Raw genomic sequence first — 72,089 nt, 5'->3', positions numbered from 1 at the left:
AAAGCAGACCAAGGGAACAGCTCTCACAGTTCACTTGTCATCAAACACTGAAAGGCGTTCTTTCTGAGAAATACAATCATATTCAATGTGGAGAAAACGATTTCTTGCAATGCTACATGCAGCAGTGTAAGGGTCTCTCCTCTCCAAACTCATACAGTACAAGCATTGCAATCCATGTGCTTTGCTTGAACTGGGAAACCACATTTAGCGGAAAGAGATTAAAATGAGATCCCCTCCACGATCATAAAAGCACTAATACAAATGAGGACTGAAAGGCCATAGCCATTTTATCAGATTGACTCAGTGAAATCATTGGCGTATACCCTGCTGGAAATTGACATTTAAATAATGGCCATGTTACATGTTGAAATTCTGGGTAACAATCCAACTGTTTTGAGGCATGTGAACCTTGACCTTCTTGTCAGTGGCAATTCCAAGGTAATACAGTGATGCTAAGATTCAGATGTTTCACTTTAAAATGTATGTCAAACAAAAACCAATGATTGCAAAGTTAAACAAAACATACAACTCCATGCACAAGGACTACTTTTAACAATTTCCACTGAATATTTTACAATGATGTTTGTGCCATCATTCTGTTAACAAACTTTGCATCTGCACTCATTGGGTTTTGATTGACATACATTTTTAAGTAAAAAATCTGAGTCTCAGCATCACTCTGTAATCATGGAATTGCCCTCAGACCTCTCAAACAATGAGAGCAAATTGGTAGTCTACTCCAGATTCCAGAAAAGAGGAATTACTACAAATTCATATTTTGAAATGTAATTTCTATCGAGCTAGGGGGTCTATTCATTTCAGCTTAAAAGTGAATCCATGCAGAACTTGTGGAACAGCGCTTTGCTTCCACAATCCATTTCCCTCCATTTGTAATCGCTTTGTGCTTTTAGTGATGGGATGCTTCGGAGTCAATGCACAGTCGGCATCGATCAGTGTGGCAAAATCTAACATTGCCTTTTTAAAATATCCTCTGCCGATGGCAAGTGAGATAATCTTTAAAACAAGTAGCGCTTTATTGCCAATTCATGCTGCAGCCTCTGTCAAAGGACCGATGCCCAGTCGTACGCTGTAGAGTTTGCTCATGCTTCAGCTCTGTCAAAACACTGATGTGCACACTAACGAGTCAGCTCCATGGAAAAAGATGCCTCTGAGGTATCAACTAAATTACAGCACAACTCACAATAAGAAATTGCATGACAGGGAGCATATTACACAGGATATGTACAGCTTCTGCCGCAATGAATTATACAAATAAAACAAGTGAGATGAGGCTTGTTTATGTTTAGGGGTCCACATACATACCCTGTTGTTTAGAAATGTTTTTCTCCAGATGGATTTTGTTTGGTTCTTTAGGGTCTTATAGCCATATGTATTGTGTAAGATATTATATTCCTCAGGGGGTCAGCAAGTTAAGTGGTGCAGAAGAAAATGTAACTTGTCATCCCGGACCATATGAACAACATATGTGGTGGTTGAAAAAGAAGGACATGTGAAAGAGAGAGAGAGAAATAAATAAATAGATCGTCCTTGTAGTGCATTTTAAACCGCTACCCACGAGAGACACTATCTTCATCTTTGATGCTATTCCCAGTTGAAAAATAGATCATTTATACCACGGATGAATATAGATGGCCATAGAGCAACATGTAGGCTATCTATGCATGTTATTTTGGTGGAGGCACTGCTATCATGCATACTAGATCAGTCTGAAATTGGCACTTATTATAACAGCCATTTGCAGTGCTCTGGCGCCTGGTAACCGCTTCAGCATGCCAGATATTGACATCCTCCTCCTTATTGGTTCTTTCAGCTGCGTCTTCCAAGACTCTGTTGTTTCCCGGCTTAACTTCTCCCAGTGTGGCGCCTTTGGAGGCATGCTCCACTAAAACGCTCCCTCACAGACAATTATATTGACAACCCTTAGGCAGCCGCAGCTCTCAACAATGGCTGTGTATCCCACATAGAGACTGCACAACACCGGCTATTTCCAGACGATGGGTTAGAAGGAGCTGAAAGTGAACATGGGGAAATTGGTATTCTTGTCCCAAGTTTGAAGGCTGCAGATGAGCATTGCATTCATTAAGATTCCAAAACACGACTCATCGAGGACATTAATATTGCAACAGATAATGGAATATGTCATGGAGATTATGGCCGTCATGGTTTGTTATCACATACATGCTTTACTTTATTTTCCTCTTTACGCTCATTTACATACAATTTCGCAACTTTTCAATCACTCACCTCGCAGATCGTTGTACAAAAGCCTAATCTCAGGATGTAAATCGAGACTCTTGGCCATAATTAAATGCTAAGATGTTTATGCAAATACGGCAGATTTTTGTCACTTAAAGGACTGCAGCTGCTTGAGTGGGAGCCCTGACAGAACAGATCTTTGATTAAATAGAGGTTTGTAAGGATCATCCCACTTGCTCTTCCTCTGTAAGACTCTATTACACTGAGACTTACCAGTGACTGATTACCTGTGAATGGTGCTGATGCTCCCTGAATGTCATCAGATGCTTCAATAGGACCTAAGGCTGTCCATGAAACTAAGAGCCAGATTCAATCAGACCTGCCTTGGCAATATTAATGGCAAACACACACACAGGCAGGCAGGCAGGCAGGCACGTACACGTGCACGTCACAGGAGGCTGCTGAGGGGAGGACGGCTCATAATAATGGCATGTGTTTGATGCATTTGCTACCATTCCACTGATTCCGCTCCAGCCATTACCATGAGCCCATCCTCCCCAATTAAGGTTCCACCAACCTCCTGTGGTGCGCGCTCACACACTTACGTACACACACACATACAACTAATTGTCTTATTCTGAAATATATTACTACTTCTCAAGGCTTTTTTGTGTGCAAAAAATCCACTCACTAAGTTCTCCAAACCACTCAATAGATCCCTCATTGGACACTTATGTAATTTCATTCAACCATTACAATCAGAATTTGAAGTATTTTTATAGAAATAGGTACATTTTTGAAAAACCCCAGTAGTAATGTATCTGTTGAAGAATGTTGTAATCGACGTACAATCTGGGTTTAATAATACATTTTTGGAAAATGGTTTATGCTGCTAGGCAGCCAACACAATTTCACTGAAGTAGCAAGAAAGTATAATTGGACGTACAGTGCCAGTCAAAGGTTTGGACGCATCTACTCATTCAAGGGTTTTTCTTTATTTTTTTACTATTTTCAACATTGTAGAATAATAGTGGAGACATCAAAAATATGAAATAACACATATGGAACCATGTAGTAACCAAAAAAGTGTTAAACAAATTCTTCAGATTCTTCAAAGTAGCCACCCTTTGCCTTGATGACAGCTTTGCACACTCATCCATAACAAGCATCAAACTCACAACATTAGGACGTTTTCAAGTAATTATAGTACTCATGGTAATTGTTGCACTCAGAGTAATCATGAAGAGATCACTCTTCATAGAAAAGCAGTTTAGTCTAGGAAAACTGGGTAACCTCTAAAGGATACTCCCCTCTTTTTCAATTTTCGCCTAAAATGACATGCCCAAATCTAACTACCTGTAGCTCAGGCCCTGAAGCAAGGATATTCTTGGTACCATTTGAAAGTAAACATGTTGATGTTTGTGGAAATGTGAAAGGAATGTAGGAGAATATAACGGAATAGATCTGGTAAAAGATAAAACAAAGAAAAAAACATCCGTTCTTTTGTATTTGTTTTGTACCATCATCTTTGAAATGCAAGAGAAAGGCTTTAATGTATTATTCCAGCCCAGGTGCAATTTAGATGTTGTCCACTAGATGGCAGCATTGTATGTGCAAAGCTTTAGACTGAACCAATGAACCATTGCATTTATGTTAAAAATGTTGTATCAAGACCGCCCAAATGTGCCTAATATGTTTATTAATAACTTTTCATGTTCAAAATTATGCACTCTCCTCAAACAATAGCATGGTATTCTTTCACTCTAATAGCTACTGTAAATTGGACAGTGCAGTTAGATTAACAAGAATTTAAGCTTTCTGCCAATATCAGATATGTCTATGTCCTGGGAAATTTTCTTGTTACTTACAACCTCATGCTAATCACATTAACCTACGTTAGCTCAACATTCCCGTGGAAGGGACACTGATCAGTTGTGGTGTGACAAAGTAGGGGTGGTATACAGAAGATAGCCCTACAGTATTTGGTAATAGACCAAGTACATATTATGGCAAGAACAGCTCAAATAAGCAAAGAGAAATGACAGTCCATCATTACTTTAAGACATGAAGGTCAGTCAATTTGGAACATTTCAAGTGCAGTCTTAAAAATAATCAAGCGCTATGATGAAACTGGCCCTCATGAGGATCGCCACAGGAATGGAAGACCCAGAGTTACCTCTGCTGCAGAGGATAAGTTCATTAGAGTTACCAGCCTCAGAAATTGCAACCCAAATAAATGCTTCACATAGTTCAAGTAAAATACACATCTCAACATCAACTATTCAGAGGTGACTGTGTGAATCAGGCCTTCATGGTTGAATTGCTGCAAAGAAACCACTACTGAAAGACACCAATAAGAAGAGGAGACTTGCTTGGGCCAAGAAACACGAGCAATGGACATTAGACCGGTGGAAAACTATCCTTTGGTCTTACGAGTCCAAATTTGAGATTTTTGGTTCCAACCGCCGTGTCTTTGTGAGACTCAGAGTAGGTTAACGGATGATCTCTGCATGTGTGGTTCCCACCATGAAGCATGTAGGAGGACGTTTGATGGTGTGGGTGGCATTCTTCATGAAGCTGGTTGAGAGAAGAGTGTGCAAACTGTCATCAAGGCAAAGGGTGGCTACTTTGAATAATCTAAAATCTAAAATATATTTTGATTTGTTTAACACTTTTTTGGTTACTACATGCTTCCATATGTTATTTCATAGTTTTTATGTCTTCACTATTATTCTACAATGCAGGAAATGCTAAAAATTAAGAAAAACCCTTGAATGAGTAGGTGTGTCCAAACGTTTGACTGGTACTGTATAGGTATAATACATACAGTGCCTTCTGAAAGTAGTCACACCCCTTTACTTATTCCACATGTTATTGTGTTACAGCCTGAATTTTAAAAAATTAAATCGATTTTGGTTCTCGCCCATCTACATATAATACCCCATAATGACAAAGCAAAAACACTTTTAAAACTTTTTTTTTGCAAATATTCAGACCCTTTTCTATGAGACTCGACATTGAGCTCAGGTGCATCCTGTTTCCATTGATCATCCTTGAGATGTTTCTACAACTTGATTGGAGTCCACCTGTGGTAAATTTAATTGATTGGACATGATTTGGAAAGGCACACACCTGTCTAGATAAGGTCCCACAGTTGACAGTGCATGTCAGAGCAAAAACCAAGCCAAGAGGTTGAAGGAATTGTTTGTAGACCTCCGAGACAGGATTGTGTCGAAGCACAGATTTGGGGAAGGGTACCAAAAAATGTCTGCAGCATTGAAGGTTCCCAAGAACACAGTGGCCTCCATCAATTTGGAACCACCAAGACTCTTCCTAGAGCTAGCCGCCCAGCCAAACTGAGCAATCGGGGAAGAAGGGCCTTGGTCAGGGAGGTGACCAAGAACCCGATGGTCACTCTGACAGAGCTCTAGAGTTCCTCTGTGGAGATGGGAGAACCTTCCAGAAGGACAACCATCTCTGCAGCACTCCACCAATCAGGCCTTTATGGTAGAGTGGCCAGACAGAAGCCACTCCTCAGTAAAAGGCACGACGCCTTTTGCAGTTTGCCAAAAGGCACCTAAAGGACTCTCAGACCATGAGAAGCAAGATTCTCTGTTCTGACAAAACCAAGATTGAACTCTGGCCTGAATGTCAGGCGTCACGTCTGGAGGAAACAAGGCATCGCTCATCACCTGGCCAATACCATCCCTATGGTGAAGCATGGTGGTGGCAGCATCATGATGTGGGGTTGTTTTTCAGAGGCAGGGACTGGGAGACTAGTCCAGATCGAGGGAAAGATGGACGAAGGAAAGTACAGAGATCCTTGATGAAAACCTGCTAAAGTGCACTCAGGACCTCAGACTGGGGCGAAGGTTCACTTTTCAACAGGACAATGACCCTAAGCACACAGAAAAGACAATGTAGGAGTGGCTTTGGGGCAAGTCTCTGAATGTCCTTTAGTGGCCCAGCCAGAGCCCAGACTTGAACATCTCTGGAGAGACCTGAAAATAGCTTTGCAGCAACGCTCTCCATCCAACCTGACAGAGCTTGAGAGGATCTGCAGAGAAGAATGGGAGAAACTCCCCAAATACAGGTGTGCCAAGTTTGTAGCGTCATACCCAAGAAGACTTGAGGCTGTGATCTCTGCTAAAGGTGCTTCAACAAAGTACTGAGTAAAGGGTTTGAATACTTATATACATTTACAAAAATGTAAAATAAACTGTTTTTGCTTTGTGATTTGGGTGTATTGTGTATAGATTGATGAGAAAAACAACAACAATTTAATACATTTTAGAATAAATCTGTAACGTAACAAAATGTGGAAAAAGTGAAGGGGTCTGAATGTTATTTTCCACTCCCTATACTATATGTAGCCATGTTATTTTTACTTGGTATTCTTATTCGTTATTCACTCTGTATTTATTCCTTGTGCCACTATTTCTAAGTCAGTAAGCATTTCACTGTTAGTCTACACCTGTTGTCTGCAATGTATTTGACAAATAATATTTGTTTCAAATCAAGCAGACTCATTTTTAGGAGGCTGAGGTGTGATCGGAGGAGTGCAGTAATACAGTACAGTAGAGGTCGGCAACATGTGTTTTTATTTTTTTACGGATATTTATTATTGGTCTAAAAAGACTGTAAAATCACCAGGAATTCTGCAAAAAAAAGGAAATCTGTTCCCAAATATTCCCATTAATAAAAAAAAGAGACGTGATGGTGTCTCAATCTAATCAAGGTATGAAATTATTGTATTTTTCAAATAAGATCTCTTTTTGTGGTCAATTTGTAGTGTATAAATTATAATTATGTTTCACCCCCCCGACCATCCACTTTGACAAAAATCGTCCCTCAGCTGAATCTGGTGGCTGCCTCCCCCAGCTTTACACAATGCCAGTACCTACTCAAGTAGATACACATGGATTTGGATTATAATTTGCATCTGTTTTTCCCCCATCTGTATTGACTCGTCGTTCAGTCATGAAGGAACGGTATTGTAGTTCAATGAATCAGATAATCACTCCAGTTATCTATCAATGAGGCAAACGAATACAACTCATCCAATTTGTCGCTACTCAAACACAGGTTCAATCCCCTTAACTGTCATGTGGAGTTCACCATGTGCGTTTCAAATCAAATAGAATCCAATTTCTTTTCCAGAGCTTTGGTTTCTTGAAATAATACGACACTCAACTTGAAGGACTAATGACTGTACAACAGTGATGTGGGCCTATGCTGACCCTATTCATCAACAGTGACTGGAGTCAGGAATGGCTGTCCACGTCATTGATTTGAGTGGATTTGAATGGATGGATGGGTAGTAAGGCATGCATACCCTGGTGTCTTTCCTGAGATTTTGATGCCGTTTTTGCAAATTTAGATATTTTTTGCCTAAAAACCACCACAATCATTGATAAAAACACAATATAACAAAAACAATTATATTTGTTTATATGATTTTACTTTTTATGTAGCTTTTCACAACAGTTTTTTTAATTTTTTAATTTTTTTTAATCACAGGTTAAACACTGCCTACCCTACCTACTCTGACTGCACGTCACTGCTGTACAGGGAACGCAATTTCCTTGATGTCACGTCCTGACCAGCAGAGGGCATATTGCTTAGTCTAGGTCAGGATGTGGCAGGTGGTTTGTGTTTGTTTAATGTTGATGATTGGGACTTCCAATTGAAGGCAGGTGTGTATAGTTGCCTTTGATTGGAAGTCCTATATAGGTGTGTGTGTTTGTCTTTGGGGTTGTGGGGAATTGTTGTGAGCACTGCTGTGTTTGGTATAGCCTGCCACACCGTCACATTGTGAGTACCGTTCATTGTTTTGTTTATTGGTTTTCAGTGGATGCTCTACTCCTTTTGTTTTCAACATTAAAAACATGAGTATCCACACTTCCGCTGCGCCTTGGTCCTTCTCTCTCAAATACGACATATTCGCCGAAGAGTACGACATATTCTGTGACAGAATTCCCCACCATCACAGGACCAAGCAACGGAAGAAGGCTGGCAAGGACTGGGAGACCGAGAGGCACCCCCAAGAATTTTTTTAGGGGGGGGCACAAGGGCTGTGTGACGGAGCTGCCCGCCAGTCAACAGTCATCAGAGCTGCCCGCCAGTCAACAGTCGTCAGAGCTGCCCGCCAGTCAACAGTCGTCAGAGCTGCCCGCCAGTCAACAGTCGTCAGAGCTGCCCGCCAGTCAACAGTCGTCAGAGCTGCCCGCCAGTCAACAGTCGTCAGAGCTGCCCGCCAGTCAACAGTCGTCAGAGCTGCCCGCCAGTCAACAGTCGTCAGAGCTGCCCGCCAGTCAACAGTCGTCAGAGCTGCCCGCCAGTCAACAGTCGCCAGAGCTGCCCGCCAGTCAACAGTCGCCAGAGCTGCCCGTCAGTCAACAGTCGCCAGAGAGGCCAGACTGCGCTGAACTGCCGGAGTGGCCAGACTGCGCTGAACTGCCGGAGTGGCCAGACTGCGCTGAACTGCCGGAGTGGCCAGACTGCGCTGAACTGCCGGCGTGGCCAGACTGCCCTGAACTGCCGGCGTGGCCAGACTGCCCTGAACTGCCGGCGTGGCCAGACTGCCCTGAACTGCCGGCGTGGCCAGACTGCCCTGAACTGCCGGCGTGGCCAGACTGCCCTGAACTGCCGGCGTGGCCAGACTGCCCTGAACTGCCGGAGTGGCCAGACTGCGCTGAACTGCCGGAGTGGCCAGACTGCCCCGACTGTCCCGAGTTGCCAGACTGTCCCGAGCTGCCAGACTGTCCCGAGCTGCCAGACTGTCCCGACTGTCCCGAGCTGCCAGACTGCCCCGACTGTCCCGAGCTGCCAGACTGGCCGGACTGCCCCGACTGCCTGGAACGGCCAGCACCTGAGCCACCTCCAGGATAGGTGGGTTGGGGAGGGAGGGTGTAGCACAGTGCCGTCGGTGACGGCAGCCACCCTCCCTTCCCTCCCTTTTTGTTTAGGGGGTATTGTTTGTTGGTTTTGTTGGGGTATTGGGGATTTTCTTGTGTTTTTCTTTTTTAGGTGCAACCCGGAGTCTGCACCTTGAGAGGGGGGTACTGTCACGTCCTGACCAGCAGAGGGCATATTGCTTAGTCTAGGTCAGGATGTGGCAGGTGGTTTGTGTTTGTTTAATGTTGATGATTGGGACTTCCAATTGAAGGCAGGTGTGTATAGTTGCCTTTGATTGGAAGTCCTATATAGGTGTGTGTGTTTGTCTTTGGGGTTGTGGGGAATTGTTGTGAGCACTGCTGTGTTTGGTATAGCCTGCCACACCGTCACATTGTGAGTACCGTTCATTGTTTTGTTTATTGGTTTTCAGTGGATGCTCTACTCCTTTTGTTTTCAACATTAAAAACATGAGTATCCACACTTCCGCTGCGCCTTGGTCCTTCTCTCTCAAATACGACATATTCGCCGAAGAGTACGACATATTCTGTGACACTTGACCATCTTTGAGTGTGTTGTCCATTTTATTTCTGACCAAGGACAGAACATGTGGGTACACCTGCATAGGGGACTTTAGGAAACAAACATTTCATTTCAGCCAAGGACAAGATGGTCCTCAGGCCTTTCAGAGCAGTAACTGAAAGATACTAAAGATCATCCGTTCCCTACATATTCAGCGATAAATTGATTTAACTTGGACATGGAAGGTGACTTGTTGATAAGTTTACTCAAGATAATTTCACTTAACATGGACATGGTATTCAGAGTTCGATTGTATTCTGCCATGTTAATAACTTACTTGAACTTCAACAAAAGATAGAAGGATATTTTCTATTCTGATGAAAATATACTTTACTTTTACAAAAATGTAATTGTATTTTTATTTGCATCAAACCTGGGTCATGTATGTTATTAGGAAGATGGTTTATCTATAGATTCTGTACTTAATTCACTCTCTATGAGCATACAATTGAGACCACACAGTAAAAACCCTAGGGAGAATAATAATGACACATTTCCTTTCACTAATTAATGCTATATGTCAAAAAACTGAAATAGCTATCGTCATACAGAATATGTAGACAGATTGAGACTCTTATTGCATTATGAATTTAAAAACAACACTTTGCTTCCATTTGCGCTTCACTTGACGAAAAAAAAGCTGCATTTACATGATATTCTCTATTAAGAAACACCTCTTGTGAAACACTTCACATCGAAATCCGGAGTGGTCCGGATGCAATATTTATATCGGGACTTTGTTTGGCATTCATTTTGATCTTGAAAGACAAATAATAAATAAATATATGTTCCGGAACAGTGCATAATGCATGACAACAAGAGCAGATCAGAGATGGTGGAGGGGCTCAGGCAGTTGCATCTGAAGTGTAATAAAAATACTATATCTCAGCTAAGGCTGCTAAGGCTCAATGGCCTAGTGGGATTCACACAGTGTCTTTAATGCTGCAATGCTTGTACTGGTCTAGTCTTTTGATATAAAGATCAGGTTCTGGCCAATGGATATTACAAAATTGATTATTAAACAAGTCTGCTTTGTGGTCAAGGATGAAAGATTTGGCCTGCACTTGTATTGATATGTATTACCAGTGACATATCAATTGCTATATTCGAGAGTGAAACCCTGATTTTCAATTACATAACTGTAACTCCATTCTGTCAGGTGGTGTCAGCCGTTTGAATTTGTGCTTGTGTCATATGCGCGTGCGTGCGTGTGTGTGTGTGTGTGTGTGTGTCTGTGCCTACGTGAGTATGTGTGTGTCAATACAAGTCAATTTCAGGTATACAAAAAAGTGCAGAGATTGTGACGTTTATGGTGATACTTTACCAAAGATGGTTTCAAATGAAGATTTCGCATGGAAGCCGTCTTCCATAAAATAAAATGGTTAAAGTTCCGGTCTGTATAAAGGGTAGTTACTAAGCCCCCCTCCCCCCATCCCTCCTGACTAGCGACCAGGCAGAAGCGTGCTACGCTAGCACAGACCTCACACAAAATAATTTTTCTCCTAATCTCCTCAAATGTCAATTTGGGCTCAAAATCCTCAGAACACTTTGGGTTTGTCATAAAATCGCCCAAAAAGTACTCCAGTTACTGTGTGGGGGGAAAATCTGTAATAGTCGGTCAAATCCTATGGCTCTCCCATACGCACCAATGCAATAACAGCTGGATCTGGTCACCTTAATTCCCTCCTCCCTCTCGCCCTGACCAAAATGCCCACCCTGCCCGCCTGCCCCCAACCAGAATAAACAAGCCTATGAGATGTTTCGCTTTCTATACGTGTCTGACTTTACCAGGCCCCCGGTGTCCGGTCGGGAGCATGAAGTCACAAGCTCTGCTGGTCGACTACTGCGAAGCAACCTAGCGATGCCAAAAGCCCTGGTCTGCCCTAGAAAGCCTATGTACATAAAGCCTATGTAAAACAACGGCCGAACAAAAAAAAAAGTGACTGCTGTTTTGGGCTCAAACGTGCTAACTAGTTTGATCCCTAAGGTGAATTATTTTCAAGTTCGCTACAAATCGAGATATTTAGTTAAATAGGGATCCATTCTGACTACTACATTTGTCGTCACACAGGACCACAGGCCGGCAGGCTACGAGTAGGCTCGCACCCTAATGCCATAGACATTAAGGTTGACTTTCTCAGGCAAGATGAAAAACGACTAGTCACGGCCACTTTCACCATGACCCTTAGTGATTTTTTTGGTGCTATTCAGCCCCATTCAGCAAAATGGTGCGCTTCCAATTCAAATAATTCCGACTTCATGCCCCATCGGGAGTTATCCAGAGGAATATGGAAAATACTGGTTTTAATGTCTACCTTGACACTTCCAAGTTTAGCCCTTTATCTCAGCAAAAGCACATTGAATTGTGTTAATGAACTGCATCATGCTGATATCAACATGTCATTCAGCCGTGAGTTACATTCAGAGGTACTTGGTCAAGAGAGCATTTAAAGTGGTTTTTGTGCTCCAAATGACATTTCAGGATCCGTCCAAATGTATTTGGGTCTACAAAAAAGAAATGTAAGACTCATATTTAGAAATGTATGATTCTATTTAGTGGAAAAATGCTTGATGGCTGTACCATTGCAGGCTAAAGCCATTAATTGTTCAAGGTTCACCTTGTGGTAATAGAGCAATGTGGTCACTTAATAGAACTACAAATGTTACAGCAGTAAAATTGGGAAATTATTTGGGCCAATTAAAGGAACTGAATTATTCCTGTCTGTAAATTAGATTGAAATATCGAACCCCGGAGGAGAAGAAGTTTGATTTATTTGTGTGTTAATAGCTTCACGAGCGTAGCCACATGGTAGCAATGATCAATTCTAGAGTCAGTTGTTACTGGATTTGTTCATTGATGTCTGCCAAATCACACACAGAAGCAATATTGCTTGATCATTTGAATGGTAGATTGATTTGGTGAGTGAAGATTGTGTGAGCGGGCTAGTGTGAGGTAGAATCCAGGTACTCTATAGCTATATTGTAGAATATACCGATTATAGTTAATTGACAGTGAAGGATGTACATTTTTTTGTTTGTTTTTGTATCACTTTTGCTTCCCAATTTCGTGGTTTCCAGTTGATAGTTACAGTCTTGTTCCATCGCTGCATTTCCCGTACGGACTCGGGAGAGGCGAAGGTTGAGAGCCGTGCGTCCTCCGAAACATATCCCAGCCAAGCCGCACTGATTCCTGACACAATGCCTGCTTAACCCAGAAGCCAGCCACACCAATGTGTCGGAAGAAACACCGTACACCTGGCGACCGTGTTAGCGTGCATTGCGCACGGCCCGCCACAGAAGTCGCTAGTGCGTGATGGGACAAGAACATCCGTGCCGGCCAAACCCTCCCCTAACCCGGATGATACTGGGCCAATTGTGCACCGCCCCATAGGTCTCCCGGTCACGGTCTCGAACCAGGATCTGTAGTGGCACAGCTAGCACTGCCTTAGACCACTGCGCCACTCGGAAGGCAGGAAGTTTACTTTTAAACCAACATTGTAACGTAGATGCAGGGAGTCAGAAAGCAGGTGCAGATGGTGAGTTTAATAATAATGAACATGGAGAGTTACAAAAACATGAAAACTGAACCAATACTGCCTGAAGAGTGATGCTAGATAAAGGGGGAGTAATCAGGGTAGCGATGGAGTCCAGGTGTGCCTCATGATGGGTAATGTGTTCGTAATGAGTGTTTCCAGGACCGGTGGTTAGTAGACCGGCGGTTAGTAGACCGGCGACGTCGAGTGCCGGAGAGGAAGTAGACAGTACATCCCAAATCCCTCCCCCTTGCCTCCGCGTAGCTCCAGCTGCAGGACGACCTCGGGCCAGGAGGATGGCCCCGAGGGTGAGGAACGGGTTGGTCCGGATGGCGAAGGTGGAATTGTCAGATGATGTTGGGATCTAGAATGTCATCCACCAGAACCCAGCACCGCTCCTCTGGACCGTGCCCATCCCAGTCCACCTGGTACTGGTGCCAACCCCCCTGTGTTGTGGGGGACGGCATCAGCCAGGGGACCAGTAACCATTGGCCTGAGGGAAAGATAAAAAGATGGTGATATGGGGAGTTGTAATCTGTAAATTACCTTGTTGACCCTCTGAAGGACCTTGAACGGCTCCACAAACCGGGGACTCAGCTTCTTACAGGGCAGGCGGAGCGGGAGGTTCCTGGTAGAGAGCCAGACGTGGTCACCAGACGGTAATCCTCCTCTTTGACTAGGAGATAGTGGGATTATGGAGTTGTAGCCACGGAGGCCGAGGATGACTTTGTGTATGGGTGCGGTGATGAAGAAGGGAAGGCTTTCCTGGTGCTTGGGTCCCACGGTGAGGGTAAGTGGTGCTGTGATGTGAGTAATTGTGCCGGATCCCAACAGTCGCATATCCAGAGCTTGGACAGGAAAAGGAGAGGAGAGCGGGTATGAAGTTATGTTTAGGGAGGAGGCGAGGGCCTGGTCGATGAAGTTCCCAGTGGCACTGGAGTCCACTAGAGCTGTAGAGACAACAGATGGTGGACAGCCAGTGAAATTGAAACCAGAAAGGGTTTGGTGGAAAGTGATGGAATACTCACACCTACCCTGGGAGACGGAAGGTCATGGGCCGCCCCTTGGCTCTAGTGGACCCCCGGAGAGGTGCGTGGCCCCCACCTCCATGGGTTCAGGCTCTGCCTCAGGACAGCCAAAGGAGGGAGGCGAGTGGCGAGGAGGACACCAACGATCCCGAAGAAGGTTATCCAGATGGATGGCAATTGAGATGAGAGCGTCCAAGGATAGGTTGTCACCTCAACATGCCAACTCCGTCTGGACCTTCTCGCGCAGTCCACTGCAGAATAGAGTGCGGAGTGCCGGCTCATTCCATCCACTGGTGGCTGCCACAGTCCGATAGGGGACGGCATACTCTGCAGTGGTCTGGGCAGAAAGTTGCTCACCTCCCTCTCGAGGATGGTCGAAGACCGCACTGAACCTCTCATAGGAACCCAACTCATCCTCTCCCCTCAGACGGCCATAGCCCACTCCAATTTCCGTCGGGTCAGCAGGGAAATGACTGTGGCAACCTTGTACCATTTCGGTGGTGGGGGCTCCCATCTGATAGGCGAAATAGAGGGAGAACTGGAATAGGAAGTCATGGCATTTCAATGGAGTACCATCATACTTCTTCAGGAGGGAAAGTCAGGCACCGCTGACCTGGGCGGACAGCTGGGTAGGCTGGGGGACTGGCTCACTGTGACGACTTGTGGTAGAAGGCCCTCCTTCAGAGGTATGGAGAATCTTGCTGGTGGTGTGGAGGCAGTGCAGAACGCAAAGGACCTCCTTCATGGTCGTACCCAGTAGAGCCAGCTGGTCGTGGTGTTGGTGGAGTGGATGACCCTGTTACTCGACCGTCTGAAAGATGTTGTAATCATCTGCTGCTTCCATCATTTCTGAGGCAGTATTTTGTAATGTAGATGCAGGGAGTTAGGAAGCAGGTGCAGATGGCGAGTTTAATAATAACGAACATGGCGAGTTACAAAAACAAGAGAAGCGTCTGGACAAGAAAACTGAACCAATACTGCCTGAAGAGTGATGCTAAGGAGTGCTAGATAAAAGGGAGTAATCGAGGTAGTGATGGGGCGCAAATGTGCGTAATGAGGGTTGCCAGGTGTGCATAATGATGGGTTGCCAGGACTGGTGGTTAGTAGACCGGCGACATCGAGCACCGGAGAGGGACAGGGGGAGTAGACATGACAAACAAAAAGATTTAAAAAGTTATGTTATTCCACATGTGTTGCCAAAGTGGTTTGTGGCCCAAAACATTTGTTGATTTTAAGTTGTGAATTTGTTACCAAGTTATTGTTAATTGGGCAGTGCAGAACTCGCCCATTTCAGATAAAAAAATATTTATATATTTTCCCACTGATGTGGACTTTCAAGTCTGTTTCCTATGCTTATCTACACATTTCCTTTCAGACCAGAGCCAAGTATTTGAAATCCACACTTTAGTCCCGCATCTGCATATTGTTGTGTTACCTTGTGTCACGTCCTGACCAGCAGAGGGAGCAATTGTATTAGTTTTGGTCAGGACGTGGCAGAGATTTTGTGTTACATGTGAGTTGGTTGTTGGACTCCCAATTGAAGGCAGGTGTGTTGAGTTGCCTTTGATTGGGAGTCCTATAAACAGGTGTGTGTTTTCCTTTGGGGTTGTGGGTAGTTGTTTTTGCATTGCGTTTTGTGTGCCTACAAAACTGTTCCTGTCGTGTTTATTGTTTTTTGTCCTGTGGATGCTTTACTCGTGTTGATTAAAAATATGAGTATCCACATTACCGCTGTGCCTTGGTCCATTCCTGACGACAGTCCTTACACCTTGCCAGGCATTCTGCTTTTACACGTGCCGGAATTCAAACGTAAAGGAAAACCTCAATCTGCAATGTTTGAAACTGTGACAAATGGTTGGGTGAGTGACAAATGAGTGTCTCACCAGGGGTAATTATCAGCCACAGCATAACAATCAGATAGGAGCCGGAGAGCGAATCTGGAGCCAGGAATTGGATATCTGTAAACATATGAGGAATACAAGTAGAGCTTTCACAGACATTATCTGTAATAACCTATAATTCAAACTATCAAACACAGCCCTCACTGTGTCATAATGATGACATCACCAAAGTCATAAACAGTTAGACTCGCTGATTGCTGGCTACCTGATCGCTGACTCTTAAGGTGCAAATCAATTTTTTATTTCAGTGTCCATATTAGCACAGTCACTTCAGTTACTATGCATGCCACTTTGGAAGAGAAGATCTTACTGTACAACAGCATCACTATGGTCTGTATATCACGGATCCCCCCGGTACTGCTGCTCATTCCGGTCACCAGCTCCGGAGGTCTATGTCACCGGCCTTCTAGGAGTCACTGATCTGGATTCATTACCACCAACCCAGGACTGTCTTGTCTCATTAAGTACACCTGGTTCCTATTCCCCCTGATTACTATGTGTATATATGTGCCCTCTGTTCCCCTTTGTCCTTGTCGGTTATTGTTCCGTGTCAGGTGGCCTTGTGAGTACCTGTGCTCTATTGTATCGGCTTTCATGTTACAGTGTATGTAGTACAGGTCTCGTCCCGTGTAATTATTAAAGGTTTATACCTCGCTCTTTGTTTGGGTTGCATCCCGTTGTTCTATATTATGTGTTTGTTTTGGGCTTCGTCCCTGTCATGTTTAATGACGTACTCTATTTTGGGTAGGCACATTTTTTAAAAGTATTTCGTATTTGTGCGTCTGTCTCCTATCCTTATACAACGTGACACTGTATGTATGGTGATACAGCATCATGGAGGTGGATAGTGTGACAATATTACCCATTGTGGTCCCTCTAATCAGTTTCCCCATCACTACAGAGATGGCACTGTTTGCAAAACACTGGACCTCAAAATACAAGTCACTCGGCCTCAAAATAGCAGCTCTGTCCTTACAGTATGCTGGGTTAATGACGCAGGTGAAATGGCCATTCTTGTTCACATAAAGAGTCTGTGACGACCCTCCCACTCTGTCTGCCGTATTCTCTCTCTTTGTTCTTGTTTCCTTATTAGGATGCCGGTGGGCGGAGTTGGAAGGGTCGTCAGCTAGATGGGAAACACCTGGGCTCGGGTGTGTCCCAGGATAAAGACACCTCTTCCCCAGTCATTGGGAGACTCTCTCCATGCAGACACCTTGTTTTTGGTTGTGATAGTTATGGTATCTAATAAATATATATTTTTGATACTCCTTGTCTCCACGTTGTCTCCCTTTTGTTGCGAACTCTGAGCCGGTTCGTAACAAGTCACAATGTCATCGCCTCTACATAGCTGCTCCCTCAGTCACAAAGCAAGCAATACTAAGTTAGCTTAATTTAAGCTAATTGTGTTGATTTAAGAGGAGACATTTGATTTAATTATGTCTTATCAGGCATTCTATTTTCCAAAAAGTCTATTTAATTCAGTTTTAATCACACGGCCAGCGCCTAGGGTTTTCATCACTGCATTTATCTGTGTGCAAATCTATTTTTCTCCTCTAGCCACAACATGGTGGGCTAATCCCTATTGTAAATCAGGTAATTACCATTAATTAGCCATTTATGCAATCATTTCCATTTTGACATTAATTACTGCATTAATTACTGCATCACTCAAGCCACAAGTGAGTAAAACAACGCATAAAGGCATCCCTTAACTTTATGGCGCCCATTTACTCATCACATCATGTTTTAATGATATCAGGGGCTGCACTTTCATATAATATACAACTGGACCTCTTCAGGGATGATACAAAACAACCAATGATCCTCTTGCACTCTCTTGTGTTGTGAATGATGTGCATGCATTATGTTTTACAGGTTCTGTTACCATTGGGATGATGGTAGTGGAGTTAGGCCTACTCTCCAGTACTATCACTAACTGTTAGCATAGACAAAAGCACATTGAACAATGCAGAGGAAGAAAGATCATCAGGGTCTCTCTAATCATGTCTGAAATGTTGAACTACGGAGTGGAACACCGTATTCTATTGACATACCCTAATGTATTTGCCAGAGGTAGCATTAGCCTTTCAGTTCTCTCTTAGCATTTGGAAATGTTCCCCCTCTACCCAGTGGATGGAGCCATGCTGTATAGAGGATGCCAGGGAACTCTTCCTCTACTTACTCACACTAATTTTACAGGGCCCACTAATGAGGATTTCTATCCAAATAAAATGATTTCTTCTTGGCGTTGCTCGTGACACAACCTCCTAGGTAATAATATACAGGGAAAAACAGATTATATCTTGCCTTAAAGTCGTCTCTTAGGAAAAATATCCAATTGAGACTACCCAGAAAACCCAAAATGGTTCTGTGTATGTTCCCAGAACATTTGTTAGGTCGCAGTGCGTGTTCCCATAATGCAAAAACTGTCCAGTCATGGTGATGATTATAGAATGTTTGTAAAAAACATTTGCCCGATGTTGCAAGGACAATCCTAGAACACATGTAATTTATTCTTTAAAGGTTACCAGAATGTTTCATTAGGTAGTGGGAACAGTCTGGTGAGAACATTGTAGGGACAATCATAAAAGATATGTTCCCAAAAGACAAAAGATGTCCAGTTGTGTGGATGATTCTGTTTCTTTTAGGGTGCAAAGAACATGTTGCATGAACGTTCCTAGAACACATTTAATCTCTTCTTTAAAGGTTTGCAGAATCCTTCATTAGGTTTTTTAAGACAGGTCTTTTATCCTCTGCGCCACCATGGAAGCTCTCTTAAATCTTATTATTTCAGTATATAGCCATGGCAGTACGGTCAATCAGGAATCCCATGCTTCGTTTTTTAGCCTTCTTAGACATAACCAACCCAGGGAAATACTGGTCACTGAGTTATTCACCGTCACTTCACCCATCTTCTTTATATGCTGCATACTTCTGGTCGATATTTACAAAGTATCCAAGACTACGAGTGCTGATTTAGGATCACTTTTGCTTTTCAGATCATGAAAAATAAGACAGGCGGGACCATATGAAGCATCTCAAAGACGGAATTATATTGGGTGCGTTTTTTCAATTTGAGGTTAAAATACCTGCTTGGGAACCAAACATCACTGGTTCAAACCCTACATATGCAGATTGTCAACATATGAAGTGTAAAAAATATGATTTGTTTTTGTATGATTAAATGCTGCATGTTCAAACGTCCCTATTAAAGAAATGAAAACGCCATGTGTGTCTATTTTTTTTTATTTAACCAGGCAAGTCAGTTAAGATCAAACTCTTATTTACAATGATGGCCTAACACCAGCCAAACCCAGACAACGCTGGGCCAATTGTGTGCCGCCCTATAGAACTCCCAATCACGGCCGGTTGTGATACAGCCTGGATTCGAACTAGGATGTCTGTAGTGACGCCTCTAGCACTGAGACGCAGTGGCGCAGCGGTCTATATCACCTTGTAGTGGGCCTACAATACAGTCCTTAAATGCGAATTGCCATTACATAACGGAGATGTAATCCAATATGCTTTCTTATGATTTAAGGAGCTACAAATATTGTGGTAATATTAGGTAAAAGTTAAATGTTCTTGAAATGTTCTGAGGACCTCGACAAGGTATAATTTATATTGCATGAACATCAATGGAAAATTATGTTAAACCTAAAACAAATGTGCTATGAACGTCATTAAACTTACTTATTTGGAAATTGTGGAACATTTTGCAATATTGTAGGAATGTTCTGTGCAACCTATGTGAATATCACAATAATATTCTTACAACACCCCAGGCAACTCCCATAACTTCATTAAATGCTCTGGGAAGCTTTAACACTAGAACTGCCAAGACGGTCAACCTGACCATTTTGTAATTTCAATAACTTTATTTAAATAAGAACCTTGAACCCATCTGCCCTGACTTTTCCTAAATATGCTTATTTTACACTAGCAGTACTTTCAGATATACTGTATATCATAAAATACAAAAAAAAGCTATTATTATAAATACTAAATAAATCAAAATACCCAAACCACAAGACACGCGGTCAATGATGTAAATATCAGAAAATATCAGAAGCCTAAACATCAGTATATGCACCACATGTGCTTGTGAATAGTGAAAATCAGCACAAAAGCAATAATGGCATTATAATGAACATAAGTGTCGATATGACAGCAGTCAAAAATAGTATATTACTGTCAGTTATTGGACACATTATTTGTGACCTCGCTTGTGCTTACAGTAAGGTGTGCATCTATACGCAACAGTTGGATCTCATTTAGCTGTTATCCCTTGTCCTAACAGTCACCACTGTCCCTTTCACTTGTTTGCAACACTTCATACAAACAAGTCGCTTGCACCTGAAACAGGTGTCATGGATTCTGTTCCGAATGCATCTGCTCACCTTGCAGTTTCTCCTCCCTGGGATCTATGCGCAATTTGGCTCGCACAATCGCTCGTGTGGAATCTCTGCAGCAGCCTTGGCCCTCATACAGTATGTCTCTCACGTAGCCTGTGCCAGACTCATGATGAAGTCTCTCCTGCTTATGATGTTGTTCGTGCAACAACACGTGTGCGTGATAGAAGCCAAGTCAAGCATGTTGTAGAACACAGCAACAGGCCATCTGCGAGTTCCTCGTTCCACCTAATACAGCCGTTCCATCTGATACAAAAACATTATCAGACACTCGTTCAATTGCTGCCCGATATGGATCCTTTCCCAGATATGGAAAGCTGTTCAGCATGAATCAGAATAATAATCATCAGAGATGTCATGATCCATTTCTTCCCCGCCATCTGAGTCATTTTTATTCAGCTCTTGTATTATGATCCATTCGTCTGAGTCTTGCCATTGATTATTACGCACACTCTCACTGTATAGCCTACTCCAAGTAGTCCTAAAGTAGACTAATAAAAATGCTTGGATTCGGTGGACTGATATAGGGTACACCGTTTTGAGATCATAATTAGAATAGATAAATAAAATAGAATGGCCCGCCCTGTTCTTCATCCACAATTGGTGATCATATAATTATGCATCTTTTGCTTCCCCTCGCTCATCAACTCACCCATTCTTCCCCTTTCCTCCCTATCAAACTATACTTCATTTATTTCATCTATTGTTATATGTGTGAAATTAGTTTCAGTATAGTTTAGGTTTAGTTTCAAGGCAATTATCGGGGTGATTATGAACTGGGCATGGCACATTTAGCTATCGGGAGTAGGAGCTCGGGAGAAGGAGTGGAGTAGGCCAGGAAAAACCATTCAAGAAATGACATGCCCTCTGTTGTAACTTACATTAATCTGATGACTGTTATTTATTTAATCCACTAACTATGTTTAATTGTTACCCGATTAAATTAACCATGTAACAATTAACTCATTAGGAATTTGGGGCACCACGGTAGAAGTTGTTTAACGAGTTACCATCTCCCGAATTAAACTCTAGAATATATATGTTATATATTGATAACAGTCACTTATTAATCATGACCTCATATCAGTCTCATTCTGAACAGTCGTAACCTTCTGGATCCGCAAGAACCCCAGCGTTGCTGATTATTCAGTACTACACAAATTGATTTAATTATTTATTTACTAACTAACTAACTAACTAACTAACTAACTAACTAACTAAATAATAACACAGAATACACATACACACTTACATGAGACGAACGTCCCTAGTGGACTGACAAGATATGATGGCTTATTACACAGAGATGGAGAAGGGGGTGGGGAATAGAGAGAGAGAGAAAAAGGGACATTTATTGTGGATACATTCTAGGACTGTCTTCACATTAATCATATACCTTGCACACGAACCACCGCCAGGTTTTGGAATAAGAATGAATGAATGTATTTATAAGTTGAAGGCCGTCATTCGTCATCTATCTCTGTTGAAACCAAACATTCTTGAAAGGGGTTTTTGTTGGCATTTCTGCGGCCAGCTTGTACATGCTCTGATTGTCCACCAGAGGTCACAATGTCCTTCATCTTAGTTGTCCGGTCTCCAATGAGCTTTGTTCAGAACTTGGATAGTCAGAGTTTGAAGCCCTTTTACACAGACAGCTGCAGCATGTTCATGTTTGGGTATAGTCTGGTGAGTTTATCTTCTTCACCCCGTGTTGTTTCTACCATTTCCCACATGTAGCTAATGCTCCACATTTCCTGGTCTGGTAGGTGAGGTTATCTTCTCATCTAGTGTTGAGGTTGAGAGTTTCTGACTTTCAAACGATTTCAACGTGTGGACCACGGTCTCACGTCTTCTGGTATGATATGTTCATTCTTACTCAGTCCTTTTAAGCACTCTGGTCAAAACGGGTGGTTCCAAAACGCTGACAAGCTCTCTGACCTAATTTTTGGGTGTGGCTACTTAATGGAAAACGTATCATCAAAACTATGATCTTGTTAGAAAACTAAAACCACATTACTATCTTAACAAAAATCTTCTCTTCATCCTTGATTTTTCCTACATAACATAAAGGATGTAAAGCTGACATACACAGTGTGAAAGCTCTTCATGTTACAATAATTTAGTTATAACACATTTTTATACAATTTGTAATGACATCACAAAATAGACATTCATGTTCCATAGACCATCTCACATCATTCCCCACATCCGGATGTTTAGAAATATTGTCCCAGTGTTCACTTTTGGACGTCAGAGTTTTTGGGCTGCAAAATGTCTCTGTAACAAAGGTACATCCAAATCACCACTCCTGAAGACCAAAAAGAGTTCCCTGCTGCATACAATGTACGATTGGCGTGAGGTGTCATAAAATCCCACATCAATCCCTACTCCCCTCTGCGGGTGAGAGGGGTCTGGTGGACGTTGATCCATTGTAACCTGATCTTTGGATCCTCACAGGAGAGTCATGACACCTCCTAAAACTGGTTATAACTCCAGTTCTGTTTGTGAAATTAAGATTCTAACAACAACAGTGTGTTATATTGACTCATTTAGGAAAAGTCAAGGATGAAGGGGGACATGACTTTAAAAATGGCAGAGTAATTCATTCATTTTCATCATTCATCAACTGGACAGTTTTGTGTTTTGGAAACATACAGTATCTTTTATGATGTACCCTAATGTTCCCACCAGACTGTTCCCACAACATAATGAAACTATCTGGGATCCTTTAAATAACAGACGAAAAGTGTTCTGGGAACATTCTTCATTTTTTTTCTCTCCCCAAATGGAAGTTACAGCCTTGTCCCATCACTGCAACTCCTGTACGACCCCACCAAGCCACACTGCTTCTTGACACACTGCTCGCTTAACCCAGAAGCCAGCCACACCAATATGTCGGAAAAAAACACAGTACAGCTGGCGACCAAAGTCAGCATGCATTCACCTGGCCCACCACAAGGAGTCACTAGAACGCAATGGGACAAGGACATCCCAGACGGTTTGGCGGGCTGGGCCAATTGTGCGCCTCCTCATTGGATCAAACCCGGATAAGGTGAATGTTTTTTGCATCTTAAAAGAAACATTGTAGAATCCTTCACACAACTGGACAGTTTTTTTTGTTTTGGGTACATATTGTATCTTTTGTAATGTCCCCATAATGTTCCAACCAGACTGTTCCTACAACCTAATGAAACATTATGGGAACCTTTACATTACAGACAAAATATATTCTGGGAACGGACTTCAAATCTCATGTACGACTGGCGACAGGTACAGTTGAAGTCGGAAGTTTACATACACCTTAGCCAAATACATTTAAACTCAGTTTTTCACAATTCCTGACATTTAATCCTAGTAAAATATCCCTGTCTTAGATCAGTTAGGATCACCACTTTATTTTAAGAATGTGAAATGTCAGAATAATAGTAGAGAGAATTATTTATTTCAGCTTTTATTTCTTTCATCACATTCCCAGTGGGTCAGAAGTTTACATACTACGACGTCCGTGACATACTAATTGAGTGTAAGTGGACCAAGGCGCAGTGGGGTGAGTGCTCATTTTCACCTTTTATTATGAACACTTAAATAAATAAACAAAACAATGAACGAACGAACTAACAGTCTTGCAGGCAAAACACAGCAGTGCAAAGAACAACCTCCCACAAATCCCATAACAAACATACTCCTAATTATAGGACCTTCAATCAGAGGCAACAATAAACAGCTGCCTCCAATTGAAGGCCCCAATACCTAAACATAGATCTAAACACCCTAGAACAGACATAGAAATATACAAACATCTAACATAGACCAAAACCCCAGAATACATAAATCAAACACCCCTCTACATAAACAACACATGCTCTAACACACCCTGAACCATCTAAAACAAATACCCCCTGCAACATCCTGACCAAACTATACTGCTCAAAAAAATAAAGGGAACACTTAAACAACACATCCTAGATCTGAATGAAAAAAATAATCTTATTAAATACTTTTTTCATTACATAGTTGAATGTGCTGACAACAAAATCACACAAAAATAATCAATGGAAATCCAATTTATCAACCCATGGAGGTCTGGATTTGGAGTCACACTCAAAATTAAAGTGGAAAACCAGACTACAGGCTTATCCAACTTTGATGTAATGTCCTTAAAACAAGTCAAAATGAGGCTCAGTAGTGTGTGTGGCCTCCACGTGCCTGTATGACCTCTCTACAATGCCTGGGCATGCTCCTGATGAGGTGGCGGATGGTCTCCTGAGGGATCTCCTCCCAGACCTAGACTAAAGCATCTGCCAACTCCTGGACAGTCTGTGGTGCAACGTGGCGTTGGTGGATGGAGCGAGACATGATGTCCCAGATGTGCTCAATTGGATTCAGGTCTGGGGAACGGGCGGGCCAGTCCATAGCATCAATACCGTCCTCTTGCAGGAACTGCTGACACACTCCAGCCACCTGAGGTCTAGCATTGTCTTGCATTAGGAGGAACCCAGGGCCAACCTCACCAGCATATGGTCTCCCAAGGGGTCTGAGGATGTCATCTCGGTACCTAATGGCAGTCAGGCTACCTCTGGCGAGCACATGGAGGGCTGTGCGGCCCCCCAAAGAAATGCCACCCCATGACTGACCCACCGCCAAACCGGTCATGCTGGAGGATTTTGCAGGCAGCAGAACGTTCTCCACGGCATCTCCAGACTCTGTCACGTCTGTCACGTGCTCAGTGTGAACCTGCTTTCATCTATGAAGAGCACAGGGCGCCAGTGGCGAATTTGCCAATCTTGGTGTTCTCTGGCAAATGCCAAACATCCTGCACGGTGTTGGGCTGTAAGCACAACCCCCACCTGTGGACGTCGGGCCCTCATACCACCCTCATGGAGTCTGTTCCTGACCGTTTGAGCAGACACATGCACATTTGTGGCCTGCTGGAGGTCATTTTGCAGGGCTCTGGCAGTGCTTCTCCTGATCCTCCTTGCACAAAGGCGGAGGTAGCGGTCCTGCTGCTGGGTTGTTACCCTCCTACGGCCTCCTCCACGTCTCCTGATGTACTGGCCTGTCTCCTGGTAGCGCCTCCATGCTCTGGACACTACGCTGACAAACACAGCAAACCTTCTTGCCACAGCTCCCATTGATGTACCATCCTGGATGAGCTGCACTACCTGAGCCACTTGTGTGGGTTGTAGACTCCGTCTCATGCTACCACTAGAGTGAAAGCACCGCCAGCATTCAAAAGTCACCAAAACATCAGCCAGGAAGCATAGGAACTGAGAAGTGGTCTGTGGTCCCCATCTGCAGAACCACTCCTTTATTGGGGGTGTCTTGCTAATTGCCTATAATTTCCACCTGTTGTCTATTCCATTTGCACAACAGCATGTGAAATTTATTGTCAATCAGTGTTGCTTCCTAAGTGGACAGTTTGATTTCACAGAAGTGTGATTGACTTGGAGTTACATTGTGTTTACTGGTCAGGACGTGACATAGTATTTAGTAGCATTGTCTTTAAATTGTTTAACCTCTCTGGCGCATGTGGGACGAACTCGTCCCACCTACGTAACAGCCACTGAAATCCAGTGGCGCGATTTTTGAATCGTTAGAAATACTATTACTTCAATTTCTCAAACATATGACTATTTTACAGCTATTTAAAGACAAGAATCTCGTTAATCTAACCCCACTGTCCGATTTCAAAAAGGCTTTACAACGAAAGCAAAACATTAGATTATGTCAGCAGAGTGCCCAGCCAGAAATAATCATACACCCATTTTTCAAGCTAGCATATCATGTCACATAAACCCAAACCACAGCTAAATGCAGCACTAACCTTTTATGATCTTCATCAGATGACACACCTAGGACATTGTGTTATACAATACATGCATGTCTGTTCAATCAAGTTCATATTTATATCAAAAAACAGCTTTTTACATTAGCATGTGACGTTCAGAAAAAGCATAACCCCCGCAAACTTCCGGGGAATTTACTAACAGTTTGCTAAATTACTCACGATAAACGTTCACAAAAAGCATAACAATTATTTTAAGAATTATAGATACATTACTCCTCTATGCACTCGATATGTCCGATTTTAAAATAGCTTTTCGGATGAAGCACATTTTGCAATAATCTAAGTACATAGCCCGGCATCACAGGGCTAGCTATTTAGACACCCACCCAGGTCAGCCTCCACCAAAATCACATTTCCTATAAGAAAAATGTTCTTACCTTGCTTGTTCTTCGTCAGAATACACTGCCAGGACTTCTACTTCAATAACAAATGTTGGTTTGGTCCCAAATAATCCATCGTTATATCCAAACAGCGACGTTTTGTTTGTGAGTTCTAGACACTATCAGAATGCTACATCACGGTCTCGCGCATGGCGCATTGGCGTGACAAAAAATGTCTAAATATTCCATTACCGTACTTCGAAGCATGTCAACCGCTGTTTAAAACCAATTTTTATGCCATTTATCTCGTAGAAAAGCGATAATATTCCGACCGGGAATATGCATTGAGCCTAAACAGCCGAATTAAATTTCTCCTCAGGAGCGAATCGTGCACGCGCCTCATTCAAAGGTTCTCTGATCCGCCACTTACCAAAGGCGATAATGTGTTTCAGCCTGAGGCTGCCTCGTCAACCTTCAGGTATTTCCCGGGTTCTGAGAGCCTATCGGAGCCCTGGGAATTGTCACGTTACAGCTAAGATCCTTACTTTTCAATAAACAGATGCAAGACGCACGACTCCTTGTCAGACAGGGTACTTCCTGCATGAAACCTTGTCAGGCTTTTGCCTGCCATAGGAGTTCTGTTATACTCACAGACACCATTCAAACAGTTTTAGAAAATTCAGAGTGTTTTCTATCCAAACCTGAACAATAATATGCATATTCTAGCTTCTGAGTTGGTGTAGGAGGCAGTTAAAAATGGGCACATATTTTTTCCAAAATTCTCAATACTGCCCCCTATCCCAAACAGGTTAACTTGGGTCAAACGTTTCGGGTAGCCTTCCACAAGCTTCCCACAATAAGTTGGGTGAACTTTGGCCCATTCCTCTTGACAGAGCTGGTGTAACTGAGTCAGGTTTGTAGGCCTCCTTGCTCGCACACGCTTTTCAGTTCCACAAATTTTCTATAGGATTGAGGTCAGGGCTTTGTGATGGCCACTCCAATACCTTGACTTTGTTATCCTTAAGCCATTTTGCCACAACTTTGTCCATTTGGAAGACCCATTTGCGACCAAGCTTTAACTTCCTGACTGATGTCTTGAGATGTTGCTTCAATATATCCACATAATTTTCCTGCCTAATGATGCCATCTATTTTGTGAAGTGCACCAGTCCCTCCTGCAGCAAAGCACCCACACAACATGATGCTGCCACCCCCGTGCTTCACGGTTGGGATGGTGTTCTTCGGCTTGCAAGCTTCCCCCTTTTTCCTCCAAACATAACGATGGTCATTATGGCCAAGCAGTTCTTTTTTTGTTTCATCAGACCAGAGGACATTTCTCCAAAAAGTATGATCTTTGTCCCCATGGGCAGTTGCAAACCGTAGTCTGGCTTTTTATGGCGATTTTGGAGCAGTGGCTTCTTCCTTGCTGAGCAGCCTTCAGGTTATGTTGATATAGGACTCGTTTTACTGTGGATATAAATACTTTTGTACTTGTTTCCTCCAGCATCTTCACAAGGTCCGTTGCTGTTGTCCTGGGATTGATTTGCACTTTTCGCAACAAAGTACTTCTCATCTCTAGGAGACAGAACGTGTCTCCTTCCTGAGCACTATGATGGCTGCGTGGTCCCATGGTGTTTATACTTGCGTACTATTGTTTGTACAGATGAACGTGGTACCTTCAGGTGTTTGGAAATTGCTTCCAATGATGAACCAGACTTGTGGAGGTCTACAATGTTTTTTCTGAGGTCTTGGCTGATTTCTTTTGATTTTCCCATGATGTCAAGCAAAGAGGCACTGAGTTTGAAGGTAGGACTTGAAATACATCCACAGGTACACCTCCAATTGACTCAAATGATGTCAATTAGCCTATCAGAAGCTTCTAAAGCCATGACATCATTTTCTGGAATTTTCCAAGCTGTTTAAAGGCACAGTCAACTTAGTGTATGTAAACTTCTGACCCACTGGAATTGTGATACAGTGAATTATAAGTGAAATAATCTGTCTGTAAACAATTGTTGAAATAATGACTTGTGTCATGCACACAGTGATGTCCTAACCAATTTGCCAAAACTATAGTTTGTTAACAAGAAATTTGTGGAGTGGTTGAAAAACGAGTTTTAATGACTCCAACCTATGTCTATGTAGACTTCTGACTTCAAATGTAGCGTAGTGGTTAAGAGTGTTGGGCCAGTAATCAAACAGCTTCTGGTTCAAATCCCTGAGTTGGATAGGTGGAATAATCTGCTGTTCTCACCTTGAGCAAGGCATGTAATCCCAGGGTGCTGATGATGTTGATTAAGGCAGCCCCCTTCACCCCTCTGATTCAGAGTTGTTGGGTTAAATGTGGAAGACACATTTTGGTAGAATGCATTAAGTTGTGCAACTGACTAGGTATTCTCTTTTGAGTTTTTGTGTTATGAGAACATTTGCCACAACCTAAGGAATGTTCTGGGAACTTTCACAGAACCAATTTTGGTTTGCTGGGAAAACATTACTTGCACATTGTGTTATTACATTACCTATAAACCTAATGTGAACTTTTGGGGAATGTTCTGAAGTGGTTGTTACAGATGCTGTGCACCAAATTTTAGTGAATGTTAGGATAACATTCCACATTTTTTTGTTTTTTTGTTATCACTTTTTTGTTTATGTTTTGGGGTTGTTATCATCCTAATGTTAGATAAAAACCTAACAAGAACTTAATGGGAATCTTAGCTAACGTTCTGGGAATGTGCCTGGTTTGCTGGGTAGGAACATGCTATTTCAGTATGACAAACCATGTCTAAGGAGCCTATTAATATTTCATGGTGGATAGAGGTGTCCTTTGTGTGCAGACACAGTGCTCAGGGCAGACTGTCTGTTTCCCTTGATAATGATGGTGACCTAGCCAACCCTTTGTCATTGACTCCCACCAGCATTACCAGTGTATGGCGCTCAAGGCCTTGTAGGCCTCTACATGCTATCAGCATGTTCTGCATGACCAGCTGTCATTAACATGATGACTTCTGGGAAGAGAGAGAGACAGAGAGAGAGAGAGAGAGGGAGAGAGAGAGAGAGAGCAACAGAGAGAGAAGGTATTATTGTCGAATGCACACTAATGAACGTGGCTGGATGTGAATGTAATTAATTATTGCTAACATCATCACCTTAGAAAAGTGTTTAATTATTTCTGGATGCACTCTCAAAGGAGCTCGTGAAGAATGCTCAGGTTAAGAAAATGGATACTGGCAAGGAGCCAGAGCTGGACGAGTTCCTTTTTTACTGAAGTTGCTGGGAAATGACTGACAACACAGCTCTTAGCTCCCTCTGTAGATGCCTACTGGACAACTTATTTGTATTACTTTTAAATCTTTTGAATGAATTTTTATCTTATTAACACTTTGTTCTAGCTTGCTATTTGTGTAGGTAGCTATCAAGTAAACACAATGATATCCCTTTGTGTAGCGTTGCCTGCCCCCCACTGACTATTGCTTAGAGAGAGTGCTGATCGTCAACAACATCAACCATAAGAGTATATAACTGGGTCTAGGTTTCTATTCAATCTGTATGCTGAAGCATTATAGATTGTGTGATAGAAATGTAAAGGTCATATGAAATTGAGCCGACATATGTGGTGTTTAACATGAGTGCAGTCTCCGCTAATGCGGGAACGTTGCCTTTTAAGTTCAATCACACTGTCAGGCAGAACTTCCACGATATGGTTCGAATAGAGCCCCAAGTCTGATTTCATATAAAATACTGCAATGTGTTGTTGCAATAAAGCCAGAATGGGCTGAGCAGGACTTCAACCAGTGACCTGGTGGTGACAAGGAAAGCTCCACTCCAACTTTTCCCCCTCTTTCACTACACTGGTGGCAGCAATGGGATTATCTCTCAGGTCTGCATTGCAAGTGTACACTTGTCTGCTCTGTCGTTTTCGCGCTGGCCAGAAACACATCTTGGGATGTAAAAGAACTACAGCCTCTGGCAAGAGGTCCGGGTCTTGTGTGCTTGACCGATAGTTGCAGAGTTGCTGGTCCAAGCCCTGTCTGAGCTGTCTCCCCTCAATGGAAACAATATTGTTTTATAGCCTCTGTACCAGTGGGTCTGATCTGTGCCTGCTCGAGTCTCCTCTGACTGCATACAGTAGCTATTAAACGTGAGATGGACACACCCACACTCCATACGTAAATGCTTCATGCCGCATACCACTTCAGAATCAGATACTGTTATGATGTTGCTTTGAGTGACAGCTCTCTCAGTCTCTTCAATGATTTGGCATTTTTTGGTTGCTGAGAAAAGTGTGGAGCTATTTTGTTCTCCTCGCACAAATCTGGACGTAAACGCTAAAATTATCAGTGGGTTTAAAAATTGCCACTCCTGCTGCTGTACTTGATAATAATTTTCAATCTATAATGTTTAATATCTTTACGTTTATTTACATTTGAAAGGAATGTGAACAACGGGGTTTACATAGGTGTAAAGGGGTGTGTAGACTTATAAACATATCCGATGAGTCTAGCTCTACTTGTCGCTAGAGCACCAGGCACGCAATCAGCACGCAATAGGGGAGCTGGACACTGACGTTGCATCAACAGCCACGTACGGAGCGCTGGGAACAGAGGCTATTCTTTTACATAGTTCACAGCACCTTGTGCAGAGCGCGCAGTCGTCAGTCTCTCTCCGCAAAGCCCGTGGCAGCGCACATAAAGAACTTCAGGAGCCTTGCTATAGTTCCAGCATGTTACATATTCGGCATTTTGTATCCAAGCATATCCGCATGGCAACAGTTTAATTTGCTGAGCAGTTTTGGAAGATCGTTTTTTCCTCGGCTGATGTGACATTATCCCTTTGGAATGATGTGGACCTCTCATGACTCTATTGGATTTGTTTTCCTGTCCAGTTTATGTATCCAATTTGGATTCTCATTTGAAGGTAAATTGAAACATATCGTCATAAAACAAGAATATCAATTCTTACCTCTCTGGGCTTGTTCCAGGTAAAAACAACCTATAGGTCACATTTGAGTGGGTATAACTTCAGCATTAAAGCTGCAGAGTGCAGACATGAAATAATGGTTATTACGATTGAAACAAGTAACGAATGCAACATCCATTCTGCTTGGCTTTAAAATAAATGCAGAAAAAGTAGCCTACCGAGCATTCACTTAACGTTGCCTAAATGAACAAAACGCAACTGTTGATTGCTTATAAAATGGCATCTAGGTATGATTTAGTATTTATTGTAGTTAATGTCTTTGTATAACTTTGTAGAGTCACAGTGCGCGACATGCATTTAAAGTAACGGATATGCAGAGACAGGGTTGGAAAGCAGAGAACACCATTGACAGTTACTCAGTTGACATACCAGTGATATTCTTGATCTGTCCCTCAGTGGTTTCTGTCTACCTTTGGATCTCATCAAACGAAATATGATACATTTGCACGTCTGCCACTGTCTCTAAAGATAGTCTGTATCCCCTGTAAATACTTTTTAAGCGCAGTGAGTCTTGCAGAGGAAAACTGTAGGCTACAGTGAGAGTTATTGTGATGTTCAGAGTGTTTTCATGGATTAAACCAGTGTAACGTTTGTCAACACTTAAATATGTATTCAACATATATGCACTATAGGCTATATACTATAACGTTATTGGTCTTATTTTTATTACACTGTGCGCATGAATTTGAATTATAGTTCTTGGAGAGTGAATCTGGCAAATATCTGTTCATGTTTAATCACTTATTTGTTTCATATGTCAATGTTTGAGAAGGGTATTTTATATGTTAGGAGGCATCCCTTTATTATAATGATGTGATACCCATCGCAGTGACATTTTAGACGCATAGTCGGAGCCCCGCCATTTCCGAGGATTTCGTTCACTATTACGATTACCAACACTTTAATTCTACTGCCATTTGTTGAAAGAATAAGACACATGTATGCCATACACTATCACAATTTCTTACGTTTTCATATCATAAGTTTGTTAGAAATAGGCTATAGTTGCGGAGAGAAAGGCCTCCATTTCAATAGCCCTACGACCATGGACGCACAGCAATTATACTGACTGTTTCTCTCTCTTTCAGGAAAGTTTACGGATATCCCCTCCAATCTAACAGTTAAAGAAGGTCAAAACATTGAAATGGCTTGCGCCTTCCAGAGTGGAACCGCATCAGTTTACTTGGAGATTCAGTGGTGGTTCATTAGAGCGCCAGAAGAACCGAGCAACAGCGAGGAGGAGGATGCTGACGAAGAAGTACGTATGGATTTCACTTGCTTCAAATACCTGTTTAAAATGTTGAGGACTTTCTTTACAATATGACGCCATGCCCCTTCAAATTGCAATCACATGCCTGCATAGTTGCGCAGTTTCGCCGAAGCCCATTAGGCACAGACAACTCCGTGAATTCTAGCATGATTGGCTTATCATTACCAAGAATAGCATAGTTCCCATAGCCTACATGAAATGTATTATCTGTGATTCTGTCTACCTGTATTTGACTTAGAACTGATTTGGTGTTTTTATCCCCTTTTTAAATCCCTGTATTACATGCAGTGGTAAAATAACACTGGTCTGTATCATCTCAGCCTGTCTTTACCAAGTGTATTTAACATCAAGTCAACATGTACGTTTCCCTGGAACCCAGGGATAATTTAAGTGACTTGGAAATGTAATCTGGAGTATGTATAAGGCCATACGACCACAGTTAAGTGCATTTATGGTCATTCATGATTGTAGCACCCTCAGAGTCAGCATAAAGCTTCACTGACACATCCTTGCAAATTGACTCATTATATATAGTAAGCCTGAACAGTGCACTTTCGGAGACCCTACTCGACTGGCATTTGTAATGTATTGCTCCATCGGATAGCTACCTATGACAGCTTCTCCTCGTGAATAATGATCAGTTACTTTGTGTCTGTTTCTTATTATGTTCCCTCTATTCAGATGGCTGGTACATTTTAGGGGAGTTTGGCAGTTTGTCATCACTGACATCAAACAGGGGAATGTTTCCTTTGATAAATGCTCATCTTCCTCGCAGTGAAACCACAATGCATAGAGAGAGCCTGTTCTTGGATATCCACATGGCTTTAAAACAGTTATTACTGCTCCTTTGTTGCCACCCATCATGCCTGCATTGCCAAGGCTTTGATCCATTTGGTTCGTCACTCTTAGATGTTGGCTGAAGGAGCTATCCACGCACACCGCGGCTTTGTAGCTCATATTATCCAATTCTTTTCATGGCATCTGTTTGAAATGACAAGCAGTGGTTTTCTCTTGCAAGGAATGAGTTTCAACAAAAACACGCTAAGGAGGCATAGAGGACTATAGAAGATGCCGTAGAAAATAGTAGAGCTGAGAAAATGAATGAGTGTGTAATATGATTTGAAGTCAAACAGACACGCACATATAGACTACAGCATCCAGTTTAGGACAAAAACATAACAATTGAAACACACTTCATGGGTGGGCACACTGAGTATATCAAAGTGGCATCACAATGTCTGTTGAGCTCTGTGAGCTATATCCCAATGACACTATCATGTGCAGTGGTTGATGGTGCTCTGAGCTCTCTGCTTTGCTTTGTTTGACTGGGCTAAAATGGTGGTCTATCCCGCTACTCTGATGTTGAAGAGGGGATTCATCTCCTCAAGTCTGGATCTATCGCTATCCGGTTAATCCACGGGTCCACTGTTTGCTATCAAATCAATTTATGGAGTAAATCTTTACAATCCTGTTCGCCGGTAATTCTATTTGGTGTGGGATTAAGGGTAGCTATAAGCAAACGAAAATGGGATTTCCCTTCAAGGTAACAGTTTTGTCTTCCTAGGTTGTTGAAAAGCCTAAAACCATTGATTGACATTGTGTGCCACATGTACGTCAACGAGATAAGATGAGTCTCTCTTTTCTTCTCTGTTAAAGAGAAAGTGTGGTCCAAAGCCTGTGGTCTTGTGGTAACACACCCGCTGCAACCACATATGCCTCCCTACAGGAGACCAGGGTTTAATCCCTGTGTCTCTACTTCTAACCTGTCTCAATAAAATATGAGTCTGAAAGTTGAAGTGTGAAAGTCACAGATGTACAGAACGTCAGGCTAGGATCAAGGTATAGCAGGTCTTTGTATTCCAAGAATTGTAACATGAATAATTTTGGAATGGCATGATACTGAGAGAATGAGTTTTGACCATTGCAATGTTTAATGAGAGCACATATTTCCTGTTTCTGAAGGAAGCATAAAATCCATAGCTGTACTCAAGCCTCTGGACCTTAGGCTACTATCTCCTTCACCGGCCCTCGCTACTACTGCCCCGAGAGCCTTGTACCCTGTCTGGCCAAGATAATAACATTCAGAGTCAATACAATGCAGGCTCCCATCGACGCTGGTCTCATTAAGAGACAGACACACCACTTTAATGGATGGAAGGTTTTCGGGATCACATGATCAAGATGTGGGTGGCGGGGAACAGGTAGTACAGTAGATTAGGTCCTGTTTACCATCTATTTGTCTTTTTCCCTGCTACTTCACCCTTATTACAGTGTGTCAATAACATTACTGATTTCTCATTTGGAATGACTCAATTATTGGACCATGAGTGACTTTAGTTGGAGTCAATTAATTTGAAGAGAATGGTGATGAAGAGATGGGTGAGAAAAACCATACAGAACACGTGAGACAATAAGGATGCAAAGGCTCCTGGGAAATAACAAACACCGCATGCAATTTGAAGGGTCTGGCTGAGTATTATAATTATTGGACCAATCAGACAATGATGGGAGGCCATTGCAGGTCATCATAGCAAAATGGCTTCTAGAAGATGAATAAAAACAGAGGCATACATACTTTACAAGTTTTCAAATTTTTGTTGTGTGTATGTAATTCTTCACTTCAATCCTTTGATGATACTAGCTACCTGATACACAAATACGGCATGGAGAATCTCCGGAGTAATCTCCTTTCTCTGCAAGCTTTAAGAACAAAAACTTGTTATAAATCATTGTGACAAGGACCAGCACTAACGAAGGGACATCCCTTTCAAATACTTTGCTGCAAATGTTGTACTATAATAATTGTCTCTCAGTGATTTTTGTCAACATCACACATTTTCAGCTTTCACTAGGGGCCCCTCGGGAGGGCCTTGGGGGCCACTGAGGTGGCCACAGTAACTAACTAGTGTGACAGACAGTCAACGAGTGTGAGGATGTCTCCGGTGTAAAACTGCCATGTGTTAGGCCAGATTAGTTAGACCACCTGGAGGGGAAATTCACGCAGGAGATGGATCGGAGCCACTGGGCAAGTTAGAGGATGTAACAGCAATCTTGTCTTCAACTCCTTCAGAGAAGTCCCTGCAGGAACTCAGTGGGGATATCAGTGGATAGGGTTATTGAGTGCAATATCCAACGGTTGCATGACCCTGACCAGTGTCCAATTTAAAAAAAAAACATTTTTTTTTTGTCAAAAGACATCAAACAGAAGTGAATTGTAGGAAGGAATATGACTAACAGGCTTGCAGAGGAGCACAGAGTGGGATGTCTCCTGGCTTTATGACCATATGCATGAGGTACATCTGACTAAACATAAGCTTGAGAAGAGGCTTTGTCTGGCATGCACTGCCAGCAGCTTCCTCCAATTCAATTTACTGGATCAGAACAGAACCAGTCTTCTTTGAAGACATCGGGCATAGTGGCTGGACTCACAATTAGAGAATGACTAGCATTTGATCTCGTCCACCAAGTCAACGGGAGACGAAAGAAAGGTGAAAGATCGGCTGAAGATGTATTCATGTGTGTGCATGCTGTGTTTGCGTGTGTGTTTGTGTGTGTGCACACATAGGTGACCGACTGATGTGGTTGAGTCAAGGTATGAATAGTTGGAGCTGACATGACAAGTGTCACAACATGGCAAACATCACTAGAACAAACATAGTTCAAGGAGAACACAAAAACCTCTTTCTTTAGAGTTCCAGATATGTTTTCTCTGACTAAGACAGAAACCTTGCAGTATGTGGCATTCTGCTTGTGACCCCTATGACTGTTAGAAACAGCAGCGACACTCAAGCGATATTTCTACCCAGATCCAGATTGTCTGCAGTGATAGAAAGCACAGGGAGGAAAGGGCTTATATGTATCGCGGAGGGACAGGAAATTAAACATGGTCTTGGATGATTGGAGGCCCAGGATGCTCGGTTCCAGGGAAGGATTACAGGGAGAAGGCAGAGATGGAGGTGTGAATGTTATATAGTATCCAGAACTGCAGTGCGACAGCATCACAATGAGAATCAGCTCATATATTTTCTAAGGTGCTGTTGATTGTTGAGAAGTGAGGAGATGTGTTTTTGTCCACTGCATAGATCAATATTCAAGCAGGTATCATACTTGAAGATTCTTCTGATATTATGTACTGTATGTTATTTAATACTTTCATATGGATTTGAGATGTCAATCAGAAGTCTCCTTCAATAGGACAAATACATTTGGATATGTTTTGTCACATTTTCAACTGCTGGTCTATGAAACTTTTTCTTATTATTGTTCTGATGGCATGATATGTGTGCATAGACCTTAACATTGTTAACCATACATTATACCTAATAACTAATGCATTAAACACATAACAAACTAAGTTAGGACATACAAATATTTCTGGTGTAATATATTTAAAGTCTTTTGGAGCACTTCTAAGAATGATATTGAATTGAATTATGTAGATTACACACTGTGCACTATATTACAACTGTTTCCTCATATCCACTTCAGGAAAGTGTTGTTGGCACATTACCTAAATGTATTTGTTACTTCATGCCGAGTGGAAAATCATAATGGATTAGCCCATTATTCTAATTACATTATTGGGGAAGGTATTCATCACGAGCCTGTCTAGGAGATCTAAAATAACGTTAATAAGGTTTGGTCTGAGGCTGGAGTGAAGAGTTAAGTAGGGGTAAGGGCCCCTCAGAGTGCTGATCTAGGATCAGTTTGGCCTTTTAGATCACAATGAGTGATTACATGGACAGGGGGGACCTGATTCTAGATCAGCACTTCTACTTTGAGATGCTTCATGAATATGGGCCCAGCATGTCTCCCTATAAAGAGACTGTAGTGTAGTGGCATCTCCACTTCAAGGTGTGACCCACTGTGGTCTGGTGTTATCAACCTGACTGCTCCCCTACTGTAATAGGATATATTAAGAGCCCATTGTGGAGCTTTCGCGGATGAATCTCATGGACGTCTGGTGCGAGTATCAAATAGATGAGTGTCCCCACATAAAAGTGTCTGATTAGATTAAACGTGGCCAATCCCCTTGATGTGTAGGATGACATTGACCATGGCACTGTGCTAGCCTCCCTCTGCAACACTCCCAGATCTCTCTACTCTCTCTCTCTACTCTCTCTCTCGCTACTCTCTCTCAGTCTCACCACCCTATCAGCTTCAAATGAACCAAGAGGGAGGGAGGGAGGTGGGGAGGGAGGGAGAGAGAGAGAGGAAGACAGGGGAGCAAGGGAGAGAGAGAGAGAGAGGCTCCTATATTCTGGGATAATGGAGCTGTCACACTGTTTTGATTCAGGGCATTGATTCTGTCTTTAATTGCTTATGGCTTCCACTGGATAGTGGTTTTGGGGATATCACAGTAATGTATGGTCGAGCAGAACAGTTATGGCACTGATCACACCGGGATATGTACTCATGTGCCAATAATCCTCGTATCAGTTGTGCCCTCGATTGTCTGAGCAAATGCCCATTTCCTGACATGATATACTTTGTTGAATGAAAAAGGGAATTATCTGTGCCTTGTTATTGTTTATGAGTCACACCTGTACAGCCATAACTCTAAATGGACAGGGCACAAGGCAAAAGCTGAAAATAACAGCCATTATCGACTGGATCATTGTGTCCTTTGTGATGAATGGGAAACGTCCAAGAGTATAGACACTTAGCTGGGCTTGGACTGGAAGGTTACACAGGTCACAGCTCAACCCACATCCCCTCTAACACGCCAAAGTCCCTGAACTTTGACAGACTCACACCAGACTGTACTGTGCTGCTACGCACCTGTAACCATGCTGCCAACCAGTCTACGATGGTAAATGGAGTCAGAAACCACCTGGACGAAACAGCAGTTAGCCGTTATGAGCTTCTTGCTTAACAATTTCCCATGATGCATTTGGAGATGCGTGAGCAACAAGAGTTTCGAATTAAGCCCCTAATTAGGACTCCCAGCGAAGGTTTATTTACGGACAGATTATAAAAATGTCCAGTTCTACGACCAAGAAGACACCCCGCCACTTTTGATATTAAGCATTTCAAGTTGGGATGCACGATATATCAGTGAACATATTGGATGTCTAGTTTAACGCCGATGTGCAAAACCGATGTCAAAGCTGACGTGCATACCTATATAACGTAGGTACATGACGTAATGACTCCACGTAAAATTTTGCACTACACGTGCAACACAGAATTCCTAACTTAGCCCACAATGTCTGCTATGTGGATCAAGCAGTCAACAAGTCAAGCAGTCATTTGAAAGAGTACGAAATGTCAGCGAGACGATTCGAAGGCACAATCCATTAAAGCCAAGATACTGGAATTCATTGCCTTTGACAATCAACCATTCTCTGTCATGGGTGATGTTGGCTTTCGCCAACTGGTCGAGCACTGATACACACTACCAAGTGCACTACTTTTCAGATGTTACCCGGCCGGAGTTACACAGTAATAGCGTAACTGCTATTAACTTCATGACATACATATTACGGAACGCCGTTTGGGTCTTTGCGTGTCAAAAAAGATACAGTGCACTGTCAAAGCTGTCAAAAAAAGTCTGCAAGCAAGCAAACATCAGCCATGAACAATGTATTTTCAATACCGCGTTGGCATCATTTGTTCGACCGCAACTTCTGGGGTAGCTAGCTTTAGCTTAGTACCTAGCTAGCGCCAATACAACCAGCATGAAAACAATGACCAGTAGAAACTGCAGTCATTTTCATTATTCTTAGCAATGATTTAGGAATCATAGGTTGCCACTTGTTGTTCACCTATTGAAATTGAACTCAGTTCATGAAAATAAATAGCTGGCCAGCTACTTTTGCCCAAAGCTAAAGTTATAAGCAGCCAGCTAGCTTTATCTGGCTAGTGAAGCTCGACCGGACTGGGTTATGTGCTGTGAATACTAGCCACAATAAGGCTTAGGGACAATAGTGGAATTTGCGGTTTGCCTTAAAAATGTAAGTATGCAATTGACAGTGATGCAAATGAATACAAATAGTAGAATTATGCCATTCTTTTATTTTCAAGGCTAACCGCAAAGTCCACTGTTGTGGCTAATTCTTATTGTGGCTAGCTTCACATAGATGGGTCCAACCACCATTAATCAAATAAGAACTGTCTTATAAATTAGGGTTCTTTTAGATGATGATAGCTAGCTAACTATAGCTACTGAAACAGATGTCGTTTTCGTATGTTTTTGGGGAAGAACATTGATTGCATCCATGAGCTAGCTAGCTTTTTTTAGTGACCAGCACTGTAGGTGCGCGAGACAACTTTACCAGCATCATAGCATACATATCGATAAATCGTTGTGACATGAAATACGAGTGATAGTGTAATCAATGTGTAACAACTACATAAAAAATGTATGAATGCGTTAAATTATTATGTGATGTGCAGTCACATTCAGGTCCTGATTGGTCAACAAGCTTAATTGACATGTCAAATAGTGTTATTTGACACATCAAATAGTGTTAAATAGTATATTTTTTGACACACAAAGACCCAAACGGTGTTCCATATAAATCCTGGTTGAGAATGAAACGACTGAACAAACGGACAACGAAACAGCAAGTAAGTGAAAGAAATAGGTTTTGATTTATGTTTTACTGGTAATGGGGAATGCATAAATGCCAACAAAATAACTTTTTTGTCAGTTTGGTGTGTGTGTGTGTGTGTAACCTTTATTTAACTAGGCAAGTCAGTTAAGAACAAATTCTTATTTACAATGACGGCCTACCCCAGCGAAAACTGGACGACGCTGGGCCAATTGTGGGCCGCCCTATGGGACTCCCAATCACGGCCGGATGGGATGCAGGCTGGATTCGAATCAGGGACTGTACTGATGCCTCTTGCACTGAGATGCAGTGCCTTAGACCGCTGCATCCATGTGTGTGTGCTAACTATTTAACTGTACTAGAATGGTTAAAAGGCCGCTTAAATTTTAAGTATCGGTTATCGGTATCGGGGGTTTTTTGGCAAGAAAAATATTGGTTTTCGGTATTGGCCAAAAATGTCATATTGGTGCATCACTAATTTCAAGGGTACGCCGCCTCGGCCTCCTCGGAAATTGTGGAATTTCTTTCCATCTTAACGTGTCAGTTGTGTTGTGACAAGGTAGGGGTGGTATACAGAAGATAGCCCTATTTGGTAAAAGACCAAGTCAATATTATGGCAAGAACAGCTCAAATAAGCAAAGAGAACCGGCAGTCCATCATTACTTTAAGACATGAAGGTCAGTCAATACGGAACATTTCAAGAACTTTGAAAGTTTCTTCAAGTGTAGTCGCAAATAACTATGATAATTATGATAAGTGCTATGATAAAACTGTCTCTCATGAGGACCGCCACAGGAAAGGAAGACCCAGAGTTGCCTCTGCTGCAGAGGATAAGTTCATTAGAGTTACCAACCTCAGAAATTGCAGCCCAAAAAAATGCTTCACAGATTTCAAGTTAAAAGAATCATCTCAACATCAACTATTCAGAGGAGACTGCATGAATCAGGCCTTCGTGGACGAATTGCCGCAAAGAAACAACTACTAAAGGACACCAATAAGAATAAAAGACTTGCTTGGGCCAAGAAACACGAGCAATGGACATTAGACCGGTGTAATCTGTCCCTTGGTCTGATGAGTCCAAATTTGAGATTTTTGGTTCCAACCGCCGTGTATTTGTGAGACGCAGAGTAGGTGAACGAAAGTTCTCCGCAAGTGTGGTTTCCACTGTGAAGCATGGAGGAGGAGGTGTGATGGTGTGGGGGGGCTTTGCTGGTGGGACTGTCAGTGATTTATTTAGAATTCAAGGCACACTTAAACAGCATTGCTACCACAGCATTCTTCAGCAATACCCCATCCCATCTGGTTCGAGGGCTAATTGACCAAGAAGGAGAGTGATGGAGTGCTACGTCAGATGGTTTGGGTTGAGTTGGACCATAGAGTGAAGGATAAGCAGCTAACAAGTGCTTAACATATGTGGGAACTCCTTCAAGACTGTTGGAAAAGCATTCCAGGTGAAGCTGGTTGAGAGAATGCCAAGAGTGTGCAAAGCTGTCAAATATATTTTGATTTGTTTAACACTTGTTTGGTTACTACGTGATTCCATATGTGTTATTTCATACTGTTGATGTCTTCACTATTAATCTACAATGTAGAAAATTGTAAAAATAAAAAAAACTCTTGAATGAGTAGGTGTGTCCAAACATTTGACTGGTACTGTATGACATACTGTACAATTGTAAAGCATGCAGCTGTGATAGGATTGTGAGTTTGCTCAACTAAATGTTCCACACACAAACTTTTGATTGTGTGTGCCCAACAACTTTTTTTCTTTGCAATCTCACAAACATATTGTACCTGATTGCCTTTAAATTGTACGTTGAACCAACATTTATTTTTACAGTGTACACAGAAACCAATACTGTATCGGTACACAGTTTGGGTTTTCTTAGCTGTTTGAAATTCAAGGTCAATGTCTACTTTGGATAAATAATCTTGGGATTCCTTGCTCTCAGGTGGGAGAAGAGAGAAGCCATTTTCAGTGAGTGAAATAAGTCATTTCAATCAATGTGTCAATCATGGAGCAGACCAGATATCTATTTGAGGGGGAGAGGTATCAATCACCCATGCGTGCCAGCTTCCAGGAGTGTTAAGCGTTACTGCTCTGTGGTGCCTCAACACCCTCATGTTGACCTACGGTGACAGGTTATATCATGTGGTTGTGAAACGCATGTTAACACATTCTATACGTGGATATACCCCACTGTTAGGTTGGCTTTACATAAAACAAAGCAGTGGAAGTGGTCTGATACAATATGTGCTATTGGCATCGTTGAGAGAAACGTGTGTATTTGTTTCCAGCTGGAATCTCTTTAATTTGATTCTATTCAGTATGATTGTATCAATCCCCTCAAAGGGAGTTTGATAATGATTCATCAAAATGACTGATATCAGTCCAGGTACTACACTTTAGTAATTAGTGCACTTTTATTATATTGGATTGCTTGTTTGTCATCGTTATTAAGGCTCTGATATTTTGGGATTTTTGAGGCAACATTTAACCTAAGCCTGCATTGTAGTCTCACTGTTATTGTATTTTTTTGTTTTGTTTTTAGTGGTATGTGATGCCCATTTATATGTTGCATCATATGAGGCCTACTGTATCAACTTCAAAGCATGTATGGATTCCCCAAGAAATTCTAGACGGGCACTCATATTCTCTCTCTCTCTCTCTCTCTCTCTCTCTCTCTCTCTCTCTCAACTTTCTGTTGCCTAAAAGGGTTCTTTTGCATTTAGAATCAAAGCATCCATTGAAGCACAGCTTTTCAATAATGCATTACATACAGTACCTTCCCTTGGTATGCCAGTTGTAAGGAAAACATGGCTTTACTTTTAAACCCTTAAGCAAGTGTAAAATAATATTGATTTGAGGTATTCAGGTATTATTGCGTTTGAGGAATTTCATATGTGCCAATGCCACATAAATACGACTTTTGCTCAGTTTCTACTGATTAAGTCATTTCTGAAGGTCATGGGTCAATACTTTGCTAAATACTTTGACTGGTCAATGAACAGGCCATGTGTACATTACTTGGATTGTTATGCTACTGTACTACCCATCACAGTGTATGATGTACACAACTGTACAAGTTAAGAATAGACCGGTAATTATAAAAACAAAAAGCTGTGGATATTATGCTATCTCAAGATCTGTAATCCGTCAGTGATTTTGACTTAAATACCTCAAGATGTTTTTAATGGTTGATTGATGTGCCAATTAACTTCCATCAAATTGGATAATAGCTTATAGTGTTATTAGACTGTGCATATTAAAGTTAGCTTCATAATTACAGTGATTATTCAACATGAACGTGAATAATGTATTATAAAACTTTTTTTGTTATAAAAAATACTAAGGGTCTTACCATACGTAGCGACTTCTTGCCCAGACTTATTAACAACATCAATGCCAGTGAAGATATATATATAGAAAGTGTAGCAGCAGTCTTCCTTCAACATCTATCCATAGAAATCCGGAGGTAGTCTATAAGTTATTTTGTAAGATGTTGTTCTTCCTTGAACTATGTATGTTTGAGGTCCCAAAGGCTCAGTTTCATCGCCTGTCTTTTTCTCCACTGTGAGTCATAACACACAACCTCTGCCAATTCTGAAAAGCCAATGCTTTACTTTAACATATTTCTTGAAACTTAATCTTGGGTCCTGTTTCTACACTGGGAGCATCTCAAGGGCTGAGTAGGAGTGTTGTTTCATCCACAAGACTCAGCTTTTTCCTTTTTTAATGTTCATTTAATGGAATGCCTTCTAAACAGCATTGAAATGCAGACATTATTACTTTACACTATTTGCAGAGTGATTTATCTCAAACTCTTTTCACAATTCCTCTGAGAAGGTGATGATAAATTATGCAGATTTAATGCAAACAGCACTACAATATATGCAATGCAATCATGAGCTACATGTACAGTATTCCCAGTGGTGGGAAAAAGTACCCAAATGACATACTTGAGTAAAAGTAAAGATACCTTAAAAGAAAATGACTTAAGTAAAAATGAAAGTCACCCAGTAAAATACTACTTGAGTAAAAGTCTAAAAGTATTTGGTTTTAAATATACTTAAGTATCTAAATTAAATGTAATCACTAAAATATACTAAAGTATCAAAATTAAAAGTATAAATCATTTCAAATTCCTTATATGAAGCAAACCAGACAGCACGATTTCCGTGTTTTTGTTAATTTACGAACATAATTTACAAACGAAGCAATTGTGTTTAGTGAGTCTGCCAGATCAGAGGCAGTAGGGATGACCAGGGATGTTCTCTTGATAGGTGTGTGAATTAGACAATTTTCCAGTCTTGCTAAGCATTAAAAAATGTAACGAGTAAGAGTGGAGTAAAAGTAAAAGTTGTCAAAAATATAAATAGGAGAGTAAAGTACAGATACCCACCAAAAATACTTAAGTAGTACTTTAAAGTATTTTTACTTAAGTACTTTACACCACTGAGTATTCCAAACTTGTTTTGTCCCGTCTATTTAAAATATTTGCTATTCTTAACACCTTTGCACATTTGGAAGGCTGTTAAGATGACTGAATCTGAGTCCTACACTCTCTCATATCGGGAGATACTGCTGTGTAACTATTTTACATGTAATTGCCATTGCAGCACCTGACACTTGACCAATTGCAGTGGAGCATTTGCTGCTCTTTCCATGTGAGAAGAACTCAAGAACATGATTTCAGTGACTATAATTAACATTAACAACAGATCTTGGGCCATAACGTCTTGAGCGCCTACTCAAGAGTCAGTGAAGTTTGTAATTAGCGAGCACTTACAAGGCTGCATGGTGTTTTATGTACTCCAACTTAACACACTCTAACGTTATTATCGGGCACTTGATGTTATCACAGAGGACTTGTTTAAAGGTTCAGAGATTTTGTAAAGAAAGTTCACTTGTAGTTCCCAAAACACATGTTAAAAACGGCACACTAAAAATAGTGTCCATATTAGGATAGCCTCAGACAATGAATCAAGATTGACCGTTGTCTTTCTAAGTGTGTGTGTTTTTTTGTTTTTTTTAACATGCGTTTTGGACTCTAAGTTGTTACTAACCAGCAACTTAAAGAAAACACATTGCTGAACACAGGGCTTTTACTTTTTGAATCAAATCAAAGTTTATTCGTCACATGCACATGAAACAGTGAAATGCTTACTTGCAAGCATACTTCAGTCATGCTATGCCTTAGTGCCAATTTTTCAACTGATTGAAAATAGCTGCTAATAAACCTTTGCCTGTTGGCTGTAGTCAAATGACCAAATCACCCTCTAGTGGCTTTATGGGTGGAACATTTTCATAATTTCATAATTAATAAACATAATTATTTTTTTTTATCTGGTGTTTCTTTGTCAAACTGTTTTGTTATATTTCAGTCTTCTGTGATGTATATAAAGTGTAATAGTGGGATGCAAACGGAAAATAATTTAATACATTTCAACGCCATATCTAACATTGTACAGTTGTCTTATTTTATTTAAGGCCATAACCATGTGTGTGATGTGTATACTTTTGTTTCAAAGTAGATTTGTTAAGACTACCAATGAACGCTCTGTGACCCTGATTTAGCCCACTGCGGTAAAAGGTTTTAAAGATTGATTCCACATTTGCGGAAACAGCACCATTTTCACCCAGCGCATTTGTTATCGTCTTGGATTTGTTGATGTAATGGAGGAGAAATGGAGGAGAGGAAGGAGCACAGTAATCCCCCGCACACATTGTGACGTATTTCATTACGCCGTACGGCATCTTCATCTCGTCCCGCTACTGGACGGAGAGCATAGGGTTTCACAATACAAAATGGAGGAGCATAGTATCTTGTCAGAAATCACATTTATTTTGGAAGATTGAAAAACATGACCTTTATTTAAGACAGGAGAAACATTGTTTCAGGTGATAATAAAACATGTTTCGTTCAGTTACTTTTTCCTCAACTTTCCTCAAGTCAAGCTAGTTTACAGAGCAACCAGCTATCTAGATAGCTAAAATCTAGGATAGGTTGAAGATACTGTAGCTAGCGACCTCCACCCAATAATTATCATAAAAAACAAGTGTCATTACCGTCACAATAAAATATAACGGGAGGCAACAGTCAAAATATAATTGGCTTAACAACCAATGTGTATTATTTAACATTAGGCTACTATAATAGTACTACTCACTTATAGGAATGGGTAATTGTCCCATAAAGCCATTGCTGAAAACCACATATTATTTTCTTGCTCTGTGGTCTGGTAACTTTGTTCTATTGACGGACTCTGGCTCAGTTGTTTCGCAACTGTGCCTTTAACCGCAAGGGGGCGCTGCGATACCATTCTGTTGTGGACGGTCCCCATTGAAATGAATGACATCAGGTGTAACGCAACGGACTGCTTAGATGTAATGTGAGTAGGGCTTAAGTGTAGTAAAAGAAAACGCAGTACACATTCTGCTATTCTGTCACGGCTGTCAAAAGGAGAGGACCAAGGTGCAGCGTGTGTGTAGTTCCACATTTTATTTAATCTGTGAAACTTTGCAATACATAAATAAACTGAATCGACAAAACAACCGTGACGCAGAGGAGAAACAAACACTAGTCAAAAATAAATTACCCACAAACCCAGGTGGAAAAAAACCCTATTTAAGTATGATCTCCAATTAGAGACAACGAGGACCAGCTGCCTCTAATTGGAGATCATCCCAAACAAAACCAACATAGAAATACAAAACATAGAAAAACACCCCCTGTCACGCCCTGACCTACTCTACCATAGAAAATAACAACTTACTATGGTCAGGACGTGACATAATCTATTGCGAGTGCAAGGGGAAAAGAACAGTGTTAGTTGTTTGTAGTAACTAGTTTGTTGTTGTAATATCCAAAACTGACGTGGCAATTCCACCAAATAAAGACTCAAGTGTTACCGAAAGTGAATCTACATCCAAGTTGATCGTCTTTCATTTGGTTGTTGGCTTGGGCAGGCTCTAGTAACACTATCGTATCGTATTGCTCCTCAATTCCTCCGACAGTGAGGGGGGAATAGCTTGTTGAGCTCAAGGGGCTTAGGCCAGCTTTTGAAGGATGAGAGGGCGAGTCTAGTTGTTTATTTATTTGTATGATTAGTACAATGTACAACAAAAATATATCAAAAGTGAGAAGTTAGCTAACAGCTCATTTACGTCTGTAGTCCCCGTGCAGGTGAACATAAAAACATGAAAACATTATATACGAAAGGACAACATACATACTGTACATCAGACATGTAAAAGCATAAAGGCCATAGAGACACGTTTCAACATGTTGTTGCTGCTTTTCTTAGACCTGATTTGTTTTTAAATCAAGACTGCCTCTGATTAAATGTAACACAGAGGCCTATAGACAATAACATAAGGATCATGACAGAAATAATCAAATAAGCCAGACAATCGGAATGATGGGTGGAAGTGCAGTAGGTCTATACTGTATTTCAACGTAGATAATACCATTTGGTTGCAGGGACCAGGGCGGCCCCTTGCTTTTTACGCAGTAATTGTGGGACTCATTTTACAAGAAGTCAATTTCAGTTTGCATGAGAAATAGCAGTGTGTCACAGTGGAGGGTTTTTGTAATAAAGAGACAAGAGATTGAAATTGAGATACTCCAAACTGCTGAGAGTGTGTCGAGCTCAGAAGGCAGCCAGGCGTCGAAAATGAAATATAAATGAGAAAGCAATGGCTCTTTTGTTTCTTATTGTCACTTTAAACTTTTGCATCAATCTCAAAAGACATTCAGTCAATCTAAAGAATGCGTGTAAATTAAACAGAACACATTCGCAGGCGAAGGGGTATCATTATTGATGAAAATGGGCATTCTAAGACTACAAGTCTATTTCCCATTTGAAAAACCAAGTTGTTCAGTTCCGCTCAAGCTACAGATAGGCTTATGCTTGTGTACATTTGTATAGATTTCTCTCATTATGAAATCAGCACATTTCCACGACAGTCTGCAAGTGGCCTATAAAGGTCTATTACACTTCATGATAAATGTCTGGATTCTGAAATAATATCTGAAATTCATTATTTCACAATTAAGTAAGTTGCATTTGTTTGTACAAGGCTAAATAACTAATGGAGTTCGACAGTTAAATGCCCAGCAGTTTTATGGTTCGCAAAGCCAATTTAAATTCACCGGACCCAATTGGGATAAAGCACCCCATAAAGCTGTGATCCAGAACTGAACTGGAGAGACAGGCGAGGCATACTCCAATCTCTTTCTGCTGGACCTATTCTTTGGTTATTGAAGGGTAGATGAATGTCAGAGTATTGTAGAGTATGTCCACTTTAAGAAATACATGATGTCTGAATACAGAGGGAAACCAGGTAGGCAGATGTGAATGGATGTCTTTCTTTTAAGATGATGATCTACCCCAGGTGACATATATTGTTTTATCACGGGGCAGTTTGTAAAGAAAAAGATTGAGATAGATGACTTTGGTGAAATCCATGCAGAAGCCCCACCAATTACCTTCACATAACCACAGTGTTAATTTCGTCACCAAAAATAGTAGCTAAAATATTGAACAAGCACCTATTTTTCAGTGACAGTTGACGAGACTTTAACTGACTAAAAAACTATAACTAAACTAAAATAATTTTTCAGTTCACTAAAACAAGTCGAGACGAAATTATCTCTGTGACTAAAATCAGACTACTAAGTGGAATGGACAATAGTTTTTGGAGAGATTGAGAGCTTTTCAGTGATGAGCACAATTAATATTAGCAGCACAGATGTTCTGTGTAGGAGTGGGAAGGATGTGCCACACTCGGCACACACAGCCTACCCTACATCAGCTCATGAGCTGCGGGGGAGCAAGCGATGAGTGTGCAGACAAGCTCCACTCTGGCTCCGCCTCTGATCATACACATTGCACAGGGGACTCTCTTGCTTCCCCATAGCTAACCAGTCAGCACCAGCCTTCTAGTTAGAGACCCTTTTCCTGGTTAAAACCTGTTGAGGCCAGGGGGCAGGATCTTATCCCGGTATTGGGATTCATTGTCATGTGACCATGGCGGGGAATTCAAAACTGCAAGAGTAATCATTTCAAATAATCAAATAATCAACTATTTTCCTCCATTTGAAAGATATATCTCCTAAATCTAACCACGCTGTCCGATTTTCAGAGGCTTTACGGAGAATGCATAAAGTTAGGTTATGTGAGGAGAGTACATTGACAATAGCTGCGTGTAATGTTTAGCCAATTCAAAGAAGGGCATCAACAGACAGAAAACTAGCTAGAATTATGCACTTACCTTTGACAATCTGCATCAGATGACACTCATAGGACATTATGTTATACAATACATGCATTTTTAGTTCCATCAAGTTCATATTTATATCCAAAAACAGCATTTACAGTCGCGGTGAAATTCAGAATTTTTTTCGGCTCGAATGCTCCCAGTGAATCTAGCATTACAAATCACGGAATTACGATTCAAAAACATTGGTAAATTATAATATTGTCATTCAAAGAATAATATATTATCATCTCGTAATTGCTACCGAATGGCCAGATCTCAAAATAACTTTACTGGGAAATCACATTTTGCAATAAACTTGGTACTATGCTAACAACAATAAGCTGTAAGCTAAGCTAAGCTAAGCTATACCGTTAGCATTAGCATCATCTAATATCGATAATAACATTCTAAATATCCCCTTACCTTTGATTATCTCCATCAGAAGGCGCTGCCAGAGATCCCAGGTCCAGAACAAATGTGGTTTCTTTTGACAAAGTTATAATTTATGTCCAAATAGTTAGCGTTCAGTAGGCTCCCACAAAATGAGGTGGGCAGTGTAAAGTCACGCCGAAAAGCTAAAGAAAACCTAGTAAATAATCTATTTACGTTTCTTCAAACATGTCAAACGTTGTTTAGCATTAATCTTTTGGTCCATTTTTAACGTGAAACATCAGTAAACATCAGTAATATTTTCACACAACCTATCAAGTGTCTAGAATAAACGATTATGACAAAGACACTCTTCTCAGATTCATGCGCAGGCGCAAAAAATGAAGTGATGACGTGTCAACTTGTAAGCATTCTAATTCGGTCTGTATTCATCACAGATGCTTCAAACAACTTTCTAAAGATCGTTGACATCTAGTGGAAGCCTTAGGAGTTGCGAACTGAATCCTTTCTCACTGTGGTATCTGTAAAACAATGACACTAAATAGTACAGTCACAAAATTCTCATTTTTTTAAATCTATTTTTCACAGGTTTTTGCCTGCAATATGAGTTTTGTTATACTTACAGACACCATTCAAACTGTTTTAGAAAATTCAGAGTGTTTTCTATCCAAATCTGGTAATAATATGCATATCCTAGCTTCTGAGTTGGTGTAGGAGGCAGTTAAAAATGGGCACATATTTTTTTCAAAATTCTCAATACTGCCCCCGTGGCCCGTAGAGGTTAAGAAACACAAGCTGTTTTAAGAAATTAAAAACAATAGCAGAATTAAGTTTAACAGTAATACAACGATCTAGCTATGTTTTTCGCTCCCTTGAGTATAGAAACGTTTTGTAATTTGTAGTCTCGCTCATCCTTACTGAATTTCATAGCCAGGTTCTGTAGCGAACGTACTAGCCAAGTCTCCCTCTTTTCCTCAGAGGAAACAGCTTGATTCTAGCCATTACCGTTCAAAATATATGTTTTCTTCTCTATGTTTTTTTTCTTTCTATCGTGCATTGGCGGGCCGCATTTTACATTCATTAAGCATATCGCAGGCTGTTCTAAAAGTATGCTACTTGCGGACCGGAATGTTAACCATATCAAACACCTGAAACAGATTTTTCTGCAATCTAAAAATATAATCTTTATGCTTAATTCTATGTAAAAAATATGTTACTTTTTCCGCATATCTAAGCATACATCTTGAACTACCTGTATCCTCCTGACTGGTGGTTATCTTTTAAAATAAACTAAATATGCTTCTCAGCATCTTTGCTAAACTCTAGGTAAACTATTGAAAGGAATGTGAGTCTTATTCAATACATTTAGTAATTGCTTGCTTTTCTAAATTGCTTGCTTTTCTAGAGTCTTTATCCTACTCTGTTTATCTTATATCCTATTGCATAGTCACCTTACCCATATACACACAGTACCTACCTCCATCACTCCAGTATCCCTGCACATTGTAAATATGGTATTGAAACTGACCCTGTATATACAGTAGTATGCTTACTTACTTACTTATCGTGTTCTTCATTTTTCTTCTTATTTCTGTTTTTTCTAGTATTACAATGTTATTGATTATTGCATTGTTGAGTTTTTAGTTTGCAAGAAAGGCAAACTTGAAACTTGAATCTAACAACCTTGCCAGCAGGCATGCCAGCTAAGATAGTTAGACAAGCTAGCTACTCTAACTTGATTGATAGCCTGAAATGGCTTCTTATTAGATAGTTATGACATTGGGAAATTGGGAACCTATCTGGACTAGCTAAACCCAACTTCAACTTTATTATTTTTAACAGGACAAATCTGATGGGGAACATGCCCCTGTGCCCCGTATGGGCAAGACGCCTCTGTCTTTAGGCTACACCTTGTTCAGTCATGTTACCTCATTAGCTGGTTATAGCTAACAACCTGGGGCACGTTCAGCAGGGCACAACATTTTGGAACGTTCAGATAGATGTAGAACAAACATGCCTCTCTGGCAAATAGAATGAGGAATAACGTAGGTTCTATTCATAGAATTTCTATCAGCAACGTTTTGCAACTGAACGTTGCCCTGGTAACATTACCAGTAGTCTATGGATAGAAAAATGTTTATTGACTAAATCCCTCTTGCCACTACACTATATCTGACTGGGTAACTTTATATTGAGTTAATGTGGACCCTAGTGACTTAGACTTGAGCACTTGGACCAGGACTTGAGCACGGGGACTCGGACTTCAACCATAAGGACTCGTGACTCGTCTCGTGACTCAACCATTGGTAACTCGGACTTGGACTCGGATTGAAGCATGTGGGACATGGGACTCGATTTGGACTCAAGGTTTAGTGACTCGACTACATCACTGGGCAAAACAGTCATCAGCCCCCGTTCTACTTTTGGACATAAATGTGGCTGGGGTGTCTGTGGAATGGTGATAACAATGGCAATGACGGGACCGAGTGATGGAGGTGCAACCCATACTAATTTGCGGCACCATCTGGTGATTGTGCTTCTCTCTCTCTCTCTCTCTCTCTCTTTCTCTCTCTCTCTCTCTCTGCACTTGTGTGAGTCTGTTTGTTTTATATGTAATATGCAGTATCTATGTAGGCTGAATTCAGAATTTACATGGCCAGATAATTGTTATATATTCTTATATAGGTTTGTCATACTTTTACTGTTGGGAAGAGAATAGGATGTTATGCAGAAAAATATGTTGGTAGGACAAGGCTATGTATGTTTGTGCACATGGAAGTCAGTGATTTATGTTTACTAGTAGGTTAATGAGGCAATACAAATGTGACGTGAATAAATGTGAAAGAGCATTTAGTTGACTAAAATGGCCCACTGTTTTCATCATTTTGACAATAACTAGACTAAATCATTATTCAAATGACAAAAATGTGACTTAATGATATTTTAGTCAAAATGACTGATTAGAATTACATCTAAAAAGAGTGTCAAAATGACCACTGCATCACCATCAACTTTGTCTTGGCAATTCAAAAGAGAATGGTCTGTCTGAGATGGTGAGGGTAAACTGTTAACTTTTGTGCCTTTTTTGTCTGACATCTGTAAACATTGATGACGACAGAAAAAGAACAAACAGTCAATCTGTCTGTTATTAGTATTGATCAGAATTGGAAAAATGTGTTATATTGTAAGTATCGGCTTCTCTGAAGTAATTATATACTTGACACAAAACACTCTCGTTCCGGTTCTCTTAAGTAGCTCCTGTACTTTTCCAGCCTTATTTTAAGTCTCCTGTGGAGCATACAACTTTTATCCCCTCTGTAGCTGTTTCTTTCATGGACTGGTTTAAAAGAGGCTCTGCTGTACCAGACTTTCCCAGGAATAAGTCCATTTGAAATTCAATGCCCATTCCATGATATAGGCTTTGGGCTGTGTTTGCTATAGTGCCAGAGTACTGCCACCAGAGCAAGAACATGTTTTACATTTTTAGCAGACACTCTTATCCAGAGCAATTGGGATCAATTGCCTTGCTCAAGGGAACACCAACAGATTTTTAATCTAGTCAGCTTGGGGATTCAAACCAGCATCCTGTCGGTTACTGGCCCAGCACTCTTAACCTCTAGACTACCTGCTGCTCAACCTAAAGCTGGGTCACTTTTTGATGGCTTTGTGTTTTAACTTCTTTGAGAGTCTCTTATTTGAAGATTTGTTTTGGGTAAAGCCTCCAGACAGTTAATTATGTTTCAGAAGCCTATAGAGAGAACATTTTTTAAGATGATAATGATTTTGAATTATTGCTTGTTCAGTGTCATTTATGAGGAAACATTTGTCAATTGTCAATTTGTCAAAGAGTATAATCATTCTGTTTTCGAACTGCTTCCTTTTACTGACTATCAAAATCCCTTTATTTTATTGATTCTTTTCACAAAGCTTTTCATTCATTCTAAATGTACAGAATGGGGAAGAATATGGGATTTCATTTTCTTTCATTTTAGTCGATCTTTCGTTCAATTGGTATGTTTTGGCTTCTTCCATCTGGGATAAACTGTTTATTGATGTAGCTATCAAACATTTATAGCCATCGATGAATGATGCCGCATTTACACCTGAAATGTACTTTTGAGGAATGCCAGAGGCTTTCTGACTATTTTTGCTTCAGTGACTGTGAAGACTAGACTGGTATAAAAATATATCTATTCTATCATTTTTTTAGAGTGCCACACTCTTACATTCTGACCAGACTGCCATCGCGCGCATGTTGATTTTGTCCACCTACACCAGATGCGATCAGTACAGGCACTTTGAAATATCAAAACAAACTTTGAACCAACTATATTAATTTGGGGACAGGTCGAAAAGCATTAAACATTTATGGCAATTTAGCTAGCTAGCTTGCTGTTGCTAGCTAAATTGTCCTGGGATATAAACATTGGATTGTTATTTTACCTTAAATGCACAAGGTCCTCTACTCCGACAATTAATCCACAAATAAAATGGTAAACCGAGTTTGTTTCTAGTTATCTCTCCTCCTTCAGGCTTTATCTTCTTTGGACTTTATATGGCGGTTGGCAACCAACTCTAAGGTGCATTACCACTACCGACTGGAGTGTGGACCTCAGTTCATCTTCAATCACCCACATGGGTATATGCTCCTAAAAACCAATGAAGAGATGGCACGTGGGTATATCTTCCGGGACTTGCAGCGCGTCAAGCGTCACAAATAGAACCAAGTTCTATTTTAGCGCCTGGCTTCGCAGACGCTCATTGGCGCTCGCAAGCAGTGTGGGTGCAATGATTGAATAACATGTATGTATTTATTTTGCAACACTTGCGCACACAACGCGAACAGTGTGGTCAGCATGTTAGAGTCTCGTAATGCATTGATGTCTCCTTTTCAAACGTATCTTCAGCTTTTTTAAGTGTATTTTTATTTTCTCCGTTTTCTTAGATGGAAATGATACCAGAGCCTGATCCAGACGACGAAGGGACTAAAATAAGTGTAAGTTATTGTATGTACAGAGCTTTTACAGTGTCCATACTAGGGTAACATCATATTTCCTAAATGGACACCATAAGTATGGACACATAAAACCATCACCATTACAACAACTATTTTGCTACACCCGCATTAAGATCTGCTAAACAGGTGTATGTGACCAATAAAATGTGTTTTATGTTTCTGTTGTGTCATTACATGGTTCTTTGTACTGAACCACCAGTTATGTGGATGGGATGTAGTCGCTCCTGCATCATTCATTGAACATCTCTTTATCTCCCTACAGACGGTGAAGGTACAGGGAAACGACATCTCCCACAAACTGCAGATCTCCCGGGTGGGGAAGAGTGACGAGGGCCTGTATGAGTGCAGAGTCACCAACGCCAACTATGGAGAGCTGCTGGAGTACAAGGTCCAGGCCTACCTGAAGGTGAACAGCACCCGGCCCCGCATCAGACCGGTCAAGAAGACGTCCCCCCTGTCCCACCTGACAGCAGATAAGAAGCCCCGCAAGACAGGCTCCACAGCAGCACAAGACGGCATGAGCGCCGACCAGAGGGTCCGCTCTACCTCCAGCTCTCAGACTTCATCAGCCAAGACAGTCAAACACAGTTCAGGTAAGATAACGGCGCCAGAGATTCTGCTTTGGTTTTTCATTGAATTGTTTTTTCCTTCAGTAGGGTAAATCATCAGCCAATCCATCTAACTATTTGTATCTTTTTTCTGTCTTTTATTCTGCCTGTATGTCAGTCTGTCTGTCTGCTTGTCCATCTGCATGTTTCTTGTCTGTCTGCCTTCAGTCTGCTGTCCGCTTGTCAGTTTGTTCCACTTTAAAGCAATTCACCCATGTAGTTAATCAAAAAGACACTGAAGGACACTGTAGCGAGTGAATATTACAATTGAATGTGGAAATACAGCAGAAATAAACCCCCAGACTGCAGTTTGTGATTATGAGGCAGAGGCGCCCCAAATTATGCTGACAACTGTGTGGCGCTGAATGCTCTGTGCGGTGTATGACACTGATAAATGTTCCTCTATTGCTCTCCCTGCGGTCTTACCTTTACTGAGCACTGTTATGACTGGAGGACAGTTACATTGCTGCAAATGCAGGTTTTTGGTCGATGAACAACAATTGTCAAACAATTGGATGAAATTAGACCTGTGAGAGTAAAACGATTTTCCACAATGCCTTACCTGTAAACGATGGCAACTGTTAGCCGAGTAGGAATTAAGTGCATGGTGGTTTGCCTGCATTACGTGCCTGTGCAGAGAAGACCAATGTGTCAGGTCTAGTTACCTCACAGTCTGCATATATTGGTTTTGGCACTGTTGGTTTTTCAACGCTTTGGGTCACTGAAATGAAATACAACAAATGTCCCAGAAGTGATATGTACTGTACCAAAAGGCCTTCAACTTTGTTTAAACTGTGTGGCAAGTCGCCAACCAGTTCTGGAAAATAACTGCTTTCATAGCATCTTCCCAAAGTGCTCATACAACTTCAAACACAGAAGAAGGAATAGCCCTGTCCTATCAGACATGGCTGAGTGGTGAACGACACTGAGAACAGGGAGAATTTGTGAAACACGGGTGTATGACATCGAACCTAGCTACTGTACATTCTGATATCACTAAATCCCATCTGGGATTTGCTACACAAGTCAGACTGTATCACATTTTTTTTCAGTAGCCCACCACTAGCTCCATCCTGTAGGCAGATAGATGGCGCCAGGCCAGCTCTCTCCCTATGGCAGCGGCATATGCCTGGGTGACGCGCCCACCCTCAGCAGGGAGGTCACTCTACCCTATATTTCAAATCTGTATTCCATTAGACAAAATAAGGAGTAAACTGGAGACTCAGGCTGTAAACTATTGGTGGTGGATCAGGTGACTTTACTCTGTGCAATGTAAAGCGATTTGAATCAGTACTTGTACAGCAACAGTACTTGGTTTGGTATTTAGTAGTGTAGTACTCATATTGTAACCTAATTATTTAGTTTGGTTGTGGCAAATTATATGTTTTTTAAAAAGTTTTTCCTGTGACATTACTTTTTCAGTATTTATCTAAGAATTGCATTTAAGCTATATTCAGGGGTTTGAGTATGTTTTAAGGTGGGGCTCTCATGGATGGTGTGAGAGATTCACTGCAAGTCATCAGAGCTGTGTCTATCGGCATGTAAACCTAGTCCAGCCTCCCAGGCTGCGAGCTGATTCATTATTCTCCATGCAGAGGATGTTTTGGCCTAGCGTGATTGCTGCTCCTCTGTGGCAATACTGTTCACTTGATCACCCCGGGCCAAATGAAATCTGGCAGGGAGGAACAGCGGGTTACAGGCCTCCGTCTTTTTCCTCCTCCCGATATTGAGCTTGGCCGAACCATAGTGTCCCCAGACAATTCTCCTCTTAGAACATTGCTGTGCTTAGTCTGATGGAAAAATCCAGTAAATGTCACCATGATTTAGGGAATATTTCATTTTACATTTCCTTAATGCTGCCTTTGTTTCGTAGGATTACTTTTTTTTTGTGCCTCTTTTTCAGTCCCGGCAGGTACCAGAAAAAGTTCATTAGGGAATAAGGTTTCTTCTGATTCTTTTGGACATTGAATTATATTTGATCTTGTGTGTTACAGGGAGATTAAACAGAAGAAAATCTTGCGTCAATATACAGTAGAGCATTGCCATTCAGAATATCTCCCTATCTCTCCCTACTGTACTATACGTTCTGTATCATAATCCTTTGGACAGAAATGCATCAATGCCTTTTTTCCTGTGGTCTTGATCTTATCAATTCAAGGACAATGTCCCTGAGAAGCAAATGAACCAGATGTGCATAAGACTGCCAGGCTTTTCAGTATCATACAGTTGTCAGATGGTGATGCTCAAACATATACAATGCTTTTTTTTGTATTCCATATGCATATTTCATTTAAGAATAAGATAATTCCATATGTGCACAATGTATAAAATGTTTCAGACTAGTGCCATGATAGCTTTCGCATATATTTCTCCGCAGCAGTTCGTGTTAAAGATAAGAACTGTGCAACATATTTTTGTGTGAAGATAAGCACTGTATATGTCCTGACCGTATGCCTTCGTTCACAGGTACTAGGATAGCTACAAGCTACGGACTTGCCATCCTGATTCTTGGCTGTGGCTTTATGAGGGATACCTTGCTATAGTTTCAAGAACTGACTTTTCCTCCCAGCATCACTATGTATGGCCTGTTATTACCACCAAGCAGACAGCACAGTTGGCCCCTTTTTTTCCCACCACTACTCTGCACCCAATGAATTCTTATGACCCATTGTACACAAGAGGCACCTTCTCAAAGACCAGCGGCGGGATTACCTGTTGTGCCAATGTTTCTTCAGCACTCCCAACAATTGAAACAAAATGGAAACCGACAGTGTCTACTTGGAATATCTTTCACAAATACTTTTTTTTTTGGTTTCCTGCAATACATTTATTGTGTCAAAGTAGAAAAAAAGGATCTATATTTGTCTAATATATGAGTATATAATTGTTTTATTTCAAACTCCTTGAACTGTTTATAGCTTACATTCACTATGTTGATCATGTAACTACATTGTACAAGGGTATTCATGCCCCACCCAAAACAAAATAACTACTAAAATACAACAAAATGATGTATAGGCCTAGTTGGATTGCTAAATTAGGGCAACTCGACATTGTATTATTTTAAAATCTGCATATGTATAATCTGCAACTACAATTCTTGAACTTTGTTATTATGGATCTGTTCTCATTCATTCTCACATTCTTTGCTTTTGTACGGTATTTCCTTTGGTATATAAAAACAATACTTCCATCTCTTGTAATTTCCTGATGTGCAACAGCTTCACATGTTATGAAGCATAGTAATGTCAATGTTTATATGTGACTGTGCCAGCAGACCATTCATTTCAATTTGGCTGCACTAATATTGTAAAAAGCCATTAAGAAATGGAATGCTTCACTTAGAGCACAGCTCTAATATTCAAATATGCTCCATTACTGAAAAGAAAAACCTAGGTACTGCTGTAGCCTAATGCTCAGGGGCATTATCTTTGTGTAAAGAATCTCACATTAGCCAAGAAGAGTTCTTATGCCATTTGATGGTGCAATGATGCCCCAATGGTATCTATAGTATACGTTTCTTATCTGTAACACACAGATAAGGACGAGGAAACAGTTTAAAGGTCTTGTGATTAAGAAAATGGTTTTAAATTGTTCTCGCTCTTGTCCATTCTCAATGTTCATCGACACAACGCTTTGACAATCTGACCTCTTGTTTCAGAACCCGTTAGCAGAAGTCGTGGATTCTACTGTTATACTAAACTGTTAATATATATAGATGCTTTCTAAATGTCTATCTGCAATGTTCCATAGACATTCACCACTTGGAATAATTTCTATTCACTATATGGATGCACCTATTTTATGTAGCGTTATTGTTAAGTGCAATGACCACTGGACATATTATGCCACCATAGCTACTGTATGAATAGGTGGTATTGGTAATGGTGCAGCAGCAGTGCTTCAGATCTGCCTTTCAGTTGAGTTGAAGAGGGTATCCATAGACTGAAGAGAGTCTCCATTGTAAAATGTATCATGCGACCAAAGACAGTGGCTATGGCCATACAACATTGACGTTCACCAACATCGATCTCTTTGCACATTGCTTATACTGTAGCCTAGTGTTCTCACATATTGTGCCCCTTTATTCCCTATCTTTTTACAATCTCAGAACGAGGCGGACAATCTGCCCAGATTCACAAAGCACCATCTGTCCATTTCTTCAAATCGTATTTAAAATAACAGCACTTTGGATGGAATAATTATATGTATTGGCAGTACATAAAAATTCCTGGGGCCACTAAGAAGCAGGATTTTGCTTAAGGTCTCCACCGTAAACAGTCTCCAGTCTTCTGTACACAGCGCTGCTGAACTCAGTGAGGGATCTTAACCTGTTGATACAGCAGTTGGAGTTAGCTGACAGAGCAAATAATACAGAAGAATCCAGCTAGAGACATATCCTGATCAGCAAGTCTTGTTAGGGTACAAAATGTGTGGGCTATATACAGTATTTAATCTGCGCTGGTTCCCGGGATGAGAACAGTTAATCTAGCAGAGCTGTGTCATGCTGCTTAACCTCAAATCAATATTAGCCTAAAGTCCATTGAGTAAAAGTTATTTTATGACTATTATGACAAATCCTAACTGTTCAGTTTTGAGGAAGAAGATTTTGAGAACTTGACATCTGCTAGTAGAATGTTTATCACATACTTCTCCAAGCAGGTGAAATGGATAGCATATTTGTGTGCACAGTAAAAGAATGCCTTCAGTCTATCAAATCCCTGTATAAAATTAAAAAAAAAAAAAAAAAAATCTGTAAAACTTGTAAAGTAATCAGCATGTAACCTTTTTTTATCCAAATGTTTAAAAGCAGAGACAAGTTATGTTCTGTATTTGTAACAATGTTGTCATATATTCGTTTTGAAGCACTAACAACAGGAAATGGAATTTAAAAACAACTTTATTGACAGTCTGTTAAGGAGGACCACTTGCCATGGCAGTGTACCTGTTGCAAGGCCTACTGTACTTCAGCAGGAAATGGAATCACTACAGAGTACAAGGTCAAGCAAAGTGGATATATCATTTAAAGGATCGACAACAGTCGTTTGATAAGGGAATTGCGACGTCTGACAATTGTGGTCGCTAACAAGCAACGAAGTCTCACCCCATCAAACAAGATACTATATTATGACATTTGAGCAACTGAAATCCATGGATATTGTTTCAGAAACGACAACACAGCAGTTATGTTTTTTTTATGACGCTGATGTCCATTGTTTCAGCTCCACATAGATGAATTGTTTCCTTATTATGCTTCATCTCAATGCAGTCTTATCTGTTTGTTGACCTTAAATGTTATGACCTGTCATTTTTATTTTATTTGGTACTGTGTGAAGCTTCTGTACTGGAACGTTGCAGCAGTTTGTATTATAATGATGATATCGGAAAAATATTTAAATAAATCATTTTCACAGATGGGATTCAAACACCGCTTCCTCTGCTGGATTCCATCTGTTAAATCGGTAACATATTATGACTTGACTTAGTGAGTACATTGGATGTAGTTCACCGGGCGATCATAGTGTGGCACATAATGGGGCACATACTGCGCATTCAACCATTCCGAGTGGATGTCAGGACAAAGCTTAACGCTGTCTGGTCATAACACCACTGAAATTTTTAGAGAGGTTCAAACCACAAAAAGTATCTTTACCCTGGTTGCAGTTATAACAACTAAAATGTTTTATCTAATAAGATAGCAATGCTGCCAACTGGATATTCTTCTTTTAAATTCGTGCTGTCTATTGGCTCACAACACAATCTGTGGCATTGTTATCATTAAAGTCTTGCTGTAGGAGAAACTGTTTTCTGCACAGGTTGCGATGTTGTTATAACTATACAGTGTACATAATATGGACACACATGGGTCTGCATGTCCTAATATGTACACCGTACAGCTATAAAAACATAATTTTTGATTGAAGAGATTTATCTGGAGTTACTGTATGCAAGATTGTGTTCGCCCTTGTATCATAGAAATGTAATTTAGTAAATAGTTGTCAGAGTTATGAGGGGGTGATCAAACATAGATTCCCGGTTCCTGCTAAAGATACCCACAAATTCTCTACAACGACGTTGGAGGAGGCTTATGGTAGAGAAATTAACGTACAATTCTCTGGCAACAGCTCTGGTGGACATTCCTGTACTCAGCATGCCAATTGCATGCTCACTCAGAACTTGCGACATCTGTGGCATTGTGTTGTGTGACAAAACTGCACACTTTGTGGCAGTTGTTTGTGGCCTTTTAATGTCCCCAGCACAATGTGCACCTGTGTAATGATCATGCTGTTTTATCAGCTTCTTGATATGCCACATCTGTCAGATGGATGGATTATCTTGGCAAAAGAAAAATGCTCACTAACAGGTATGTAATCAAATTTGTGCACAAAATCTGAGAGAAATAAGCCTTTCGTGCATGTGGAACATTTCTGGGATCTTTAATTTCAGCTCATGAAACATGGGACCAACACATATAAACATGTTGCGTTTATATTTTTGTTCAGTGGTAGTTTGAAAATAAAGATGATAAATGTACTTTGGTGCTAACTTTTTACTCTAACTTATTGAATCTGACAATGGTGCATGCATGTCACCTACTCAGAGAAGACACAGATACAGTATTTGTGTGCATTGTTGTTGAATGCAGAACTGGGCAAGCAGAGATGCAGTGTAACAGCTTGGTATTACTGGATGCCTGTAATCATACGTGTTGATTTGAATTCAGTCTCTGCCTAAGTACACTGTGGTCTAACCGCAACTTCACTGCCCAGAAAAAGTTGCTCTCACATGTCATCCAGTCATCCTTTTGAAGCATGTGATAAAAAAATAAAAATAAGTTCAAATTTGAAATTTGCTTCTGTGGATATAATCAGGTTTGTTTAATCATTAGATTCGGAATGAGAAAATAAGAACATTTAGCAAGGACGGTGCCAGCCATTGGGCCCATGGTTGGAAACGCTAGATGAACGTCAATGCAAAAGGATGCCTGGCTTGTGTTTGTTAATTTGGTCAGCACCAAGTCCGTTATTTATGTGGAAATGATTGCAACCCAGCCTCCAGCACTTTAATCGTGATTCGGGCTCGCTATAGCTCCACAGGGAAGCATGGCTGGGAAAATTATTATATGAATAAATCTGGGGATGGCAGCACATTCACATTCAGCCACTGGATTCCAAAGTGTATTAATCTGATAACAAATATGCTATATTACAGCAACTTGATCATTCCCTATGTAGTCTGAGAGTGCAGGATGAGGCGTAGATTAAAATTGTGATAAAGAAATGCCTGGGAGAGTACAGTATATCATTTATTTAGTTTGAAAATAAAGATGATAAATGTACTTTGGTGCTAATGTTTTACTCTAACTTACTGAATTTGACAATGGTGCATGCATGTCACCTACTCAGAGAAGACACAGGTATTTGTGTACATTGTCGTTGATTGCAGAACTGGGCAAGCAGAGATGCAGTGTAACAGCTTGGTATTACTGGAGGGCTGTAATCGTACATGTTGATTTTAATTCAGTCTCTGCCTAAGTACACTGTGGTCACAGGAAAATTATCTAATCGCAACTTCACTGCCCAGAAAAATTTGCTCTCACATTTCATCCAATCATCCTTTTGAGGAGCGAGATAAAAAAAAAAATACAACATTTGAAATTCTAATTTAAAATTTGCAACTGTGGAAGCAATCAGGTTTGTTTAATCAGAAGATTCGGGATGGGAAAAGGACATTTAGCAAGGATGATACCAACCATTGGCCCCACGGGTGGAAACACTAGATGAACAACAATGCAAAATTATGCCTGGCTTGTGTTTGTTAATTTGGTCAGCAGCAAGTCCGTTATTTATGTGGAAATGAGTGCAACCCAGCCTCCAGCACTTTAATCGTGGTTCGGGCTCGCTATAGCTCCACAGGGAGCATGGCTGGGAAAATTATTATATGAATACATTTGGGGATGTCAGCACATTCATATTCAGCAACTGGATTCCAAAGTTTATTAAGTTGATAACAAATACACTATATTACGGCAATGTGATCCAGTGGCAGTCGGTGGCGTTTTAGATGTGGGAGGACAATAAAACAATTTATGAGCATGGCCTTATTTATATTACAGCATATTCGATGACTGTCATTCATATTCCATTCACCCAGCTTAATGTAACATCGATAGGTTTAGGCTACTACATGATACTAAAAATGTCCCTATAACCATCATAAGGTTGCTACAACCTAGCCTATGAATGACAGTTTACAACAGGTTGAGAGAATAATTTGAATAAACAAGGTGACAGATATATATTCAAAACTGCCTTGCACACTCTTGTCTACATCTTGCTGATCTAATCATTAGTCCAACAGTTGCAAACGAGAGTTAGTATTGGACACATGTTTATCCATGTTTATCCATGCTTCATTCAGTTTACTTCTGTTTAAGAAACGTTTTCAACAGAATCGGCGGAATGAATACACCTCTGATCCCACACAAACACAGTAAACTTTCATAGTAGCCACATACAAACAGCATGAACATTTTGCTTGTATATAATTCCTACTTGCATCTACATGCTCTCCTCCTATCACCTTTTCTCCTTGCTTTTGGACTCGAGTGCACAACACATCATCTGTCTGTGACCAGGCAAAAAATACTTTCCAAGCCAAACCTTCATATCATAACCGCTAACCGCTACACACAGCCCACATTTTTGTCATCATATTAGCTAATGACGTTAGTACTGTCATAGTCAACATAGCTACAATCATGCAGTACAGTGTACAGTCAGAAAGCAGGTTAGCACTGGCAGGCCCCGGTGGCAATACATTTATAAAACCATAGTCAACCAGCTAACACAGCAGCCCTCTCTGATTGAGCCAGGTGTTTCAATAGGCTAAACTAGCGAGCTGCATTCGCTAGATAAGTGAAAGTGAAAAAATACAACTAAATATAGCTAGCGCTCTCTCTCTCTTGCTTCTCCTTTATTTTTAAAGAAATGTATTTGTTAAAAACTGTCCAACTATTGTCTTTCTCTCTCTTTGAGTCAACTACTCACCACATTTTATGCACTAGCTAACTGTAGCTTATGCTTTCAGTACTAGATACATTTTCTGTTCCTTTGATTGGGTGGACAACATATCAGTTGATAGGTCTGATAGGTAGAAGGACGTCCTTCGGACGATGTCATAATTACTGTGTAAGTCTATGCAGGGGGTGAAAACAATGAGCCTCCTAGGATTTGTATTGAAGTCAATGTACCCAGAGGAGGATGGATACTAGCTGTCCTCTGGCTACACCATGGTGCTAACCTACAAAGTGTTGTTGAGGCTACTGTAGACCTTCAATGCAAAACAGTGGTTTTAAATCAATTATTTGTTGGCATGTAAATATACACTGCTTAGGAAGCAACACTGATTGACAATAAATTTCACATGCTGTTGCGCAAATGGAATAGACAACAGGTGGAAATTATAGGCAATTAGCAAGACACCCCCAATAAAGGAGTGGTTCGGCAGGGGGTGACCACAGACCACTTCTCAGTTCTTATTCTTCCTGGCTGTTGTTTTGGTCACTTTTGAATGCTGGCGGTGCTTTCACTCTAGTGGTAGCATGAGACGGAGTCTACAACCCACACAAGTGGCTCAGGTAGTGCAGCTCATCCAGGATGGCACATCAATGCGAGCTGTGGCAAGAAGGTTTGCTGTGTCTGTCAGCATAGTGTCCAGAGCATGGAGGCGCTACCAGGAGACAGGCCAGTACATCAGGAGACGTGGAGGAGGCCGTAGGAGGGCAACAACCCAGCAGCAGGACCGCTACCTCCGCCTTTGTGCAAGGAGGAGCAGGAGGAGCACTGCCAGAGCCCTGCAAAATGACCTCCAACAGGCCACAAATGTGCATGTGTCTGCTCAAACGGTCAGAAACAGACTCCATGAGGGTGGTATGAGAGCCCGACGTCCACAGGTGGGGGTTGTGCTTACAGCCCAACACCGTGCAGGACGTTTGGCATTTGCCAGAGAACACCAAGATTGGCAAATTCGCCACTGGCGGCCTGTGCTCTTCACAGATGAAGCACGTTCACACTGAGCACATGTGACAGACGTGACAGAGTCTGGAGAACGTTCTGCTGCCTGCAACATCCTCCAGCATGACCGGTTTGGCGGTGGGTCAGTCATGGTGTGGGGTGGCATTTCTTTGGGGGGCCGCACAGCCCTCCATGTGCTCGCCAGAGGTAGCCTGACTGCCGTTAGGTACCGAGATGACATCCTCAGACCCCTTGTGAGACCATATGCTGGTGCGGTTGGCCCTGGGTTCCTCCTAATGCAAGACATTGCTAGACCTCATGTGGCTGGAGTGTGTCAGCAGTTCCTGCAAGAGGAAGGCATTGATGCTATGGACTGGCCCGCCCGTTCCCCAGACCTGAATCCAATTGAGCACATCTGGGACATCATGTCTCGCTCCATCCACCAACGCCACGTTGCACCACAGACTATCCAGGAGTTGGCAGATGCTTTAGTCCAGGTCTGGGAGGAGATTCCTCAGGAGACCATCCACCACCTCATCAGGAGCATGCCCAGGCGTTGTAGGGAGGTCATACAGGCACGTGGAGGCCACACACACTACTGAGCCTCATTTTGACTTGTTTTAAGGACATTACATCAAAGTTGGATCAGCCTGTAGTGTGGTTTTCCACTTTAATTTTGAGTGTGACTCCAAATCCAGACCTCCATGGGTTGATAAATTGGATTTCCATTGAATATTTTTGTGTGATTTTGTTGTCAGCACATTCAACTATGTAAAGAAAAAAGTATTTAATAAGATTATTTCTTTCATTCAGATCTAGGATGTGTTGTTTAAGTGTTCCCTTTATTTTTTTGAGCAGTATATATTACAAATAATTGTCTAAACATTAACAATGATTCATATATGTTCATATTTAAGTGACATTTGCATTAAATGTGGGTTTTAAAACATGTTCCAGATCCCTTTCTTTTTTTGAGCAGTATATTTAGTATAGTTTTATCTAAAAAGGTTTACTTAAAAAAAATATGAAATTCACTGAGAAGGATGGTCCTCCCCTTCCTCCTCTGAGGAGCCTCCACTGACGTGATCATTCCACATGTAGGTCCAATGGGTCTGTCTATTCCATATTGGGGTGATATGGCAAAAGGAATTTCATATCTTCTTACACTAAAAGAAAACACGTAGGACCGAAGCCTATCTTGAGATGTGCAGGTATCTCAAACTTTCAGTACATTTTCTATTGACAACAATGCATGGATGCATGTGGAACTTGCATACTATACTGTATGCAATGTTTGGGCTGATGACAAAAATGACACTTAAATTCAAATTCAATTGTTGAATTTGAAGTGAAGTAGTAAAAAGTATACAGAGTTGCAATTCAAATTCGAAATTAATGGAAATATAATTGAATTCAGTAAAATTAAAGGAATTCAAATACTTTTATTCTATAGGAGGTGTAGTCCATACAAATATACATGCATACCATATATTATTGAAAATGTATTTTCAGGACAAACTTAAAAATAATGATCAAGGGAAACAAAACATGTATGTGAATATTCTAAATGATTATATTTCATTAATCACTTAAATTGTCTTCAATATGGGAAAGCAGTACATTTCCAAGAATGCAATAGAAAAAGAAGCCCAAAAAATTAAATGGCTGTCAAAATATAATTGGCTAATCTAAGCACTAAGGTTAAAAGAGTATACGAACATAGTTTCCAGAGAAAAGTTATACAGTGAACAAAAATATAAAACGCAACAATTTCAAAGATTTTACTGAGTTGCAGTTCATATGAGGAAATCGGTCAATTGAAATAAATTCATTAAGCCCCAATCTACGGATTTCACATCACTGGGAATACAGATATGCATCTGTTGGCCACAGATAACTTTAAAGAAAAGTAGCAATGTGGATCAGTCCAGTCAGTATCTGGTTTGACAATCATTTGGCCTGTGTAATGTTGTCCCACTCCTCTTCAATGGCTGTGCGAAGTTGCTGGATATTTGCGTGAACTGGAGCACACTGTTGTACACGTAGATCCAGAGGATCCCAAACATGCTCAATGGGTGACATGTCTGGTGAGTATGCAGGCCATGGACGAACTGGGATATTTTCAGCTTCCAGGAATTGTGTAGAGATTCTTGCGACATGGGGCTCTGCATTATCATGCTGAAACATGAGGTGATGGAGGCGGATGAATGGCACGACAATGGGCCTCAGGATCTTGTCACGGTATCTCTGTGCATTCAAATTGACATTGATAAAATGCAATTGTGTTCGTTGTCCGTAGCTTATACCTACCCATACCATAACCCCGCCGTCACCATGGGGCACTCTGGTTGACATTCCTGCAGTCAGCATGCCAATTGCACATTCTCTCAAAACCTCCGACATCTGTGGCATTGTGTTGTGTGACAAAGCTGCACATTTTAGAGTGGCCTTTTATTGTGCACCTGTGTAATGATCATTCTGTTTAATCAGATTCTTGATATGCCACACCTATCAGGTGGATAGATTATCTTGGCAAAGGAGAAATGCTCACTAACAGGGTGTTTATGTTACGTTTATATTTTTGTTCATTATATATTCTTTGGTATCTGGAAGTATGACCTGTCAGATGAAATGAAACTCATATTCTAAGACTAAGTGGAATTTCTTTGAATTTCAATCTCAAATTCAAATTCTACATCCTGTAGGGTGTGGCCAATTTCAATTCAAATTTCAACTCATGAGTTAATTCCAAAATTCTGAGTTGAGCCCAACCCTGGTATGCATGCTTTTCATAGGTTAGGATTTACTACCAAACAGGGTAAGCAATGAGACAGAAACCGATAAGGGTTGTTGGGTAGTGCAAAGCAGCATCCACTAACAATCCCCTTGTGGCATGTTGAGAGAGTAACAAGGCATACATGTAACTCCCTACTTCCCTGCCCTTTGGCCCCATGACTTGGGGTCATTGAAGAAAAGGAGAGAAATGCAAACACGACGTCTCACTCAAAAACATTGTGAGGTAATACAATGCAATCCAATGACATTGTCCTCTTCCGACCCTGTTTTTATCTTTTTTCTGTCTTTCTCTCTCTCTTTCTCACATGCACGGGCATGTGCCGCACACAGAGAGAAAGACACCTGCATTATTTATTTGTTTCATTAAATGCAATCAATTGATTCTAGCATTGGTGTGTGACTCTTTAATGGCACTTGCAGAAATGATTATCTTTAATAAAGGTTATTTTACCTTGTGTGATTTTTTTTATTCTATAAGAGGCTCGGGGGAGGAAAATGTGTTCAAATGTATCAGTCGATGCTAAGCAACCCTTGCAGGTTTAGGACGTAAGAACCCCCAGGCTTTCGAGGGAAAGCGTATTGCCATATCTAGTGAAAGAACAGTGAGAAGGCTTAGCGCAATACAAACCATAGAACACACAGTAACCATGTGAATGATCCTTCTGTACATAATGGGTTAGATAAACAATAAAGGATATCACACTATTTAATATGAATGTCAGATGCAAAGGGTAGGTGGGTAGGGAATTATATTGCCTTGAGTGGGTGTATAATATTGAATAGAGCCAAGAAAATAGTGTATGACAGTGGATCTGTTGGCCTGCTTTGTTCAACTATGGAATGAGGGGTTACTATTTAACTGCTTTGAGCTAATGTCAATAAACACATTAGTTCCAATTCATTTTGAAGCCGACAAAACCAGAAGCAAAACTATCATACAGTTCAAAATGTTTAGTACGTGACAGCAAAATGACTTGTTCTGTTTGCCTAATGCAGCAAAAGGAACTATCGCCCAGTGAATCCAGAGGCAACTAATATGGAGTTACCTTCGAGCACAACTGCATTCAAATCATCCCAGGCCCCCATGGGGGCATAGTCAAGGAAGAAACAACCACACACCAGAGGATGTGAGAGTGACAGGCTACAGTCAAATTAATTCAAGTTGTTTTTAGGGCATCTTTGTCCCTGGTATGAATCAGTGGCATGAATGCACAATGGTAAAATGTGTAAGCCTGACTGCACATACTGTACAATGACTTGAAAGTCATTATTGTGCTACTGGGCTCTGAAAAGGTTATCTAGAATCTAGATAAGTCTTCGACTTTGCAATGCAATTTTGTGTGATGAAAAACCACACCACCATTTCTTCTTTCCACTCAATCCCAATCCTCATTAGAAACAGATTCCATGTTAGCGTCGATATTTAGTGATTCAATCTGGTAAAATATGTCAAATCCATTGAAGACAATTATAGGTTACAGTAAATGATCGATTCTGCGAGTGGATTCATTTTGATCCTGTCATAAGGCATGGAGTACTACACTGTAATTTAATAAAATGAGTCTGCACGTTGCCTAGACATAATTAGGGGATTATGTATTGGTTATGCAGCAAATTAATTAATGGCAAAGCTCCTTGTCAGTCTCACATACTGTATGGCCCAGTCTCCTCTTTTGATTGTTCATTTCTTTTAAAGATATGATAGCTGACACTAAGGACTTTTCATTATATTCTGCAGAATCTTCCTAGCCCTGCATTGCAATAGATGTCCTGTGCCAAGACAGGGGACAGCCCAAGTAATATAAGCTGAGAGGGAGAGTAATATATTGTAAGCGGTTCAATCACGTCCTTCTGCAGGGCTAAGTTATAACCTGTATTATGAAGCCATTTAGCCCAGGCCTCCTCTTTGGTTAACTTTAAGGATGAGTCAAGCTTTAATATACAGCACATCAAGCTATCGACTGCAGAAAGTGAGCAATGTGCAAATCATTAAAAGGAAACGGGTAACTGAGCGTAATTATAGAAGGACAGTTATTGAAATTGGCATAGTCACAATGCAATGATTACGTAATGATTGTATGACCCAATAGCTGATTATCATTGACGTTTTTACTTTTGTATTTGCTGGCAAAATACGGCAAGGCAAATTTTACACCGGGTGTATGATTTTAGAAATGCAATCAAACGTATCTAATCCTTAATGAATATTAATGCTAATCATGAAAACACATCTACAATTGACAAATTAATTGTAAAAAACACTGTTAAATTTAGATAGCTTAAAATAATAACCCCCCAAAGTCTTTTAATCTTCTAAAATGGTGTAGCCAGTAACACATATACAGTAACACTAACACCATGAACCTAAGATATGGTAAGACTTGTTTCTCAGCATTGGCAGTGTCCAAGGGAGACAAGACCGTGTGACCAAAAAAAATGACTGACTCAGAATTTGGCTTCAGGGATATCGTCTAATTAACATTTTAATGAACATAAAATATTGTTAACTCTAGGCCATTTTCAGAACCTCATCTCAGACAGACTCATTACAGCAGTGTTAGCTCGTCTCAATTGGCCTAAAAAGAGCTGCAGTAAAGATGTCATCTTCCTGGTCTGTAATAACTACAGTCCAATTCATTGACATTGCCGTTAAGAGGGCAACAACAATAACATTTTACAATGCTGCAGTAGAAGCAATCAAGGGTGAAATGTGTACGGCTCATCTCCAGGTAATGTGCATACCATATCAATATTAGCTAAGACCATTCTTGGTGGTGATTCTTGGTGTATTGCTGGAAATCTGAAGACTGACCGGTACTGTAGATATGTGCAATATCCATTGGCAGGAGGTCAAATCCAGCTCAGAGTGCCCAAACAGACTAGTGACAGCTAACCAGAATATTACCAGATCCTCAAAATGCAGACAGCAATCAAGAGGACACAGAAAACCAGAGGTAATGTAGTTGACTAAGTATGGACACAGAATGCAACAGGCACCCATTCATATGGTTTAAGGTTAATGACATCATTGTTAGTTATCAAGTCTGGACACTGCTACAGTATATTGAATTCAAGGCTGTTTATATGTAGTATTCACAATAGCATCTGGGATTTGGAAATGATCCTTTTAAGACGTAGGACTTCTTTTTAAATGAATGCTATTGGTGCAATTATTTGTTTTGAGTCCATGGCAGAGAAATCTATAGAGGAAATACGTACTTGCAAGAGAAAGTCAGTGGTATTGATTTTGAATCTAAAGTACAGTGCTTTACGGCAGACCAGCTCTTCAAGATTCATCACTGGTCATAGAGGAATGGCCGTGGAGCTCATTTGAGCAAAACAATTGTTTTGCCAGCAGCCAACTATACACAAAATTCAATAAGTTGTTTGTATTTGTTGGGCTAGGGAAACTATTCAGAGTATCCACAGCAATGGTTTAGAATACAGTGAGGGAAAAAAG

General features: G+C 40.9%; 1 protein-coding gene across 1 annotated transcript; it reads left to right on the top strand.

The window, feature by feature from the left end:
* Positions 1 to 30,991: 30,991 nt before the first annotated feature.
* Positions 30,992 to 61,247, top strand: LOC115195646 (V-set and transmembrane domain-containing protein 2A). The gene is made up of 5 exons (XM_029755723.1): positions 30,992 to 31,648; positions 32,800 to 32,969; positions 55,138 to 55,188; positions 55,472 to 55,802; positions 58,284 to 61,247. Exons 1-5 carry the CDS (start codon positions 31,570 to 31,572, stop codon positions 58,358 to 58,360), a joined length of 708 nt encoding a protein of 235 aa, XP_029611583.1. The 5' UTR covers positions 30,992 to 31,569; the 3' UTR covers positions 58,361 to 61,247.
* The last annotated feature ends 10,842 nt before the right edge of the window (positions 61,248 to 72,089 follow it).

The sequence above is a fragment of the Salmo trutta genome, chromosome 6 (genome assembly GCF_901001165.1).
Source record: "Salmo trutta chromosome 6, fSalTru1.1, whole genome shotgun sequence".
NCBI lineage: Eukaryota > Metazoa > Chordata > Actinopteri > Salmoniformes > Salmonidae > Salmo > Salmo trutta.
The sequence above is the reverse complement of the archived record's forward strand: the minus strand, read 5'-3'. Positions and strand labels throughout refer to the sequence as shown.

What these genes read in the sequence shown, in the direction of transcription:
- LOC115195646 (XM_029755723.1), top strand. Translation starts at nt 31,570, where the DNA reads ATGATGTGGACCTCTCATGACTCTATTGGATTTGTTTTCCTGTCCAGT. An exon ending in ATTTGGATTCTCATTTGAAG is followed by an intron (nt 31,649 to 32,799) that starts GTAAATTGAAAC and finishes TCTCTCTTTCAG; the next exon opens with GAAAGTTTACGGATATCCCC. An exon ending in AGGAGGATGCTGACGAAGAA is followed by an intron (nt 32,970 to 55,137) that starts GTACGTATGGAT and finishes CCGTTTTCTTAG; the next exon opens with ATGGAAATGATACCAGAGCC.